The following is a 55,350-nucleotide window of genomic DNA, read 5'->3' as shown; positions in this document are numbered from 1 at the left end:
CTGGGATTCGAACTCATGACCTCTGACTCCAAAGCCCATGCGCTTTCCACTGAGCCACGCTGCTTCTCTAGCAACAGAGAGAGACAATCCCTGCCCAACAACAGGCTCACAGTCTAAACGGGGGGGGGGGGGGGGGGACAGACAACAAAGCAAAAGTAGACAGGCATCAATAGTATCAAAATAAATAAAATTATAGATATGTATATACACTAGTAATAAAATAAATAGAATGCTCCCTTTATTCATCCTCCCTCCCAGCCCCACTGCATTTATGTCCCTATCTGTCATTTGTTTATATATATTAATGTCTAACTCCCCTTCTAGACGGCAAGCTCGTTGTGGGCAGGGAATGTGTCTGTTAGATTATTATACTGTCCTCTCCCAAGAGCTAGGTACTCTTCACACAGTAAGTGCTCAATAAATACGCCTGACTGAATAAATATTACACATAGAATGGAAAATGAAGGAGCCTCACACCGTTTGGGATGTGTGAATAAGACCGTGGCTGTCTTGGTTTCGGAGAAGAGTCCCCCAGCACCGAGAAGGGGAATCCTGGGGTGGGATGACCCTCCAGCTGGATCCTCTTATCGTGGGGTTTCAACAATCTGTGGTCTGTACTGAATGCCGAGAGCACTGTACTGAGGGCCCAGCGGGCCCAGCTCCTGTCTGACAAGGGGCTCGCAGTCCAAGATGGAGGGAGTATTAGTATTTCATCCCCATTTTCCAGATGAGGAAACTGAGGCTCAGAGCAGTGAACTGCCCAAGGTCACACAGCAGGGCAGTGCCAGAGCTAGGATGAGAACCCCAGTCTCCTGACACCCAGCCCTGTACTCTTTCTACTAGACCACACTGTTCTGCAAATACCCCATCGGAAAATTTCCTCATCTTGTCCAAAAATATTTAATGAAAGGACGGAAATGTTAAAGGGACCTCTTCCACTTTAAGCAATTTTTTAAGATACTTGTTCAGCACCTTAGTCAGTCAGTCGTACTTACTGAGCGCTTACTGTGTGCAGAACACTGTACTAAGCACTTGAGAGAGAACAATATAACAGACACGTTCGCCTTGTACCAAGCTCTGGGGTGGATACAAGATAAATAGGTTGAACACGATCCCTGTCCCACATAAGGCTCACAGCTTCAATCCTTATTTTATAGATGAGGTAACTGAGACACAGAGAAGTGAAGTGACTTGCCCAAGTTCACACCGCAGACAAGTGGGGGAGCCGGGATTTGAACCCAGGTTCTCTGACTCCCAGGCCCGGGCTCTTTCCACTAGGCCACACTGCTTCAGACAATCTTTGGCAGACCGTAATCCCAAACTCACTTCAAAGTCAAATTTTTTTTTTAATAGTACTTGTTAAGCACTTTCTATGCGTCAAGCACCGCTCTAAGCGCCGGGGTAGACACAAGGTAATCAGGTTGGTCACCATCCCCGCCCCAAATAGGGCTCGCAGTCTAAATCGGAGGGAGGAGGATTTAATTCCCATTTTACCGTTGCCCAAGGTCACACAGCAGACACGCGGTCAAGGCAGGATTAGAATCCAGGCCCTCTGACTCCCAGGCCGGAGCTCTTTCCACTAGGCCACACCGCTCCTCCACCATTTGGTTCCACGGGGTCGGCCTGTCTGTCTGGCAGAGTCCAAGCAGAGAGAAATACCCCAGATCTTTCTACCGGGTGTCTCTGCCCCGGTCTGTACATCTCAGATATTCGTTTTCTGGTCACTTGCTGCCTCGGCTGGACGACGGCCCAGATTCAAAAGATCTATTCTGTGGGGGCTGATACGGCTTCCTCTCTCCGTACCAGATCCTATCTCTGCCTGTGACTCAAAACCCATCTCGTTTCCAGTGCCGAGAAGCGCGGCTCAGCGGGCTCCCCCCCGCTCCTGACAAGATGGGGACAAAATTCAGGCCCAGTAGGCGTGTGAAAGAAAATAGAGGAACCCGGGCCTACTTTTACTTGCCGGCTCCCTCAGAGAGGTCCCTGCGGATCTCTGCGTCTTCTGTGAGAGGTCTTTCTTGGCCGATGGGGTCCGTTCGTCTCTTTTGACCATCCTTGTCCAGTTTATTTAAAATGGTGTCTCTGGTCACCTTCGCCCCCAGATCTCCTCAGTCCCCATCTATGAATCTGCCAGTCTCCCTCCCTCTCTGTCTCCCTCCTCTCTCCCTCTGTCTCTTCCTCCCTCCCTCTTTTCCATCCTCCCTCCCTAACTTTCTCTCCCCTCCGGTTCTCTCTGTCTCTGCTCTCTGATGGTATTGATGCCTGTCTACTTGTTTGGCTGTGCCGTCTGTCTCCCCCTTTAAGACCGTGAGCCCGTCGTTGGCCAGGGACGGTCTCCATCTGTGGCCGGATTGTACATTCTAAGCGCTTAGTACAGTGCTCTGCACACGGTAAGCGCTCAATAAATACGATTGAATGAACGATCTCCCTCTCTCTTCCTCCTCCTTTCCCTTTCTCTCTTCCTCGCTCAGTCTCCCTAGCCTGACAGCAGGATTCCACCTATTTTCCCCGTCTTCGCCTTTCCGCCTGACCTCTCTTTTCACTAAATCTGTCCCACCGCCCTATCCGCTCGGGTCGTGGGTTCTAATCCCGGCTCTGCCGCTTGTCTGCTGTGTGACCTTGGGCAAGTCGTTTCCCTCCACTGAGCTTCAGTTACCTCAGCTGAAAAGTGAGGATTGAGAGCGCGAGCCCAGCACAGTGCAGAGATCGTGTCCTACCCGATTAGTTTATATCCACCGCAACGCTTAGTACGGTGTCCGGCACAGAGTAATCGCTTAACGAAAACCATGGTGATTATTACGCTCTTATTATTATTATTGTTGTTACTGGGTTTCTACTTAACTGGCCGCTGCCTCTTCCTCTCTTGGCCTCACACCTTTTCTCCCTTTGGCCTTCTCCCATTCTTAATCTACTTTCACATCATCACACACACAAATTCACAGACATAACCAGAGAGAGACCTTCACGGACACACAACCTGAAACAGACACCACCGCATAGACACACACACATAAACGAAACACACGGACACGCACACAGACTCACAGACAAGCCACACATGCAAGAAGCGGGGACTGTGTCTACCTACTCTGCTCTACTGTCCTCTCCCCAGCGCGTAGGACAATGCTCTGCCCACAGTAAGCACTCAATAAATAGGATTGATCGACAGATTGAGGCAGCGTCACGAGAAGCAGCGTGGCTCAGTGGAAAGAGCACGGGCTTGGGAGTCAGAGGTCATGGGTTCGAATCCCGGCTCTGCCACCTGTCAGCTGACTGCGGGCAAGTCACTTCACTTCTCTGTACCTCTGTAAAATGGGGATGAAGACCGTGAGCCTCACGTGGGGCAACCTGATGACCCTGTATCTCCCCCAGCGCTTAGAACAGTGCTCTGCACAGAGTAAGCGCTTAACAAAAACCATCATTATCATTATTATTAGTGGAAAGACTCCAGGCCTGGAAGTCAGGAGACTTGGGTTCAAATTCTAGCTCTGCCCCTTTCCTGCTGGGGAGGTCCTTGGGCAAGTCGTTTATCTTTGGGCCTCAGTGTCCTCATCTGTAAAATGGGGATAGGATGCCTGTTCTCCCTCTTAGACTGTGAATCCTATGTGGGATGGGGACCGGGTTTGGTACGTATAGAAACTACTTACCGTTGGCTTTAAAGCAGCCCACCACTTTGGCCTCTCCTTCCTCACCTCACTACTCTCCTACTATAACCCAGCCCGCACACTTCACTCCTCTAGTGCTAACCTTCTCGCCGTGCCGAGATCTCGTCTATCTGGCCACCGACCTCTCACCCACGTCCTGCCTCTGGCCCGGAACGCCCTCCCTCCTCATAACCGACAATGACTCTCCCCTCCTTCAAAGCCTTATTGAAGGCCCATCTCCTCCAAGAGGCCTTCCCTGACTATGCCCTCCTTTCCTCTTCTCCCACTCCCTCCTAAATCTCCCTGACTTGCTCCCATTATTCATCCTCCCTCTCAGCCCCACAGCATTTATTTCCCTATCTGTAATTTATTTACGCCTATTAACGTCTGTCTCCCCTTCTGATAATAACGATGATGTTATCTGTTAGCGCTTACTACGTGCCAAGCACTGTTCTAAACGCTGGGGTAGATAGAAGATAATCAGGTCGTCCCACGTGGGGCTCACGGTCTCAATCCCCATTTTACAGACGAGGGAACTGAGGCGCAGAGAAGCGAAGTGACTTGCCCGAGGTCACACAGCAGACAAGGGGCAGAGCCGGGATTAGAACCCACGACCTCTGTCTCCCAAGCCTGGCCTCTTTCCTCTAAGCCACGCTGCCTCTCATTGCTGCTTCTACACTGTAAGCTGGTTAGGGGCCGGGAATGTGTTTGTCAATTGTTGTATTTTCTCAAGCGTTTAGAACAGTGCTCTACACACAGTAAGCGCTCAATAATTATGACTGACGGACTATTCTATCTTCCTCAGCGTTTAGTTCAGTGCTTGGTGCGTGCGCTCACGCGCACACACACACACACACACACACACACACGGAGGCACTTCACCTCCACCTGAACAGAGAGGCACCCTCACACACAGGCCGGACTGCCTGGGTTTTGATCTTTTCAACCGCAGGACTCAGCTTCCTCCTTTCTTCTGAGAAGCAGCGTGGCCTAATGGATAGAGCACTGGCCTGGGGGTCAGAGGAACTCCACCATTTGCCGTGAGACCTTGGACAAGTCACTTTACTTCGCTGGGCCTCGGTTCCCTCATCTGGAAAACGGGGATGCGGGCCATGGATCGCATTCACCCTGATTAGCTTCTATCTAATAATAATGTTGGTATCTGTTAAGCGCTTACTATGTGCAGAGCACTGTTCTAAGCTCTGGGGGGTAGATACAGGGTAATCAGGTTGTCCCACGTGGGGCTCACAGTCTTCATCCCCATTGTACAGATGAGGTCACTGAGGCCCAGAGAAGTGAAGTGACTTGCCCAAAGTCACACAGCTGGCGAGCGGCGGAGCCGGGATTAGAACCCGTGACCTCTGACTCCCAGGCCCGTGCTCTTGCCACTGAGCCATGCTGCTTCTCTAAATCATTAAGTGCTTACTCTGGGCTAATTTATTTATTCATTCATTCATTCATTCATCTACTTATTTATTTATATTAACTTCCAACTCCCAGGCCTGTGCTCTATCCATCAGGCCACACTGCCCCTCCGGTCCACCATCCTTAAGGGACCGGGGTTGTTGACTTTTTGGATCATGCTCTGGCCCTCCTGGGGGCCTGGAAGCATCCGAGGCTGCTGTGTTTCGGGGGGAGCCGAGATCCCGGCACTCCTGACCCCAAGATTCTCACACAGACCCCTGTGCGCTGGGTCACGGTGACAGGGTTGGTGTCTGCCCTGTAGACTGTAAGCTCGTTGTGGGCAGGGAACGTGTCTCCCAAGTGCTTAGTACAGTGCTCTGCACAGGGTAAACAATAATAATGATAATAATCGTTTGTTTAGCGCTTACTGTGGGTCAGGAACTGTTCTAAGCCCTGGGGTAGATACAAGGTGATCAGATTGTCCCACGTGGGGCTCACATTTTACAGATGAGGCAACTGAGGCACAGAGCGTGAAGTCTTGCCCAAGATCATAAGGCAGGCAAGGGGCAGAGCTGGGTTTGGAACCCACATCCTCTGACTCCCAAGCCCGAGCTCTTGCCACTAAGCCACCCTGCTTCTCTAAACGCTCAACAAATACGACTGACTAGCTGACTGGCTGCCATGGGCTTGCACGGGCCAGGCGAGTGATAACGAGAGAGTGAGAACTTCCTGTTCTACATCAATTAGGGCACTTTCTGATTACAGAAAACGAAATCTTTTGCGTGTGTGTGGGTATGTGTCTTCTTAGAGGCCCTGGGAGCTGGGCAGCCAGACCCTCCCTTTTCCTCCCCGGCCCCTCAAGGCCTCGGAAAGTTTCTCAGCTGTTTTCTGAGGAGGGGGCAGATCCCACCTGTCCCTCGGCCTGGGGAGGAGGAAGAGGAGGGGGAGGAGTGGGGTATCTCAGCCCCTCTGCTGGGGTTCAGTCTCACTCATTCATTCATTCATTCAGTTGTATGTATTGAGCGCTTACTGTGTGCAGATCACTGTACTAAGCACTTGGGAGAGGACAACAATAAATAGACACATTCCCTGCCCACAGTGAACTGACGGTCTAGTGGAGAGACAGATATTAATAGAAATAAATAAATGACGGCTATGGACATAACTGCTGCGGAGCTGGGATGGGGGATGAACAAAGGGAGGAAGTCAGGGCGGTGCAAAAGGGAGTGGGAGAAGAGGAAAGGGGGGCTTAGTCAGGGAAGGCCTCTTGGAGGAGATGGGCTTTCAATAAGGCTCTGAAGGCGGGGGGAGAGTCATCATCTGTCGGATCTGAGGACGGAGGGCGTTCCAGGCCAGAGGCAGGCCTTGGGCGAGGGGTCGGCTGTGAGATAGACGAAAGGGAGGCACAGTGAGAAGATTGGCGTTAGAGGAGCAAAGTGTGCGGGCTGGGTTGTAGCAGGAGAGTAGCGAGGTGAGGTAGGAGGGGGCAAGGGGATCGAGCTCTTTAAAGCCAATGGTGAGGACTTTTTGTTTGATGCTGACACGGGGCCGACTTTCCAGAGAAAGTCATTCATTCATTCAATAGTATTTATTGAGCGCTTACTATGTGCAGAGCACTGTACTAAGCGCTTGGGATGAACAAGTCGGCAACAGATAGAGACAGTCCCTGCCGTTTGACGGGCTAAGTCCCCAGTTTGTCTGCTGTGTGTGCCCCCACACACGCACACAGATACACCATCCGCCCCCCCCCCCCCCCCCCCCCCCCCCGACCCGAGTTACCGCCTCTGAAGGGGAGAGGGGTAGGGACTGATCCAGCCCCAAGGCTGACCTGAGGCCTGAAGGGAAGAAGACAAACTGTCTTTGTTCCGGGCCCTTTTCAGGCCCCAGCAAACAGCAGGGGTTATAGCCTCCTCGCTCCCTGGGGGAATCTGGGCCACTCTATGGTTGTCAGAAGCATTAAGGGCACAGGCATTAGGGACACGTGACTGGGAGCCCTTACTCCGTCAGGTCAAAGGTCAATCCATCGCCCCCCCCCCCCCCCCCCCCCCCCCCCCCCCCCGCTTCCCACCTTCCAGAGGGCTGGAAGTGGGGGATGGATGGGGAGGACCGGCCCTCCTTACACCCATTAATTAATTCATTCAAATGTATTTATTGAGCCCTTACTGTGTGCAGAGCACTGTACTAAGCACGTGGACAAGTACCACACGACAATAAACAGTGACATTCCCTGACCATAATGAGCTTACGGTCTAGAGCGGGGGAGACGGACATCAATGCCGATAAATAAAAGGACAGATACGGACATTAGTGCTGCGGGACTGGGAGGGGGAAGAGCAGAGGGGGTGAGTCAGGGTGACGCGGAAGGGAGTGGGAGATGAGGAAAAGTGGGGTTTAGTCGGGGAAAGCCTCTCGGAGGAGATGGGCCTTCAATAAGGCTTTGAAGGGGGAGAGAGTCATTGTCGGATTTGAAGAGGGAGGGCGTTCCAGGCCACAGGCAGGACGTGGGCCAGGGGTCGGCGGCGAGACAGGTGAGATGGAGGCCCAGTGAGAAGGTTGGAACCTAGAGGAGCAAAGTGTGCGGGCCGGGTTGTAGAAGGAGAGAAGTGAGGCGAGGAAAGAGGGTGAAAGGTGATGATCCATCCACCCTCAGAGTTAAGAAATCATTATCCAACATCAGTCAGTCAATCATATTTAGTGAACACTTAGTGTGTGCAAGAACACCGCACTAACCACTTGGGAGAGTCCAATAAAACAATAAACAGATACAGGGTCCTGCCTGGTCTGTACACAGAAAGTGCTCGGTAAATGCCAAGCAATCCATCGATGGATCTTCCTGCCTCTTGTCTCTCCCCTCTCCAGGCCATACTTCACGCTGCTGCCCGGATCATTTTTCGACAAAAATGTTCGGGAACATTTTTGAAAACTCCAGTGGTCGCCCATCCACCTCCGCGTCAAACAGAAACTCCTCACCATTGGCTTTAAAGCAGTCCGCCACCTTACCCCCTCCTGGCTACTCTCCTAGAAGCCGACCTGCACACTTCGCTCCTGTAATACTAACCTTCTCAGTGTACCTCTCTCTCACCTGTCTCCCAGCTGACCCCTGGCCCATGTTCTGCCTCTGGCCTGGAACTCCCTCCCTCCTCAAATCATCCGGACAATGACTCTCCCCTGCTTCAAAGCCTTATTGAAGGCCCATCTCCCCCAAGAGGCCTTCCCTGACTAAGCTCCACCTTTCCTCGCCTCCCACTCCTTTCCGTGTCATCCCGACTTGCTCCCTTCGTTCTCCGCCCACCCCCCATCCCAGCCGCAGAGCACTCAGGTTCATGTCTGTAATTTATTTATCTGTTCTGATGTCTGTTTCTCCACCTCGAGATTGTAAACTCATTGTGGGCAGGGAATGAGTCTGTTTATTGTTGTGTGGTACTTTCCCAAGTGCTTAGTACAGTGGTCCGCGTTGTCCACAAGAACCGACCGACTGGCAGCCAGGCCTATGGAGCAGAACTGAGAGGACAAGAGTGACTCCATTTTAGTGAATCCAGGACTTCCTTTCATTTTATGATCACCTCCAGTTTGTTTTATGATCCCCTCCGGTTTGTTTTATGATTCCCTTTTCGAGGACAGTCTGCACACATTGCTCAATAAATATGATCAATTGAATGAATGAATCATATTTATTGGGCGCTTAATGTGTGCAGGGCATTGTACTGAGCACTTGGAAGAGTACAGTTCGACAATAAACAGACACATTCCCTGCCCACATCAAGCTTACAATCTAGAGGGGGAGGAGAGAGACATTAATATAAATAAATAAATGTCAGATCCAGATGGGCTGCGGGACTGGGAGGGGGGGATGAAACAAAGAACAATTGATTGACTGATGGATCGATTGAGTTCTCTGTCATTAGAGAGACATTCCTCTGCCTGAGAGGGTTGAGGGAGCCTGCTGGAGGCAGGGGGATGGCTAGTTGACCTCCCACCACCCCCTCCAGGCCCGTGACTCTGATTCTCTGAGGTTGGGGCCACCCCCGTTTCCTCAGAAAACGGAAGCCCAGGGCCTGGAGGGGAGATCTGATCACATCAGATGATAATCTAGTCAGACAATCTCTGTTGTGTAACAAGTCCGGGGAAAGGGATTTTTTAAAAAGCACCCCGGTTCCAGCCACCACTGCCCTCTTCCCCTCTCCATCCCATCTCCCCCTCCTACCCACATTGATCTCTTTTTTTGCAGTGTGGGGGGGAGGGATATCTGTTGAAACCCTAACTGGAATGTCTCATTTGCATCGGTAACATCCTAGATTGCAAACTCCTTGAGGGCAGAGATCATATCTGCTATTACACTCTCTCCAGCACTTAGAACAGTACTCTGCATGTAGTAGTAATAATAATAATAATAACATTGGCACTTGTTAAGTGCTTACTATGTGACGAGCACTGTTCTAAGCACTGGGGTAGATACGGGCTAATCAGGTTGTCCCACGTGGGACTCACAGTCTTAATCCCCATTTTATAGATGAAGGAACTGAGGCACAAAGAAGTTAAGTGACTTGCCCAAAGTCACACAGCTGATAAGTGGCAGAGCTGGGATTCGAACTCATAATCTCTGACTCCCAAGCCTGGGCTCTGTCCACTGAGCCACGCTGCTTCTCTGCCGATAATTCAGTACCGATAATGTCTTCCTCAATCAATCATCAAGGGTATTTATTGAGCACTTAATGTGTGCTGAGCAGTAATAATAATAATTGTCATATTTAAGTGCTTACTATGTGCCAGGCACTGTACTAAGCGCTGGGGTGGATACAAGCAAATAGGGTTGGATGCGGTCCCTCGCAGTCTCAATCCCCATTTTATAGATGAGGTAACTTGCACTTGTCTGCTGTGCAACCTTGGGCAAGCCACTTAACTTCTCTGAGCCTCAGTTACCTCATCTGTAAAACAAGGGGATTAAGAGGGTGAGCCCGATCTGGACAGGGACTGTGTCCAACCTCATTAACTTGTATCTACCTCAGCGCTTACAACAGTGCTTGGCACACAGTAAGCGCTTAACAAGTACCATAATTAACAGAGTTGGTAAACACCTTCCCTGTCCACAAGGCCTTACAGTCTAGAAGGGGAGATAGGACTCGATCAATCAATCAATCAATCAATCAGTGGTATTTATTGAGCGCTTTTTGAATAAGTGCTTGGGAGAATCCAATATAACAGAGTTGGTAGACACATTCCCTGCCCACAAGGAGTTTATAATCTACAGGGGGAGACAGGATTCAATCAATTAATCGATGGTATTTATTGAGCACTTGCTGTGTGCTGAGCACTGAATAAAAGTTTGGGAGAATACACTATAACACAGGTGGAAGATCCTGCCTACCCCGAGTTTACAGTCAAGAGGGGGAGATGGGACTCAGTCAATCAATTGTATGAACTGAGCATTAACTGAGTGAAAAGTACTATACTAAGCACTTAATAGAGGAAATCAAGGTGAAGTGGGTGAGGGCCTGGGGTGAGGGGCCTGAACCAGGGGAGTCAAAGTCAGAGGGAAAGATTTACCTTCAGGTCTGCTCTCCTGTCTCCCAATCCGGTCTGTTTCACCGGGGCCAGGCCTGGTGCCCCCCACCTTCCCCAAGAATGACGGCCCCGGGCCCAAGGTGCATGAGCAGGAGGGCTGTTGCCAGCGGTCGGGGAAGGGGTGGGGTCAGGGCCGGGGCAGGGGGAGTTGAAGACAGAGATTGGGCCCAGCCACACCCTGAAGGGTGGAAGACGAGAGACTTCTTTGCCGGCTCCATCCTGCCCGCTCTTGCCTCTTCCTCAGGGGCCCCGGGGTCGTCGCCAATGACCCCATTCCACTCCAATTAAGAGCACGGGCATCGATTTTCCAGAGCAGAAATAAACACCAGACAGACAGCTTCTTCTGTGCCTCCTGCCCCTCCCGGTTTCCAGATCTTGTTTGTTACTTCACCTTAGTGGCCAACCCTCCTCTTTCTCTTCTTCCCTCTCTGCCTTTTCATCCTCTTCATCCCTCTCCTCCTCCTTTTCTCTTCTTCCCTCTCCGCCTCCTCCTCCTCTTCATCCCTCTTCTCTTCCTTCTTTTTCCCTCGCCTCCTTCTCTTCTTCCATCTCCTTCCCTCTCTTCTTCCCTCTCCTCCTTCTCTCCTTCCATCTCCTCTCTCCTTTCCTCTCCTCTCTTCATCTTCCCTTTCCTTCTCCTACGCTCTTTCTCCCTTCTCCCTTGTCTCCCTGTCCCATCTCCTCCACCCTTTCTTTCTTCTCGCTCTGCCGTCTGTCTCCCCCGATTAGACCGCGAGCCCGTCATTGGGCAGGGATTGTCTCTATCTGTTGCCAAATTGTAAATTCCAAGCGCTTAATACAGTGCTCTGCACATAGTAAGTGCTCAATAAATACTATTGAACGAATGAATGAATGAGGGGCAGTGGTGGGGGTGTGCGTGTGCACGCACGTGTGTGTAAGGGGGCTGTTCCGAGACAAGGCGGAAAGCTGCCTACCCCCCATAGCTGTGACCGTTGAATAAATGAATGAATTCCAGTTACAGTGGTGAATTGCCCCACAGTCTGCTTCTCCACTTCAGGGGGCCAGTGACCCCGATCCTGTTGCCCCCGAAACCCGGGTAGCCTCGGGCCAGGGGGGTCGCACACGGGCCCGCATCGGACTAGCATTTTTGGCCAGGCCCGATACACCCCTGGCCAACGGAAGGACCCAGCAGACCCAGATACTGCATTTCCCTCAGCGGTAGCGAACGGCCAGATACCCGCAATTATTGTATTATTACTCAGCAAGAGTGTTTCCACCCTCCAGAGTTGGATTCTTCCAGCTGAGTTTCCTTTTAGTGCTCAAACTCGCGCTTGTCCCGGTAGGACCACGCAAATCTGTCCCCTTTAAGTAATTGATATCCACCCCCCTCCTCAGCTCCACGGCACTTATGTCTAGATCCGAGATTGAGCTTCTAGCCTGAGAGCTCCTTGTGGGCAGGGAACGGGCCCGCCAAATTCTGTTATATCGTCTCCTCCAAGCGCCTAGTCTAATGCTCTGCTCTTGGAAAGCGCTCAATAAATATCGCCCGACCCATTCCCCTCGTCCTCGGAGGTCCCCAAGCATTTCAGAGGGATTACGAGAGAGGCAGAGAGACAAAGAAGGACACAGAAGGGCCGAGGCAGCCGAGCCAACGCCCTCGTGAAACAGGAAAGGGTCCTGCAGCTGTTCACAGCTGGCCCGCAAATCTCCGCCCTCCGCCCGGAGCGAGGCAGCTGAGATGGGGGGAAAAAGAAGCGTCGGTGGGTTCTTCTGCTGCACCCTGGGCTGAATATCTGTTCTCCATTCCCCACCTTAGGCCATGAGCCCCGGCGGTGCGGAACGGAGACGGTGTCGGACGCCGTTATCTCGTATCATTCATTCGTTCAATAGTATTTATTGAGCGCTTACTATGTGCACAGCACTGTACTCCACCCCAGAGCCCACTACGGTGCCCGGCACCATGTAAGTGCTCAATCAACTGTACAATTATTATTACTGTAGTTCTGCTGAACCTCCCCAAGTACTTAGTACGGCGCAGGGCACTCAAAAAATACCACCAGTGACTATTAACTCTTCTCCCTCCTACTTAGACTGCGCGCCTCATTTGGGGCAAGGACTGGGTCCCACCAGCATATAACGAATCCACCCCCAGAGCTTAAAACAGTGCTTGATCCCTAGTAAACCCGGCCCCTGGAGTCCGCAGAACCTACCTTCTAAACCCGGCTCTGCCACTTATCTGCTCTGTGACCTCGGTCAAGTCACTTCAATTCTCTGTGCCTCAGTTCTCTCATCTGTAAAATGGGGATGAAGACGGTGAGCCCCACGTGGGACAGGGACTGTGTCCATCCTGATCAGCTTCTATCTACTCCGGCGCTGAGTACAGTGCTTGACACATATGGCTTAACAAATGCCATAAAAAAACTCAAATATTACAATCATTAGTTTTATCCTTAATAATGTTACCGTGGAATGGCGATTTGAACTTTGAAAGTGAAGGCAGGGCTTGCGTGGGTGGTCTCCCCTAGATGTCCATCTAATAATAATAATCATCATCATTATGGTATTTGTAAGCACTGGGGTAGATACGAGTTAATCAGGTTGGACGCAGTCCCAGTCTGACACAGGCCTCACGGTCTTAATCTCCATTTTACGGGAGCTGAGGCCCGGCCAAGTGAAGTGACTTGGCCAAGGTCACACAGCTGACAAGTGGTTGAGCCGGGACAGAGACGAGGCCGTTGCCCAAGGGTGCCCCGAACCACCAGCAGAACGGGAAATGGGTTAGAAGGAGCCCACATGCCCCGTGAGGACCCGCTTCCTTATTAGATATGATTCACTTTTTTGTTGTGGCTACTGTAGCTACGTTCTCCGGGCTTCGGGTGGATTTGCTGGGAGGAGAAGCTGATGAGCAAAAACACAAATACCACCCCAAGGGGCACGGTAGGGGGAGGTCTGCCAGGCACCACTGGGAATCCAGTTGCGTTGGCCACCTTGGCTGGTCTTAAGCCGGTCAGGGCGTCCGGGAAGCGAGCCAGCACGGCCCGGAAAGGTTGGTGGGGCTCAGCCTGGGCTGGACCACGCCTGCAGAATAATAATAACAATACCTTATTATGGTGTCTGTTAAGCACATACTAAGCGCTGGGGTAGACAGAAGATAGTCAGGTTGGACACGGTCCCTGTCCCACAGAGGGCTCACAGTCTTCACCCCCATTTTACAGATGAGGGAAGTGAGGCGCAGAGAAGTGAAGTGACTGGCCCAAGGTCACACAGCAGACAGCTGGCGGAGCTGGGATGAGAACCCATGACCTTCTGACTTCCAGGCCCGTGCTCTATCCACTAGGCCAAGCGGCCTCTCCTCATCCTCCCCCTTTGAGGCCTCTTGGGCCTGGCAGGGGCTATAGAAGCTGTGGGATCGTCCCTGGCCCATGTTGAACCTCCGGCCCGGAAGGCCCTCCCTCCTCAAATCCACCACACAAAGACTCTCCCCTCCTTCAAAGCCTTACTGAAGGCGCACCTCCTCCAAGAGGCCCTCCCAGACTAAGCCCCGCTTTTCCTCATCTCCCCGTCCCTTCTGCCTCACCCTGACTCGCTCCCTCTGTTCTTACCCCTCTCCCCGCCCCACAGCACTTACGTATATATCTATTTTATTTATTTATATTGATGCCTGTTTACTTGTATTGATGTCTATTTCCCCCCCTCTAGACTGTGAGCTCGTTGTGGCCAGGGACTGTCTCTCTTTATTGCCGTACTGTACTTTCCCAAACGCTTTGTACAGTGCTCTGCACACAGTAAGCACTCAATAAATATGATTGAATGAATGAATGAATGAATGAATGAATGAATGAATAAAGGTCCCTACTCTCCCTCCCTCTGAGACCGGGAACCCTCACGGGGCTGTGCCCCAGCTGGTGATCTCTGCCTCCGGGCTTCGTCTAGTGTGTGTAAGCGCTTCGGAAATACCATAATAATAGTAATTATTATTCCCAAGCATGAGCAGTCCCACCGTCCCCTCGGGAAGTCAGGCATGAGCGCCACGCTCCAGCAGGGGTGGGCCGACCATGGCCTAGAATCTGGGCCGGGAGAGACGGGGAGGGGTTAGGGGACCCTTGGCCGACCCTCGCCCGCCTCGGGCCCTGGGGACGGGGCAGGTCCCAGGGCCGAGGGCAAGCGTGGGTGGGGGGGGCTCCTCCCTGCCACCGCCCGAGGTCTGAGGTCCCGTGAGGGAGCCGGCCACGAGCCGCGCCCAGTTAAGGCTCACAGTCTTATTCCTGTGAGGAAACTGAGGCAGAGAGACGTGAACTGTCTGGCCCAAGGTCACACAGCAGACGAGTGGCGGAGCCTGAATTGGAACCTGGGTCCTTCTGACTCCCAGGTCCAGGCTCTGTCCATTAGCCCACGCTCTTCTCCTCTGGTTCCCTCCCGCCACCGCCCCGAAAGGAGGGTCCCATGAAAGGACCATTTCCACCACGTCCCTGGCTGGGGACTCCGAAAACACCCAGTGGGGCGTCATAATAATAATGACGATGGTATTTGTTAAGCGTTTACTATGTCCTAAGCGCTGGGGTGGAAACAAGCAAGTCAAGTTGGAGACCATTCCTGTCTCGCAGTCTCAATTCCCATTTTACAGATGAGGTAACTGAGGCACGGAGCAGCGAAGCGATCTGTCCAAAGTCACACAGCACCCAAGTGGCGCAGCCAGGATTAGAACCCAGGAGCTTCTGAGGCAACTGAGGCACCCAGAGGTGAAGCGACTTGCCCAAGGTCACACAGCAGACAAGTGACGCGGCCAGGATTAGAACCCATGACCTTCTGACTGCCAGGCCCACGCTCTATCCGCTACGCCACGTCGCTTCTCATAAGGGGTTTTCCACTTTCTGCTGGGCTCCGCGGGGGCGGGGGATCCTGAGCTATCGGAATTGAAAGGCACTTCCTGCAGCAGGAAGAACAGCGCGCTTTTCCTTCCCCCCTTCGGGCAGATGGCTAGGAAAGGAAACGCGCCTCGTGACAAATCGGAGGGAAACGGGGACCCTCGGCTCCGGGGCTCGGGGAACTCGACGGGGACTGGGAACTTCTGAGACTCTTTCTCCCTTCTCCGCCAGCCTCTTGGAGACCCCAGACAGAAGAGCTGAAAGACAAGAGGCCTGAAAGTCGGGGGACCTTGGTCCTCCTCCCGGCTCTGCCACTTTGCCTGCTGTACGACCCTGGACAAGTCACTTCACTTTCTGTCCCTCAGTTTCCTCATCTGTAAAATGGGGGTTTTAAATGCCCGTCCTCCCACCCCCTTGGGATGTGAGCCCGGTGTGAAACGGGGTCTGCGTCTGATCTCCTTACATCGTTTCCACCTCAGTGCTTAGTACTATGCTTGGCGCATAGTAAGCAATTAACAAATACCATCAAAATAATTATTATTGGGTGATCTTGGGCATGCCACTTCACTTCTCTGTGCCTCAGTTACCTCCTCTGTAAAATGGGGATGAAGACTGTGAGTCCCACATGGGACAACCTGATTACCTTCTATCTACCCCGGTGCTTGGAACGGTGCTTGGCACAGAGTAAGCCCTTAACAAATACCATAATAACAACATTATTATTTATGGTACAGCATTTCACACAATAATAAGCACTTAAATATTATTAATCTTACCCTCGAATCGTCTTTTCTTGTGCCACAGGGCCGAGCTCAGCCTGGAAAAGTGGTCAAGGGGGGAAGGGAAGGTTTGAGGGTTTGGCCTGGTCCACGTGGGGGCCCGGCTCTAGTCCATCATTCATTCATTCAATCGTATTTATTCATTCATTCAATCGCCTTTATTGAGCGCTTACTGTGTGCACAGCACTGTACTAAGCGCTTGGGAAGTACAATTTGGTGACAAATAGAGACCACCCCTGCCCAACAACGGGCTCACAATCTAGAAAGGGGGGAGACAGACCACAAAACAAGTAGATGGGAATCAATATAAATAGAATTATAGATATACACATCATTAATAAAATAAATAGAATAACAAATACGTACATATATACACAAGTTCTCATTTAGACTGTGAGGCCGTTATTGGGCAGGGATTACCTCTATCTGTTGCCGAATTGTCCATGCCAAGCGCTTAGTACAGTGCTCGGCACATAGTAAGCACCCAATAAATTAGAGGTCATGGGTTCGAATCCCCACCCTGCCACTTGTCAGCTGGGTGACTGTGGACAAGTCGCTTCACTTCTCTGTGCCTCACTTCCCTCATCTGGGAAATGGGGATGAAGACTGTGAACCTCACAAGGGACCACCTGATGACCCTGTATCTCCCCCAGCGCTTAGCACAGTGCTTGGCACATAGTAAGCGCTTAACAAATACCAATATTATTATTATATGTAGTAATAATAATTATTATTATTATAGAGAAGCGGCATGGCTCAGTGGAAAGAGCACGGGCTTGGGAGTCAGAGGTCACGAGTTCGAATCCCGACTCTGCCACTTGTCAGCTGGGTGACAGTGGGCAAGTCACTTCACTTCTCTGGGCCTCAGTTCCCTCATCTGTAAAATGGGGATTAACTGTGAGCCTCACGTGGGACAACCCGATGACCCTGTATCTCCCCCAGCGCTTAGAACAGTGCTCGGCACATAGTAAGCGCTTAACAAATACCAACATTATTATTATTATAAATATGAATGAATGGGGGGGCAGGGAAGGGGGTGGAGCAGGGGGAGGAGGGGCAGAGGAAAAAGGGGGCTCAGTCCATAAAAGGGGGCTCAGTCCATCAAACGATCGAGGGCACGTATTGAGCGCTTGCTGTGTGCAAAGCACTGCACGAAGCGCTTGGAACAGGGCAGGATAAGACACTGCTCCTCACCGTTCAACCACAACTAGCAGGCCGCAACGCTCTGCGCCTGCGCGGAGCCCCGCAGGAGGGGAGGTCACGTGGGTGGAAGGGAGAGGGGGCGTGGTCTAGTTGGGGGCGGGGCTTCTAGGGGCGGGACCACGGTGTGGGCCTATGAGGGATCGAGGCCTGTAGGGGGCGTGGCCTCGGGGAGGTGGGCGGGGCCCGCGACCTGAAAGGGAGACCGACCTCTCACCAGGCCTCATTCATTCATTCATTCATTCATTCATTCATTCATTCATTCATTCATTCATTCATTCATTCATTCACTCACTCACTCACTCACTCACTCACTCACTCATATTTATTGAGCTCCTACTCTACGCAGAGCACCGGACTAAGCGCTTCGAAAGTCCAATTCAGCAACAGAGACCATCCCAGTGGGCTCACAGTCTGGGGAGGGGGTGGACCCTGACTTCCAGAGAAATAGACAGGCATCGCTAGCCTCATTATAAACAGAATTCTGCGTCTGTGCACATTATTCATCAAATTAATAGAAGAAGAAGAATAGAATAATAGAAAATGAGAGAATGATAGTACATAGGTTCGCAAGGGCTGTGGGGCGGGGAGGGAGGTGGAGCCTGGGGTGGGGGAGTCGGGGCGATGGAGAGCGGAGGGAAAAGGGGGTCAGCCTGGGAAGGCCTCCTGGAGGAGGAGAGCTTTCAGGAGGGATTGGAAGGGGGGAAGGGTGCTGGTTTGGTGGATGCCCCTTGTCCCCCTCCCCCTCCTTTTCCTTCTCCTCTATCCCCCCTCCTCCTCTTCCTCCTCTCTTTCCTCCTCTTGTCCTCCTCCTCCTCCTCCCTGGCCCCCCTCCTCTTCTTCCTCCTCCTCCTTCTCTTCCTCCTCCTCATCCCTCTCCTCCTCTTCTTCCTCCTCTCTGTCCTCCTCCTCCTCCCTTGTCCCCCTCCTCTATCTCTTCTTCCTCCCCCACTTCCTTCTCTTCTTCCTCTTCCTCTTTGTCCTCCTCCCTTGTCCCCTCCTCCTCGTCTTTCTCTTCCTCCTCCTCCCTTGTCCCCTTCTCCTCTTTCTCCTCTTCATCCTCCTTTCTCTTCTTCCTCCACCACTTCCTTCTCTTCCTCCTCTTCCTTGTCCTCCTCCTCCTCCTTCCTCGTCCCCCTCCTCTATCTCTTCTTCCTCCACCACTTCCTTCTCTTCTTCCTCCTCTTTGTCCTCCTCCTCCTGCCCCCTTGTCTCCTTCTCCTCTTTCTCTTCTTCCTCCTCCTTTCTCTTCTTCCTCCTCCTTTCTCTTCTTCCTCCACCACCTCCTTCTCTTCCTCTCTCTCCTCCTCCTTGTCCCCCTCCTCCTCCCTCGTCCCCCTCCTCCTCTTTCTTTTCTTCATCCTTTCTCTTCAACGCTCTCTTTCTCTTCCTCCACCACCTCCCTCTCTTCCTCCTCCTTGTCCTCCTCCTCCTCCCTTTTCTCTTCTTCCTCCTCCACCTCCTCCTCCACCGCCTCTTCTTCCTCCCTCCTCCCCAGTCCCCGGGTGGGTGGAGGGAGGGAGGGAGCCCCACTTTTGCAGCCTGCCTCCCATCCCGCGGCGGTCGGTGTGGTTTTACCCCTCCTTATAAGGGAACGTCCCTACGGCCGCCCGCTCCCCGGGTCCGGCCTCGGCCTGCAGCTGCCGGGGTGGGGTGTGTGTGTGTGTGTATTTATGTCTATGTGTGTGTTTGGGTGTGTGAGGGTGTTTGGGTGCGTGGGTGGGGTGGGAGGGGAGGGGAAAGCACACTGGAAGCCCTCAATAAATACTACTGATTGATCTCACCCTCACCCAGGAAGGAAGGAAGGCATGGCCCACTAAGGAAGTAGACGTCTTAGTCCCATTTTACAGATGAGGGGACTGAGATCCGGAGAGGCAGCGTGGCTCGGTGGCTAGAGCCCAGGCCTGGGAGTCAGCAGGACCTGGGTTCTAATCCCAACTCTGCCGCTTGTCTGCTGTGGGATTTAGGGCAAATCACTTGACTTCTCTGGGCCTCATCTGTAAAATGGGGATTAAGGCAGAACCCCATGTGGGACACGGACTACTGTGTCCAACCTGATTACCTTGTATTACCCCAGTGCTTAGAACAGTGCTTGTCACCTGGTAAATGTTTACAAATAGCATTATCATTATTATTCTCTGGGCCTCAGTAGCCTCATCTGTAAAATGGGGATGAAGAGCGTGACCCCCCCATATGGGACAGGGACTGTGGTCCAACCTGATTATCTCGTATTATTATTATTATGGAATTTATTAAGCACTTACTATGTGCCAAGCACTGTTCTAAGCTCTGGGGAAGATTCCAGGTAATCAGACAGTCCCGCGTGGGGCTCACGGCCTTAATTTTACAGATGAGGTAACTGAGGCCCAGGGAAGTGAAGCAGAAGTACAATTCTGTTGCCAAATTGTACCTTCCAAACGCTTAGTGCAGTGTTCTGCGATAGTAAGCGCTCAATAAATACTATTGAATGAATGAAGCGACTTGCCCAGGGTCACACAGCAGACAAGTGGCGGAGCCGGGATTAAAATCCACATCTTTTGACTCCCAGGTCCGTGCTCTTGCCACTGGGCCACGGTACAGTGCTTGACACATCGTAAACACTTAACAAATTCCACTATTATGATTAATAAAAATAACGATAATAATAAATACTATAAGAAAGGACCCGGCCATAGGGGGTGATCAAAGTCAAGCCAGCTCAGCCCCTCAGGTGCAGAAGGACTCAGCGTGGCTCAGTGGAACGAGCACGGGCTTGGGAGTGAGAGGTCATGCGTTCTAATCCCGGCTCTGCCACTTGTCAGCTGTGCGACTTTGGGCAAGTCACTTCACTTCTCTGGGCCTCAGTTCCCTCAGCTGTAAAATGGGGATGAACTGTGAGCCTCACGTGGGACAACCTGATTACCCTGTGTCTACCCCAGTGCTTAGAACAGTGCTCTGCACATAGTAAGCGCTTAACAAATACCAATATTATTATTATTATTATTCAGGCCTTCCTGGATTCCCCTATGTGGTTTTCCCTTTGCAGATGGGGGTCTCTCTCTTTCTATCTCTCTTTCTTTCTCTCTATCTCTCTCTTTCTCTTTCTTTCTATCTTTCTCTCTCTCTCTCATGTCTGGTCCCTGCACCCAGACTGCAGATCAGCGGTATGCAAACACATTTAGGACAACAAACCTCTGAGGGCTAAATGAATAGGAGGTTGGGTGCTCTCTCTAGAGATTAAAAAAAGCCACTCTTTCTTTTCATCTAAATTAAGCTCCAGCTCCCTTAGAAGCAAAATGCTGCAGGGGGGAGGAACTGAAATTACCTTGCTGTCTCTATCTGCTAATCAACAATCACCGGTTCCTGTTGCCACTGGAGGAGCGGCGGTTGTAACGGCAGCAGGAGCACTGTTTTAGTAATAGTAGCTATTTTTTAAGCGCTTACTACGTGCCCGGCACTGTACTGTGCGCTGGGGCGGATACGGGCAAATCGGGTGGGACACCGTCCCTCGTCCCACGTGGGGCTCCCGGTCTCAATCATCTTCCAGATGAGGTAACTGAGGCCCAGAGAAGCAAAGTCACTTGCCCAAGGTCACCCAGCTGACAAGCAGGATTAGAACCCGTGACTTTCTGACTCCCAGGCCTTATCCACTATGCCGTACTGCTTGGTCTCCCACCTCTTTTGTATTGCGCTTTCCCAAGTATTTACTGCAGTGCTCTGCACACAGAAAGACTAGACCGTAAGCCCGATTAGACTGTAAGCCCATCTATTAGACTGTGAGCCTGTCAATGGGCAGGAATTGTCTCTATCTGTTGCCGAATTGTACATTCCAAACGCTTAGTACAGTGCTCTGCACATAGTAAGCACTCAATAAATACAATTGAATGAATGAAAGTGCTCAATAAATACCACCAGTGGATTGAGTGGTCATGGGATGGAGGCAGCGTGGACTAGGGGAAAGAGCTTGGGTCTGGGAGTCACGTTCATCTGCGTTCTAGTCCCAACTGTGTCCCTGGCCTGCTGTGAGACCCTGGGCGAGCCGCTCGACCTTTCTGGGCCTCAGTCTCCTCAACTGTAAAATGGGGAGAAAAGTCGCTGCCTCTCCCTCCCTCAAAGGGGCGTCGGGAGGATCAAGGTGAGAAGCAGCAGTGTGGTCCAGTGGTTAGACATGGGCTTGCTGTGGCCAAGGAATGTGTTTACCAACTCCGTATTCTCCCGAGAGCCTAGTACAGTGCTCCGTACACAGTAAGCGCTCAATTATTGATCGGGAGCCAGGACACCTTGTGTTTTAATTCTGACTCCACCACTTGCCTCCTGTGAGACTTTGGGCAAGTCACCAAACCTTTCAGGGCCCATCTCCTAATCTTTCGGAGTGGAGTTAAGATGCCTGTTTTCCCTCCCAGATCGGGTCCAACTTGATTTTCTCGTATTTACCTCAGCGCTCAGCACAGTCCTTGGAACGCAATAAGAGCGGAACGAATGCCACAGTTATTATTCCTACCATGGATGTGGGAGTCCTTTGGGAAAACGAACGTGACCAAGGCATTTTAGGTGTTCTGAGCCCTGCGCGTTTTCGTGGATTCTAGACGAGAGGCCGTCATGGCGAGGATCCAGGATTCCTGGCTGCTCTAGGGTCGGGGGTGGGCGGCTGGGCTCCGGGTCCCGGCCTCCTCTATGGCGTAGCGGATAGAGCCCGGGCTTGGGGGTCAGAAAGTCATGGGTTCTAATCCCGCCCCTGCCACGTGTCTGCTGGGTAACCTTGGGCAAGTCACATTCCTTTTCTGCACCTCAGTTACCTCATCTGTAAAATGGGGAATGAGACTATGAGACCCATGTGGGACAGGGACTGTGTCCAACAGGACTAGTTTGCATCTACTCCAGCTCTTAGTACAGTGCCTGGCACAAAGTAAGAACATAACAGATGTCATTATTATTATTATTATTATTATTATTACTAGTCAACGACTGGCTGTGTGTCCCCGTTAAGGGGTCGTTGGGGGGCAGCGGGCAGGGGAGAGGGGAGGGTCTCTCAAGTTTCTGATCTGAGCCTGGTCGGGAGGGAGGGGCAGTGTGACTCAGTCTTTCATTCACTCGTATTTATTGAACGCTTCTGTGTGCAGAGCGCTGTACTAAGCGCTTGGGAGAGTACAATAGAACAATAAGCGGGCACATTCCCTGCCCACAGTGAGCTTAGAATCTAGACGGGGATGTGGACCCGAATAGAAATAAATAAATGGCAGATAGGGACATAAATGCCAGGGGGATGAATGAAGACAGGAAGTCAGGGTGACGCAGAAGGGAATGGGAGAAGAGGAAAGGAGGGCTCAGTCAGGGAAGGCTTCTCGGAGGAGGTGGGGGCTTTAGGGAGCTTCTGCTCCAACCGGGGCGTGGGGGAGAACGTTCCCCAGGGAGCCTGCGCTTTTATTCGGTCGTATTTATCGAGCACTTACTGTGTGCAGAGCACTGGCCTAAGCACCTGGGAGAGAACCGTCGAACAATAAACAGGCAGATTCCCTGCCCACAAGGAGCTTACAGACTAGACGGGGAGGACCTTTCCCAGGGAGCTTCGGCTCCTTCCAGGCCACGGGGGAGGACCTGAGTCCCTGTGACCCGACACCGCTCCGTGCGAAGCTTCCCCTTCGGTTCTTCCATTTCCTCCCCTCCTCCCCAACCCCTTCCCGTGTCCCCCCGACCTTCTCCTTCTCCTCCGCTGCAAAGGATCCCTGCGACTCCGTGCTGGAACCGAACCAGAGGATGGGGGACGGATGGAGGATGCGGGCGGGGGCGTGGAGGGGAACGGGGCTTGCAACGGTTACAGTGAGGCAAGGGATTGCATCCCGGGCGGGTGGGGGGGGGGGGGGCCCGCCATCCAACCGGACCTCGGCGGGCCGGTCCACACCCACGTTGGCCGCAGCCCCGGAACCTAGGAGGATGCGTCAGAGGGAAAGGGGGTGGGGAGGGTGACTGATTCTCTGTCCTCCTCTCTCCCTCTCCCCGGTACCCCGTCTTTGGAATTCTCCAGAGGGGAGACTCTAAACTGTCAGCCCCCTTAGACTGGACTTATCGTGGGCGGGGGACGTGCCTACCAATAACGATAACTGCGGTATTCGTTAAGCCCTTACTATGTGCCGGGCACCGTACTAAGCGCTGGGGTGGATACCAGCAAATGGGGTTGGACACAGTCCCTGTTCCAGACGGGGCTCACTGTCTCAATCCTCATTTTAAACACGAGGTAACGGAGGCCCAGAGAAGTGAAGGGGCCTGCCCGAGGTCGCCCAGCAGACAAGTGGCGGAACGGGGATTAGAACCCACGACAGTCTGACTCCCAGGCCGGGGCTCTAGCCACTAAGCCAGACTGCTTCTCTCCTGGTGACTCGGTGTGGGTGAGAGAGAGGAGCCCGGCGAGGCCAGGACCACGGGCAGACCATCTCGGGGGAGGAAGGCGGGCTGGGGGGGGAGGGTCACGGGTTTGACAAGGAGAGCCTTCATGCCCGGTCGCTTCTGGCCCCGGGCCAAGGTCAAAGGAAATATTAAAAATTTCCCATCAGTGGGCTAATGGAGCCAGTAGAGGGGGAGGGACACTGGGAAATAAATAAATGGGGAGTGGTGACTGGCTTCTGCCCAGCAGAGTCTGACAGGGAAGGGGAAGGCCCCTGATGGGCCGCCAGCGGTGAGAGGGTCGGGAGGAGAAAGCGGTGTGGCCCAGTGGATGGAGCGCGGGCCTGGGAGTCAGAAGGACCGGGCTTCTAATTCCACCTCCACCGCTCGTCTACCGTGCGACCTTACGCAAGTCGCTTCACTTTTCTGGGCCTCAGTTACCTCATCTGTAAAATGGGGATTGAGGCCGCGAGCCCCATGCGGGACAGGGACCGTGTCCAGCCCGATCTGCTGGTATCCACCCCAGCGTTTAGTACGGTGCCTGGCACACAGTAAGGACTTAACAAATGCTGAAGCAGCGTGGCTCGGTGGAAAGAGCCCGGGCTTGGGAGTCAGAGGTCAGGGGTTCGAATCCCGGCTCTGCCACTGGTCAGCTGGGTGACTGTGGGTGAGTCACTTCCCTTCTCTGGGCCTCACTTACCTCTTCTGAAAATGGGGATGAAGACCGTGAGCCTCCCGTGGGACGACCTGATGACCCTCTATCTACCCCAGCGCTTAGAACGGTGCTCTGCACATAGTAAGTGCTTAACAAATACCGACATTAAATACCACAATTATTAGGAGGTCGCAGTAATGGGGATTCAAGTAGGAGGCAACGGACAGCGAGGCAACGTGGCCTAGTGCGGGGATGGGGCGGGGGCCCCACCCCCGGCCTGCTGGGCGACCTTGAGAATGTCACTCTACCCCTCCGGGCCTCATCCCAACAATCCCAGAGCGAGTCCGCGGAGGATGGGGATATGGATCTTCGGGTGCGTTCCACTGAACTCAGTCCAGTCATAAAGATTTCAGGACCCAGGGGCTGCTAGGAAATGGGATAAATACAGAGATGAGAAACCCGTTCGGTTTCCTTCTTGGACTGTGAGCCCAGGGTAGAACAGGAACCCCGTCTGATCTGATTATCTTCTATCTATACCAGCTCTCAACACATGATTAACACTGAATAAATACCATAATGAACTACTATCTCTCATCTGGTGGTTTTGTTTGGCTTCTGCTTCCAGGCCCCGACCTGGCCTTCTGGAGGTGCGTGAACTGGGCCTGCTGGGAGTGGTTCTCTCCGGACAAGGACCCCCACCCAACCCCACTGCCTTCTGGGAGTTGTCCTCTCTAGATAAAGACCCCCCCTCCCACCACACTGCCCGCTGGGAGTGGTTCCCTCTGGACAAAGACCCCCCCACCCCCAGTGCCTGCTGGAAGTGGTTATCTCTGGACAAGGACCTCCACCCCAGTGCCTGCTGGGGGTGTTTTTTTCTGGACAAAGACCCCCACCAGAGTGACTGCTGGGAGCAGTTCTCTCTGGACGAGGACCCCCACCCAACCCCATTGTCTTCTAGAGTTGTCCTCTCTAGATAAAGATGCCCCGCTCCCACCCCACTGCCCGCTGGGAGTGGTTCCCTCTGGACAAAGAACCCCCCCCCCCCCGCCACCCGACACTGCCTGCTGGGAGTTGTCCTCTCTAAAGACCCCCCTCCCACCCCACTGCCTGCTGCGAGTGGTTGCCGCTGAGCAAGGCGAGTGTTTCTGAAGGGGTTGAGATAATGGTAACAATGTTGGTATTTGTTAAGCGCTTACTATGTGCAGAGCACTGTTCTAAGCGCTGGGGTAGATACGAGGTAATCAGATTGTCCCACGTGAGGCTCACAGCCAATCCCCATTTTACAGATGAGGTAACTGAGGCACAGAGAAGTGAGGTGACTTGCCCACGGTCACACGGCTGCCAAGCGGCAGAGCCGGGCTTCGAACCCATGACCTCCGACTCCCAAGCCCGGGCTCTTTCCACTGAGCCAAGCCCGCCCCGGCCCAGGCGCCCACCCCCGGCCCCCGCCTCCACCCCTTTGACTCCAATCCCCCCCAACAAAGGGTGCTAGGGGCAGGCCGTCCTTAAAAAGTGTTTTATTGACACGTGTCCAAAAGGCGCTTTAGAAGCGGAAGGCCGTCTCCTCCGTCACGGCTCTGCCGGGCAGTCGGGGATTCACATTTGCTGGCACGGATGCCGACGGCCCTCTGGGAGGCGGGAGGCGGGAGGGAGAAGAGGCCGGACCACAGGGGTCCCCCGCTAGGATCATTCTCTAGATCCGCTTCCCGGTCTCTTCTGGCTCTTCCAGGATGGGACGCGGGGAGAGTCGGTGGCCGGCAGGGGTGTGGGGTGGTCCCCATTCAGCTGGGGCCCATGGAAGGCCTCGGAAGGAACGGGTGCGACACAGAGCCGGGAAAATTGAGACGCCGGAAGGCCTCGCCCCCGGTCTGCCTTCTCCAGAGCAGAGGTGGAGGAGACCGGGCGATGGGAAGGGATTGGACCACCCTGAGGGACACTTCTTAAGAAGAGGGCTACAGGGGGTGGGGGTTGGAAGGAGGAGGATGATGACCACGGACCTGGACCGGGAGTAGGACCGAAGCTGGGTCCGATCTGATTATCTCATGTCTTCCCGGGCGCTTAACGCAGTGTTTGGCACCGAGCCCTGGCTCAATAAATACCCCCAGTAATTCACTAATTGGCATCCGGCACCGCGGCCTGGCCCTCCCAGACTCCAGCCCCGCTGATCACCCCCAGATCCTCCCCAGTGAGATGACTGCGTACAGGGTCTGGCATTTGTATCTAATCAAACCCAGCGGACGGGCATCTTCGGGTTTGTGTTGGGGAATGGCGAGGGCGGGGGGGAGGCTCTCTCACTTCCCAGAGCCTTCTCCGCGGCGGGGCCTGCCAGCCCGACCCCCGCCTCCGCCTGGCGACTCTGGGGAAAAAAAACAAAGTGCGTGTATGGAAAATCCGCTAAATCGTAAGCTCCCGGAAGGCAGGGATCGTGTTGTCTAACTTGTCTCCCAAACGCTCAGTCCGGCGCCGGGCCCACGGTAGTGGTTCGGCGGGCAGTCCTGACGGGCTGACGGTTGAGTGGCGGTCGAGACCACCCCCCGGTCCCTTCCCGGTATCTGACCCTGCATGTTAAAGAGCGCCGGGCCCCTCCCACGAGCTCAGTACAGCACTCGGCTCTCAGTCAGCACTCAATAAATACCCCCGGTTGATGGGCTGGGTTGAGGGGGAGCACCAGTACGGCGGGGGTACTCTGTACCCCCAAAGGAACCTGCCCTTATACCGGAAAGAAATGCCGAAAAACCCCAACGCCCGGATTCTGTTCGGGAGGAGAGGGGCCGTCCGATTCGTTTCACCGCTAAGGGATGGTTGGAGGGCACTCCTACCCGGAGGCAGGGGGATGGATGAGTTGACTCCCCCGTGAGCTCTTTCGGACCCAGGTTTCTCTGATTCTACCTGCCGCCTGCCCGCCCACCCAGGAGGTCATCACCTCTCGAACCCAGACCCCGGCAGCTGGAGGGCAGAGTTGGGTGGGCGGGGAGGAAGAGCGGAGGGGGAAACTGAGGAACGGACGGCAGCAGGAGAAGATATCTCTTCCTGAACCACGGAGGTGCCGTTGGGGCGATCTTACTCTCTGGAAATGCCCGCTTGAGGTTTGGGCAGGTGGGCTACTCTTGCCCAGGGGTCCCCGCCCCTTCCGCCTCTGGGCAGCCTCTACAGGGTGGGTGGTCCGCAGGGACACCCAGTCACCTGACAACCCCCCCCGCCCGCTCCTTCTCTAATGCCCCCCGCCAGCCAGAACGGAGGGTAGGCGGACCCCGGTGTGAGCCGGGGCTGCTCTTCCTGCTGCAGCCAGGGTTAGAGGTCAGAGGGCGTGGGGAAGGGGGAATTCCCCCTCTCGCCGCCCCGGGGATCCTGGTAGCCGACCCACGTCTCCTTCAAATGCCGGGTGGCCCTAGAGTCTCGGTCCCAACACCCGCCCCCTCCCCCCGCCCCAACACACACAAATCCCCTCTCCCCCCTCCCGGGGCTGGAAATGGGCCCGCTGGGGCTCCTCGGCCGACTCTGTCCCAGCCGGCGCCCGGGCCAGGAGTCGCCGGGATCGGTGGGAATCGAAGGCGGCAAGGCGGCGGGGCTTCGGGCTGGAGGAGGACCGGGCCGGTGAGGGCAGAGCTTCCGAGGGTCCGGCCCGGGAGGACGGGGTAGGGGGCGCGGGGGGCGGGGGGCAAGCAGGAGCAGAGCCCAGAGCGGTCGCACCCCGGCAAGGCCCGGCTACGCCAACGCAACCCGGAGCGAGGTGGGGGCGGCCCGGCTCAGGGAACGCTTCTCCTGTACAGGGTCACCAAGTCCTTTCGCTCCTGCTTCCGGTCCCCGCCGCGCCCCCGGGGTTCCTTGTTCAGTTCCCCTAAGCCCTTGATTTCCTGTAAGACCTGGGTGGCCTGCCTCAACTGCTCCGCGGCCTGGTTGAGCAACACCTTGGCATTGACCGGGGCCCCGTTCCCCTCTGGCTCCGACGCCGCCTCGCGCAAGACCCGGTTCAGCAGCAGCTCCGTCTTCTCCCGCTCGGAGGCCACCTTCCTCTCCATCCTGGCCAGGGGGTGCAGGTCCCCCCGGCTTCCCAGCCCCTGGCCGCTCTCGGACAGCAGGTCGCTGAGGGAGGCGCAGCGGGCCGGGGCCGGCCCGTCCGTCTTCGGGGAGGCCGGCGGCCGTGTCTCCTCTTTCGGCCGAGGGACCTCCGGGCTCCGTTCCCCAGCGGCTCCGCGGGTCTCCGGCGCCGGCCCGGGCTCGGCCCCGTCCGACGCGTCCAAACTGACCGGGGAGCAGTTCCCTCTGTCGTCTGGGGCCTGGGGGTCACTGGGGGCCGCGGGCTCCGGCGGACCAGAGTCCAGGCTCGAGTTGTGGCTCCTGCGCATGGACTGCTTTAGTTTCTCTGACAGGATCTTGGGGGGCGGGGTGGGCGGCTTCCCAGGCTCCTTAGGCCCAGCCTCAGCGGGAACCTCCGGACCGTTGGGTCCGGTGGCTTCCGAGCCGGCGGGAACAGAAGGTTCCGGCGGGGTGTTTTCCCAGCTCACTTTCAGTTTGTCCGAGAGGATCTTGGGGGGAGGGACCGGGGGTAGCCTGGGCCCCTGACCCGCTTCCGCCGTAGCCTCCTTGCTGTCCCCCTCCGGGGGTACCGGGCCCCCTCCGGTCTGGCCCTCGGCCTCCTGCGCTCCGGGGCCGCCGCCCCCCAGGTCGTCCCGGAGCGTCTCCGGGGCCGGCGGTTGGGCCCCCTCCTCCGCCACGGGCTTCTCGGGCCCGGGAAGGGGCTTGGTCGGAGGCTTGGGGATCTCCCTGGGGGGTGAGACGGTGCCGTCGCCGTCGGACACCGGGGTCGGGGAGGGTGGGCCGCTGTCCGGCACGTCGAGGTCCAGCCTCAATAGCCCGTCCGATACCGCGTTGGCGACCTGCAGTGGGAAGGATGGGGCAAGGGACTCACTCATTCATTCATCCGATCGTATCTATTGAGCGCTTACTGCGTGCAGAGCACCGTACTGAGGCCTTGGGAGAGTATTCTCAGTTCCAGCTTCCCCACGGAGGGGTGGGGGATCCCCCTCCCAACCCAGTCCACGGACTCCTGTTCATCTTGTATTCCACCCAGGGTTTCACAAAGTGCCTGGCGTGGAGTAAGTGCTTAATAAAAGCCACACTAGCTCGCTACCCTCCGCCCTGGCCGTCAGCCCTCAACCAGGCTCCCCAAAACGCTCCAGATAACCCAAGTTGGCAGTGGCCTTCTTTCTCCCCAGTTCCCCAAGACCTTCCTCTGACCCCGCTCCCTTTCACTCCCAGAACGTCCTTCTTTCCCCTCTAAATAATGCAGGCGACAGTCGTCCTCGCCCTCATCTATCTTTCATGCCCTGTTACTGCCCCGTCCCCCTTTGGGTCGACCTGGGCCACGAGCAGCCTTGGAAGCACCTCGAGGGTGGGGACTATTCCCCAGGTCGTCCTTTTTCGTTCCCTCTGTGGGGGGGTCCGGGGCCCCCTATACACCACCCAGGCCCTGGCTCCCCCAGAGCCTGTGGAGAGGGACCTGGGGGTTTCAAAGTTGGTCAATCATATTTATCCAGTGCTTACCGTGTGCAGAGCACTGTAAAAATGATGATGATGGTCTTTGTTAAGCGTTTACTAGGTGCCAAGCACTGTCCTAAGCGCTAGAGTAAATACAGGGTAATCAGGTTGTCCCACACGGGGCTCACGGTCTTAATCCCCATTTTACCGATGAGGTCACTGAGGCACAGAGAAGTTAAGTGACTTGTCCAAAGTTACACAGCTGATAAGTGGAGGATCTGGGATTAGAACCCACAACCTCTGACTCCCAAGCCCGGGCTCTTTCCACTAAGCCACGATACCAAGTTTCTGGGAGAGGACAATAGAACAATACAAAAGACGCAATCCCTGTCTAAAACGAGCTTATACTCAAAGCTGGCTCAGCCAGTTGCCAGGGCAGCGAATCATGATCATCATCATAATAATAACAATAATGGTATTTGTTAAGCGCTTATTATCTGCCAGGCACTATACTAAGCGCTGGGGTGGATACAAGCAAACCGGGTTGGATGCAGTCCCTTGCCCACCTGGGACTCACAGCCTCAATCCCCATTTTACAGATGAGGTAACTGAGGCCCAGAGAAGTGACTCGCCCAAGGCCACCCAGCAGACAAGTGGCGGAGCCGGGATTAGAACCCATGACCTTCCGACTCCCAGCCCCGTGCTCTACCCACTACGCCACACTGCTGCTCATCCACCACGCGGCTTCTCAGATGTCACTTGCACTGCCCCACGGGACTGGGGGACCCAGGAACAACCTCAAGAGTTTCGGCCCGCCGTCTGATTTGGTTTTTAGGATTGGCAGGGGACCCCTGAGGCTGGGTGGACTGGCGATGGCGAGAGGGGAGGGCCGCTGTCCTGAGCCAGGTAGCCGGGGGCTGCCCAGAGCCGGCGGACAGGTCCACCCCCCACCCCCCCCGGCTCAGCCGGGCAGAGCCCCGGTTCGGGGGACCTCTGCGGCTCCGCCTTCCCGAGGGCGTCCGGGGAGGAGGGGTGGGAGAACGCCCGGGCCCGCTGGCCGCCGGCTAAGACGGGGTCAGGGTCGGGACGTAAACCCGGGGCCCCTGAAGGCCAGAGGGGCGCCGGGCGGGCCGGACACAGACACCGGGCAGGGCCTCAAGCGCCTCCCCGTGCGAACGATGGGCAGAGTGGGGCGGGGCGACAGGGGTGGACGGGGCGATGAGGGGCGGCCCTGGGCCACGGCCGCAGAAGTCGGCTCTCGGGCTAGTCCCCACCGAGACCTCGCCCGCGATGGTGCACGGGGGGCACGCCCACACACGTGCACCCTCAGAGCATCAAAGCCCTCTTTTTCAATCCAGCAGCAGCCCCCGTTTTTTTGGGGGGGGCGTTTAATAGCCTTTGTTAAGCACCGACTGTGCGTCAAACCCTGTTCTAAGCACTGGGGTAGGTAGATACAGATGACTTGGACACAGACCCTGTCTCACATGGGGCACACGGTCTAGAGAGGAAGAAGAACAGGAGAACTGAGGCAAGGAGAAGTTAAGTGACTAGTCCGAGGTCACTTAGCAAGCAGTTGGCGGGGCCGGGATTAGAACCCAGGTCCTCTGACTCCCAGGTCTGTGTCCTTTCCACTGGGCCCGGCTGTTCCGGAACCTCCCTTTCAGTTTCCCAAGATTTTCAGTGTCGGGAAACCTGTGCTCCCCGCAATCCCCTGAGCTGCGGCCCGTCCGCCCGCCCACCTCCTCCCGGCCTTCGGGCCAACGTGGAGACCCCGACCCTCCAGCCCCACGCCATTCCCCAGAGCCACATCCCACCCCTCCAATGGGCACACACGGGTCTGTCCTTTCCCCACCCACTGGCCAGGACCTGGGGCGATCCGGGACCCCAACCCCTCTCTGCATCCTGCCACCCTCCAGCAGCCCTAATTCCCCACACTGTGATGAATAATAATAATAATAATGGCATTTGCCAAGTGCTGAGGCAGAGAGCGGTTAATCAGGAAGGACAGAGTCCCTGTCCCACACGGGGTTTACGGTCTTCATCCCCATTTTACCGATGAGATCATCGAGGCCCGGAGAAGTGACTTGCCCAAGGTCACACAGCAGACAGGTCGTGGGGCCGGGATTAGAACCCAGGTCCTTCTGCCTCCGAGGCCGGTGTTCTATCCACTTGGCCACGCCGCTTCAGCCACACGACCGTGTGTTTCGGCTCCACCGTCTACCCACGCTCCAGTTCCCAGGCAGACTTGGCTGGGGTTTGCCAGACCACCCCAATAATCCCCGCCACCGCCCCTTCCCCCGGGGCCTAACCCGCCCCCCAACTCTTCTCCCTTCCACCCCCGGGCCTCCCCCGCTCTCTCCCTTGCCCCTGCCCCGCCGGGCCAGCCCGCTTCCGCGGGAGTCCCCTCTGGCGGACCCTCACCTCCTTCAGATGGAAGCGGGTGGGCGGCCGACGGCGTTGGCCCCCTTTGACCCGGTCTCTGGTCACATGCTCGAGGGCACAGCTCTGGTCCACCTTCACCTGCAACGGCAAATGGGACGAGCTGCAGGCGCAGAGGAGGAGGAGCAGAAGAGCCGCGCGCCGCCCAGCCCCGCCCCGCGCACAGGCGCCTACGGCCCGGCAAAGCTCTGCCGTATCGGATGGCGTCTCGGCCGCGCCGCGGCGGGACAAGTTGGGGCCTTTCCCCCTGCCCGCGCCGACCCGTCCGGACCCAGGGAGACGGGGCGGCGGGAGCCGCACTCGTGGGGCGAACGCGAGCACGGGGTCCCGCGTGACCGCCGCCCTCCTCGGTCCGGGGGAGCCCCTTGTCAAACGGCTTCGCGTGACTCTGCGCCCAGATTCACTCATTCGTTCGGTCGTATCTAGTGAGAACTTACTGGGTGCAAAGTACTGTCCTAAGCGCTCGAGAGAGTGCAGTATAACGACAGACAGATTCCCCGCCCCCAGCGATCTCCTGGGCATCTTTAGGCCAGTCTCCAGTAATAAGAGACTGATTAATAACAGTAATTGTGGCATTTGTTAAGCGCTCACTAAGTACCGAGCCCTGTACTGAGCGCCTGGGTAGATACAAGATCACCGGGTCCCCCATGAGGCGCGCGGTCAAAACAGGAGGGAAAACAGGTATCGAATCCCCATTTTGGCGATGAGGGAACCGAAGCAAAGAGGAAGTGAAGTGACTCGTCCCCGGTCACAGGACGGTTAACGCAGTGGAGCGGAATTAGAACGCAGGCCCTCCCACTCCCAGGCCCGGCTTCCTCCACCAGACGTTGTTCCGGTATTTGGCTAAACCAACCGGTGCCAGGGGTGACGCTCGGTCATTCACTCACTCGTTCACGCGATCGTATTTATTGAGCGCTTACCGTGTGCAGAGCACTGATCTAAGCGCTGGGGAGAGTACGATACGGGTTACCGGAGGAGGGGGGGAGAGCGGTGACGGAGGTGTTACTGATGGTGTCTGGTTTCCCGGGGCGGGCGGGCCGGCCAGGGTAGCACAACTAGAAAAGCCCACGCCCGGCCCAGCCCCAGACCTCGGAGCTCGACATTTCTGTGCCTCGTCTGCTCTGTGACCTTGGGCAACTCACTTCACTTCTCTGTGCTCCGCTTACCCCATCTGGAAAACGGGGAGGGAGACCGTCAGCCCCACGAGGAACGGGGACCGTTTTTAACTTGATTTGCTGATAATAATAATGATAATGGTGGCGCTTGTTAAGCGCTTACTTTCTTACGTTCTAAGCGCTGGGGGGGGGGGGGGGGATACAACGGGATCAGGTTGTCCCACGTGGGGCTCACGGTATTAATCCCCAATTTACAGATGAGGTAACTGAGGCACGGAGAAGTGAAGTGACTTGCCCACACTCACACAGCTGGCAAGTGGCGGAGCCGGAATCAGAACCCACGACCTCTGACTCCCAAGCCCGGGCTCTTTCCACTTTTCCAGAGACAGCCACCCTAGCGCTTGGTACCGTGAGTGGCACATAGTAAGTGCTTAACGGATACCCCAGTTATTACCATCATAGGCTGTGTGACTTTGGGCGAGTCACTTAACTTCTCTGTGCCTCAGTTACCTCACCTGTAAAATGGGGATCAAGACCGTGAGCCCCACATGGGACAACCTGATCACCCTGTATCTACCCCAGTGCTTAGAACGGTGCTTGGCACATAGTAAGTGCTTAACAAACTACCATTATTATCCAGTGCTTAGAACAGTGCTTGGCACATAGTAAGCGTTTAACAAATACCACACTTATTATCATTCTTATTATGATCATTATTATTAGTTCCTCATCTGTAAAATGGGGATAACCGCAGCCGGTTCTCCCTGTCCCTACCCCAGGCAGTCTGGAGAGCGGGACAGGATGCCTTCGGAAAAATAGAAACAGCACGGTCTAGTGGACAGAACGTAGGCCTGGGAGTCGGGAGGTCCTGGGTTCTAGTCCCGGCTCGGCCACCCGGCTGCTGGGTGACCTCGGGCAAGTCACTTCCCTTCCCTGCACCTCAGTTCCCTCATCGGTAAAACGGGGATTGAGACTGTGAGCCCCACGTGGGCCGGGGGACGTGACCAACCCCATTTGCTTCTAATCACCCCAGCGCTTAGGGAACACAGTAAGCGCTTAACGAATACCGTTGTTGTTGTTGTTCTCTGGGCCTCCGTTCCCTCATCTGGAAAATGGGGATGAAGACTGTGAGCCCCATGTGGGACACGTGCCCCGTCCAATTTGATTAGCTTGTAGCTATCCAGAGCTTAGAAGAGTGGCACGCAGTAAGTGCTTAATGAGACCGAGAGACACGGAGACAGAGAGAGAGAGAGAGTGCAGAGCTCAGAGTCCCAAGAGGTCAGAGCGTCCGAGCCTGAGCAGGGGAGGGGGCGGTTAGTCATGAAAAATATAGAAAAAGGGCCACTCAGATTCATGGGATTGGGGTCTCTGCCCCCTCCTGGCACGAGCCAGAGTGAGGGCGAGCGCGGAGGTGGTCTCTGATCTCGGATCAGCCCGGGAGGTGGGGGGAGAAGGGGTTGCCGTTCCACGGGGCTCTACCGGCCCCGCCCCCCGCCCCCTTTCCCCGAACAGGGCGGAAGGGAGGGGAGGGACCCCCCGGGACGGGCCAGGCAGGAAACCTCAGGGCCACAAAGACCACCTCCCCCACGGCTCCCAGCCCCCACTGTGCCCTGTTGCCCCACAGGGGAGGGGGAGGGAAGCCCGGCAGGGGGTCAGGCCTGGTGGCCCTGGCTGCCCTGAAGCGGGCAGCGCCCCCCACCCGGTGCGCTCTCTCTCTCGCTCTCTCACACACACACACACACAGAGCCCGAGGGGAGGCAAGGCCGAGGCCCGCGGTCGCCAGCGTCGGGGCCCAGAGCCGCCTCTGGAACCCGGACGCCCGCGCCACGGCCGGACTCGAAACCACACTCTCTGCAGTTGCCTCCCTCGGCCTCGGCCCGGGCCGGCTGACTAAGCGCGCGCCCATCCACGTGAGCTGGGGCCTCGCCAAGGGGGAAACGCATCCCCCGGCTCGGCCCCGGCCCGGGACCGCGGTCCCAACTTGCGCCCGGGACTTCGGGGGCCCTCCTGTCGACGGGAGGGAGACGGAGGAAGACGCGGCCCGTCTCCGGGACGGGCGCGTGGGTCCGCCCGGCCGGAGCCCCCCGGCCCGTCTCCACTCTCTCACCTCGTCGAACGCCTTGTTTTTGCCCTTGTTGATGCCATCGTTGAGGGCTTTGATCCACAGTTCCTTCTCCTCTCCGGTCGCAGCCTGGAACTTGAGGTCATGAACCTGCTGCGGGGGAAGACACGGGTCTGTCAGCGCCACCCTGGGGGAGAGGGGGAGGGGGTTCCCGGGCCGTCCCCAGCTACCGGGGACCCTCCCGCTCCCCGAGGAACTCCGGCCCCGCGGAAGGAAGCTCTCCGACAGCCTGGCCCGGGGTCACGCACGACCCCCAGCCGCCGGGACGGGGCCCGGGCTCCGTCCGCCCCCTGCCCGGCCCGCCTGTCCGCGGCCACCCGCTCGGGCGGCGCCAGGGCAGTGGGCTCCCGGGAGGCTCGGCGGGGAGGGGCGTCTCCCTCGACGGCATGATCCGTGCGAGACGAGGCTCGCCGACACAGCTCCCCACCCTTTTAAAATGTGCGAACGCACAGAAACGCACGCGCACGGACACCTGCTCCCGAGAGCTGTCTGAGCACGAGAAACAGCTCGGTGCGTGATTGGGATGCCCAGAGTGCCCAAAACTGAGATGGGTGAGGGCAGGGAGTGGGGGGAAGGGAGGGAGGGAGAGAGAGAGAGACAAAGAGATCGGGAAAAGGCGGGGGGGGGGGGGCTGGGAGATGAGAGGAGGAGGAGGAAGGGCAGGAGCGGAGCCGGCAGGAGACTGGGGTGACGTCCAAGCCGAACCAGGCCCGGTGCCCGCCACCTCGCCCCCTTCCCCCGCCGGGCCCCGCCGCCAGCCTGGCAGCCTTGGAGGATGACCTCACGGGTCAGTCAGCGCCGAGGGGACCGGGACGGGGCAGACACTGGGGCCTTTGTCGATTTGCCGCAAGTGCGTCCGGCCGCGGGAGCGGCAGCCCCGTGACCGCGACGACAGCCGGCAGTCGGCCCCGTGAAATGGGACACAGAACCTCCCCCGCCTTCACGAGACGGAGAGACACGGAGACGGAGAGAGAGAGCGCGGAGCTCGGAGTCCCAAGAAGTCGGAGAGCCCGAGCCTGGGCAGGGGAGGGGGCGGTTAGTCATCGTTGCCTTCGGCCTCTCCCTCGAGGACCACCCTCCCATGTTGTCATAGCAACAGCGGGGGCATCCTCTCCGATGGGGGTGGGGGGGGGGAGGTGTTGCTGGAAGGGGCGGGACCCATTTCCCGGGAAGTCGGGGCCTCCGGCTTGGGAGTCCTGGGCCTCGAGGGTCGAGGGTGAGAACACAAGTGCTTCGGTGATGCGGAAGGGATGCGGTGGTGGGGGGGTGGGTGAGGGGAGTGGGCAGAGGGTCGGAGGAGGAGACGGTAGTCACGGAAGGCTTCCCGGAAGAGGTGATTTCAGGAGGGCTTTGAAGGTGGGGAGAGCGGAAGACCGCCGGATGCGAAGGCGGAGGGAGCTCCGGGCAGTGGGGGAGGACGTGAGATTGAGCGAGAGGCTGGTAGAAAGACAGTGAGAGAGAAAGAGAGACAAGTTCACTGTAGGCAGGGGATGTGTCTGCTTATTGTTCTATTGTATTCTCCCAAGCGCTTAGTCCAGCGCTCTGCACACAGTAAGCACCCAATAAATACGACGGAATGAAAGAGGACCCAAGAACGTCCCCAAGCCCCACGGGGCTTCTCTCATGGGAGACCCACTCCATCCTATCCTCCCTCCAACCACCCCGCACCCACCCACCCCTAAGGCCAAACTTGCATCCATCCTAGGGAAACCAGCAGGCAGGTGTGGACTCCCTCCGGCCAGCGGGCTGGACCCCGGAGAGAGATCGGGGGACGGGGCGACTCGGGCCGGATGTCGCCAGGATGACATCACGGGGACAGCGGATGTCGCCAGGGAGGTGGGGAGAGAGGGTGGGAGCCGGCTCTGGTTGTCGCCCCCGTTTCCCGTCCCTCCTCGGGAAAGGGGCGCACGGCAAGGTTCTGCAAGGGGTTGCTCTGACACTCCCCTGCACGAACGATCTCTCTCACACACAGACACACACACTCACACCCACCCCCCCGGGGGCGGGCGTGCCCGCGATCTTCCCGGCCTCCCACGCTCGGGTTCGGGCAAATCGGAGCCCCGCGAGTCCTCGGAGGCCCTTTCGGCTCCTGGCACCGGATCTCTCTGTCTGCGGCGGCCGCCGCCTCCTCCTCCACTTCCCATCCGCCCAACCCTGGCCACCGTCCGGCCTCCAATAAGCGCAGCAAAGGGTTAATCGGCTCCCCGCCGCAGGTGGGCCGCAGTGCCCGGCGGAGGGTGGAGGGAGAGGAAGGGAGGAAAAGGCCAGCAGGGCAGGCTGGTGCGAAGAAACCCAGTAGCCGCCGGGTAGAGCCCGGGCTCCCGCATCCCCAGCGGTCAGCGCTCAGCCCGGGGGGAGAACATGAAACCCGGGCCCCGGGGAGACGGCCCCGAACCCCGGTCCCAACGTCTCGACTGAGACCGGCGGCGGCGGTCGGAGTAGGTTGTGTGTCAGCGACCGCCTCGCCTTGCCCAGCGGGAACGCTCCACCTGCAAACACTCGTGCCGCGGTGGAGAAGGGGGCAGGAGGAGAGGGAGGAGAGAGGGGATGAGGGGAAGAGGCGGGAAGAAAAAGGACGAGGAGGAAGAGGAGGAGGGAGAGGAAAAAGCGGAGCGCCGCCGCCGGGAAGGCTGCGGTCTCTCGCAGCCCCCGCCCAGGGGCCGGATTCTGAGCCCTCCAAACACAGGCCTCCCCGGCCCGGCCTTCTCGACCCCGGACTCGCACATCAGCAGGGTCGGTCGCCCTTTGACTCAACGCCCTGCCCCTCGTCGACCGGCCCACGGCGCAGAGAGCGGGTCCCGGGTGTCTGTGCAGGGGGGACGTGTCTCCCCCAGGCCGGGACGTCACCCTACTTGCCCCGTCGGCTCAGGCCCGGACAACCCCCAAGGGGGCTGGCGTGCCCCCGCTCCAGTCCCCGCCCCAGCCGGATCCCAGTTCCATCCTCTCAGAGCGCGGCAAGCTCTGGGAGACCCCCGCCCCGGGCCGGAGGGGTCCCGACGGGGGCCGGCCGCGACCCGTCTAGCAAAATCCTGACCCCAGTCGCTGGCCGGTAGGAGACCCCGGCTGGCCCCGGTGGTTCGGAAACAGCACGGCTGCCGCCGGGGGACAGGGCAGCGGGGGCGGTGATCGCCTCTCTTGCGGGCCCCGGGGCCGGCCTGGCCTTCTCGTGCCGGCGCCCCCACCCCCGGGCAGCCCCGAGTCCCCTCGGCCCCCGGGCCGCGCCCCGGGGAGAGTCGCCGGGGCCGGCGGCCGGGGCCGGACCGGCCTACCTTGTTCCCGGGAGACCGGATGAGGATGAACCGGTGCTTCCGCTTCAAGAGGGCCCGCAGGTCCTGGCACCGCTCGTAACTGCCCAGCTCCACCGTCTCCAGGCACTTCTGCTCATCCTGCCCAGAGAGGGAGAGAGGGGCCTGGGAGCTGGGACACCCGGGTCCCGGGCCCGGTTCGTAGCCTAGTGGATGGAGCCCCGGCTTGGGGGTCAGAAGGACCTGCGTTCTAACCCCGGCTCGGCCCCTTGTCTGCCGGGTGACCTTGGGCGAGTCACTTCACTTCTCTGGGCCTCAGTTCCCTCATCCGCAAAATGGGACAGGGACGGGGTGATGACTCCAGTGCTGAGTACAGTGATAGTAAGCGCTTAACTAATATCATAGAAAATAAATGATAAAGCTCTGCCACCGACACGCTGTGGGTCCTCGGGCAGGTCACTGAGCCTCTCTGGGCCTGCAAAATGAGGCCAAACGTGCTTGCCTCTCCTTCTCTCCCAGGGGTGCCGCGAGTATAAACCGACATCGCCGGGCACTACCGCGATCCCGGCCCGGCCCCCCAGACGCCGCCCGTCTCGCTCCTGTCCGTCAATCCGTCCGTCGGTAGCACCGGAGGAGGGCTCCTGTAGGCTAGACACTCTGCTGAGTGCTTGGGAGAGTGCGGCGGAAGCAAGATACCGGTTCTCCGCCCTCAAGGGGCTTCCCGTCTAATGGCATTCAAAAACTGCATCTGACGAGCGCGGGCGGGAGGAAGAACAAGAATAAAACAGGAAGTATAAGAAATCTACCGGGAGGAAATGGCCGAATAAACAGTCGAGTAGACCAATCGAAACGGGCAGGCGTACGTGAGGGACCTGCCTGCCCCGGGTCCCCAGAGACCCCGCCGGCCCCGGATGCCAGCCCCTAACCAGCCGCAGCGGGAGCCCGGGCCTGCCCCGGGACGGGACGCGGCACCCGGCGAGCCGAGCCGGCGACGGGGCGCTCCGGGAGGAGAATGGGGTTTCCCTCTGAGGGGTGGGGGGCGGGCGTGCCCCGCTTACCGGCGGGCCTGGGCTCCCGATGCAGCGGAACCCAGGAGGAGGGGGCTGGGGGGTGCCCGCTTACCGAGGGTCCTTGGCCACCGGGCTCGGAGGGCACAATCCTATCCTATAAGGCTCAGCGGGCACACTCCTCTCCCATGAGGCCGGGAGGGCACACACCCCATGAGGCTCAGTGGGCACGCTCCTCTCTCGGGAGGCTCAGCGGGCACACTCCTCTTCCACGAGGCTCAGAGGGCACACTCCTCTCCCACGAAGCTCAGCGGGGACAGTCCTTCCCATGAGGTTCGGAGGGCACACTCCTAACTAACCCACGAGGCTCATCAGAGACAGTCCTTCCCTTGAGGCTCTGCGGGGACAATCCCATCCCAAGGGACCTCTGGGTGGCCCATCCTCCCGGGCCCGGCCTTCCCAGTGCTGCCGTCCCAGCTGCAGCAGGGGACGGGGCTTCCTCGCTCACGGACCCCGCTCCCACCCCCGGCACGGTCCGACGAGGGTCGGCCGGCTCCCGGCAAGGGCTTCCCCTCCGAGGGGCAGGTCTGGGAAGGATGAAGGGGGCCAGCCTCTCCATCTTGGGACGGCGGGGCGGACGATGCCCGAGGGGCGGCTGCCAGAGGGTCTCCGGGCGTCCGGTCGGCGCTGACATCCGAGATGCTCGATCGCCCCTCCCACGCTCCCCGGGAAAGGGGGGCGCTCTGCCATCGCGCTGGCGAACCCCGCGATAAGGAACCGCACACGTGACCAACCTCCAAGAGGCCTTTCCCTCCTTTTCTCTTCTCCCACTCCCTTCTGCGTCGCCCTGACTCGCTCCCTTTATTCATCCCCCCTCCCGGCCCCACACCACTTACGTCCTGTCATTTTTTTCTTTCTATCAATGTCTGTCTCCCCCTCTAGGCCGTGAGCTCGTTGTGGGCAGAGAATGCACCTGTGATATGGTTGTATCAACACTCTCCCCAGTGATTAGTACGGCGCTCACACACTGAGCGCTCGAGAGGTACGGCCGACTGACCGAATCGTCCACACGTCACGCCAGCCGGGAAGAGAGGAAGAAACCACGTGGTCCTACAGTGCTTTTTTAGGGGGTTAGAGGGGGTGACGATAGCGATCAGCACTCTCCTCAAGCCCTCCACACAAGCGTTCAGTCCCAAAGCGTCAGGACTGAGCCCCCTCCGTCGTCCCCGACCAGATTCCGTCGTATGCCAGGACTTGGACTACCTCAGTTAAATCGGTTTCCTCCTGCTCGCCTTCTAAATGGCATTTATTAAATTCTCACCCCGTACTAAACTCTGGGGTAGACACTCGGCGATGGGAGTGGACGCAGTTCCCATCCCGCACGGGGCTCTCAATACTAATAATAACGATAACGATGGCGTTCGTCAAGCCCTTACTAGGTGCCCAGCACCGCTCTAAGCGCTGGGGTAGATACAAGATATTCAGGTTGTCTCACGTGGGGCTCACAGTTTTAATCCCCGCTTTACAGATGAGGTGACTGAGGCACAGAGAAGTGAAGCGACTTGCCCAAAGTCACACAGCTGACAAGTAGCGGGGCCGGGATTAGAACCCACGACCTCCGGCTCCCAAGCCCGGGCTCTTTCGTCTAGGCCACGCTGCCTCCTTCCTTGACCTTCCTGTCCCACGTCTGTAAACTCTCGGAAGGCTCTCTCTTCCACCGCTCCCGATCAGCGGCATTTATTGGGCACTTCCTACGACGAGCGCCGTTCCAAGCACTTAGGTGAGTAAAATACAATAGAGTTGGTAGACAGATCCCCGGCCTCAAGAGGCTTGCAGTCTGGTGGGAGGAAGTACTGCTCTGGACCGCCGGACCGATCCTTTTTTAATTTTTAACGGTGTTTGTTAAACACTTCCCATCAGCCAGGCACCGTACTAAACGCTGGGGTGGCCACAAGTTAATCAGGTTGGACACGGTCCATGTCCCACGTGGGGCTCAGGGTCTCAATCCCCATTTCAGAGACGAGGTGACCGAGGCCCCGAGAAATGAAGGTCACCCAGCAGAGAAGTGGCGGAGCCGGGATGACAACCCGGGTCCTCTGACTCCCAGGCCCGTGCTGCGGCCAGGCCGGAGGCAGACCGGGCGTGGAGGGGACAGCGGCGGGAGTCGGGTCGGCGTCCGTGGGAGCAGAACCGGGGCGGTCGGACACGGGAGCGCGGGCGTTCCGGAGCGGGGGGCCGGGGACGGAGACGCCGCCGCCGGGCCCGGGCCCGACGCCCTGGCCTGGTGCTGCTCTCGAACCCGGCTAGTCCTCTTCCCTCCCTACGCCCCCGCCCCCCTCCGTCCCTCCACCTCCCTCCCTGCCCCAGGAGCTGGCAAACTCGGGGGGCTTTGGCTCTCACCATCCCCTTTGGCTGCGAGCCCTGAGTGGGGCGGGGACCACCTCCAATCTCATTAGCCCACATCTGCCTCAGTGCTCAGCACGCGGGGGACCTACTAAGTGCTTAAGAAATACCACAGCTATCATCCCTGCAGACTGTAAGCGCCTTATTATTAATAATAATAATAACTGTGATATCTGTTAAGCGCTTACTTTGCATCAAGCCCTGTACTGAGCGCTGGGCTTGATACAAGCAAGTTAGGTTGGACACGGTCTCCATCCCGCCTGGGGTTCACCGTCTTAATCCCCGTTTTCCAGATGGGGGAACCGAGGCACAGAGAAGCGAAGCGACTGGCCCGAGGTCGCACGGCAGACAGGTGGCAGAGCAGGGATCAGACCCCAGGTCCTCCTGACTGGCAGGACCGCGCTCCACTTGGCCGCGCCGCTGCCGCTTGCGGTGGGGATCCCTGAGGGCTCTTCCGACTCTCCCGTACCGTCCTCTCCCAAACGCTCAGTGCAGTGTTGTGCACACGGTAAGCGCTCGATGAATACCGACGAGCGACTGAATAAATCGCTCATCCTGGATCGGCGCCTCCCTCTCCACCCAACCCGTCCCCCGACCCCGGCCCGAGCTCCGGTCGAACCACGGTCGGTATCGGCGCCCGGCCGGTCTTGGCCTAATGGCTAGAACACGGGCCTGGGAGTCAGGACCTGGGTTCTAATCCAGGCCCCGCAACTTGTCTGCCGAGTGACCTCGAGCAAGTCACTTGACTTCTCTGGGCCTCCGTGACCTCAGCTGTATGATGGGGGATCAAGACTGTGAGCCGTATGCGGGCCAGGGACTGGGTCCAACCCGATTAGCTTGGGCCACTTGACGGCTTGTGTCACTTAACTTCTCTGTGCTGCCTGACACATCCTAAGCGCTTAACAAACACCATTATCATCATCATTCAGAGCGGAAGCCACGCTCTGCTCCCCACGCTCTCGTCTCTCCCACCCCCAACCCCTCGCTCACACTCTTCTCTCAACTGGAACACCCCGTCTCCTTCTGCCTCTGCCAGGCTACGGCTGTCCCTAGCTGCAAAACCCTCCTCCTCCAGGAAGCCTTCCTCCACTAAATCACACCACCCCGCTCACGGCAACCCGATGGCCACCCTTATCGTCTAAGGCTTTCTAATCCTACCCTCGGCCCTGAGGTACGTCGGCGTACTCATTTGAAGATAGATAATACGCCACAATAAATAAATCACGAGGAGCGACGCGGCCGAGTGGAAAAAGCCCAGGCCGGGGAGCCAGAGGACCCGGGTTCTAGTCCCGGGACCGCCACTCGGCGGCCGCGTGACCTTGGCCGAGTTACTTAGTGTCGCCGCGTCTCGGTTTCCTCAGCTGTAAAAACGAGGATTCAATCCCTCCTCTCCCTCGCCCGAGACTGTGAACCCCTGGGAGGGCAGGGACGGTGTGCTCCCCGATTATCTTGTATCTACCCCAGACTAAGCTTCCCTTTTCCTCAGCTCCCCCTCCCGTCCGCGTCGCTCCCTCTGCTCTATCCCCTTCTCCCCGCCCCACAGCACTTGTGTATATACACAGAACGATAATTCTATTAATTCATATCGATGCCCGTTGACTTGTTTTGATTCCCGTCTCCCCCCTTCTGGACCGTCAGCCCGGTGCGGGCAGGGACTGTCTCTCTTTACTGCTGACTTGTACTTTCCAAGGGCTTCGTAGAGTGCTCTGCGCAGGGTGAGCGCTCGACAAATCCAACTGAATGAACGAATGCTTGGCCTACAGCAAACACTTAAGCACCATAATTACGATTATTAATTATTGAATGTTCAACCATTTACTTGGGCTTTTTCATTCTGACACACTCGGGCAACTTCCTGTTACGCTCCCGCCCTCGCTCGTTATAAATAATTTCCGTCTGCCCGAAACCCACACGAGACCGAAAGCTCCCTGAATGCAGGGGCTCGCTTCTAAGTTGACCCCCGGCAGCGCTTCGCACAGCCGACCGAGGCCACGCCGGCGTCTCGCGGGGGGACGGAGCCTCGGCCCTCCCCGCCCCCCTCGACTTCCTCGCACGACCCAGGCCCGTGTGCCGGGGAGCCTCGATCCGGCCTCTCCAGGCAGCGGCCGACTCGAAGCGGGGTCCCGCCGCGGAGGCGGGGGGGTCCCCTCCCTCTCGCCGCCCGGCCCCCGCGCCGCTCACCTCGTTCTCGCAGACCAGCAGCTGCGCCTTGCAGAGGAGGAGGTAGCGATCCTTCCAGATGCCCAGGAGGCCCCCGCTGCTCTTCTTGACCCAGCCGACCTTGTCCGCGTTCCGAGCGCCACGGGCCTCTTCGCCGCTCTCTTTCACGCCCTGCGGGGACGGGGAAGGAAAGCTCAATGGGTGCGTCTGCCCACCCCCGTACCCGTCCCGGAGTGCCGGCCCCCTCGCCCACCATGCCAGGGTGCCGGCCCCAACCCCCGCGCCCCTATCTGGGGCGCGGCCCCCGACGCTCGCCCCCTCGGGTCCAGCGGGGGATCCCCCCGCCCGGCTGCCCCCCTTTCCTCTTCTCCCGCTCCCTTCTGGCTCACCCTGACTTGCTCCCTTTACCCATCTCCCCTCCCAGCCCCACAGCACTCACGTCCACATCTGTCATTTATTCATCTCTAGTCACGTCCGTCTTCCCCTCTAGACTACGAGCTCCCTGTGGGCGGGGAACGTGTCCGTTTACTGTTCTACTGTCCTCTCCCAAGCACTCAGTCCGGCGCTCTGCACGCAGCGAGCGCCCAGTGAACGCCACTGAAGGAGCCCGGCCTCCCGCTCCCCAAGGGAACCGAGCCGCCCCCCCGCCTCCCCCGGCCCGGCCCGGCCCGGCCAGCAGACCCACCCCCCGCGGCCACGAGCGGCAGTCGGAATTGGCCGGGCGGCCAAGCCTGGTGGCCGCCGGCCCGAGGTCGGCTTCTGGAGCCGGGTGGGCTCAGCGGGAAGCCGCCCCCGCCCTCCCCCGGCAGAGCCGGGGCCGGCCTCTCCGAGGCGGCCGGGAAGATCCGGGCCCGCGGCGGGGTCCGTCCCGGCCCCGGCCCCACCCCGCCTCCTCCTCTTCCTTCAGGCGCGGCCTCTGGCTCCGGCTCGCGATGGAAAACGCAACGTCCTTCTTGTTCTCCAGCATCAGCCTACCCCAGCCCCGGGCTCCGGCACCGCGACTCTTCCCCGGGGCCCGCCCCAGCGGTTAGCGCGGTGCTTTAGGACACAGGAAGTGCCTAAAAAACACCCCATCACGGTAGAGAATGGTAACGGTAATGTCGTCTTCTCCTTCTCCGCCCTCCGGGCGCTGACCTCGGCCTCTTCCTGCCAGGGTGAGAGAGCCTCCCCCTCAACAAACACCATCGTTATTAATTCTGAGTATCGTAGAGTCGGGGGACCTGGGTTCTAATCCGCGGGTCTGACGTGTGACCTCGGGCAAGTCATTTAACTCCCGTGGGCCTCGGGTTCCTCATCTGTAAAACGAGGATTCGGCACCCGCCCTCCCGCTTCTTGGACCGGGAGTCCCACGTAAGGTACGGAGCAGTGTCCAACCCGATCAGAACAGCGCCGGCCACGTAGTGGGCGCTTGATGAATGTCACGGTTAGAATTATCGTTCTTCCTGTCCCCTCCTCGGGGAAAACACCCCCCCCCCCCCGGCCCCAGAGAGGATCCGCCCTAAGCCCGGGGAGGGTAGCCCCGGCTTCACATCCTCTGGCCGACGCGCTCCGGGTCAGGGAAGTGGGTGCGGCCAGAGAGAGGGCATCCGGGGGATCGGTCGATCGTATTGATTGAGGGCTCACCACGTGCAGAGCACTGGACTAAGCGCTTGGGGAAAGGCAGACGAGAAAGCCTCTCAAAATGGGACGCCGACTCCGGCCTCTTTCATTCAGTAGTATTTATCGAGCGCCTGCTATGTGCAGAGCGCTGTACTAAGCGCTTGGAACGGACAATTCGGCAACAGACAGAGACGGTCCCCGCCCACGGCCGCCCGCCGGCCCGCCCCTCTCGGGCCCGGGGGGCCGGGGGGTTCCCCCCCGGCGACCCGAGCACAGAAACTGGAAGCGGCAGATTGCGGGGCCTCCCATTCTCCCATCGTGGAGAGAGGGCCGATGGTCACGGCGGGTAAGCTCTCCCTCTAGACCGTAAGCTCACTGAGGGCAGGGAACGCGCCCGGTTATTATTGTATTCTCCTCTCCCAAGCGCTTAGTACGGCGCCCCGCGAACACTAAGTGCTCAATAAATATTACGAATGGACCGACCGACACACCTACTCTGGCCCCTCGGGAGAGCCCCCCCCGGCCTCCTCCCCGGCCACCGCTTCCGGAAGTCAGGGCTCCGGTAAGACCCGGGGAAGACCCGAGCCCGGGGCCCTTCCCGCCACGGGCCGACTGTCCCGGGGCAGGTCCCGTCCTCCGCGGGCCGGCCCCTCCGACCGGCTGACCCACGGCCCGTCCCGCCCCGCGGCTCCCCGCATCTCCCCGGGGTCGGCACCTCGCCCCGCGGCGCGTCACGCCCGCCGCACCTGCTCCCCGTCGCGGCCGGGCTGCGGGCGAGGAGGCCCCGCTTCCGAAGGAACGGGGACTCCGGGGGCAGCCCCCCGACCCCGTGCCAGCCGGCAACGAGGGGCGAAACCGGGGAGCGTCCGGTTCCCCGGTTGGGGGGGGGGCCGGGAGTACCGCGTCCATCCTTCCTCCTCCTCCACTCAGGCCTCCGCCCCCGCGATCGAAGCTCCTTCTCCAAGGATCTCCTTCGTGCAACTCCACCACCGAGACCGGGCCGGACCCATCCCCCGCCATCCCAGGGCCGGGCTGCGGCCCCCGACCGCGGGAGCGGCAGCCGCCTCCCAGCCGGGGAACGGGGTCGACGGAAACGGGCCGGCCCCCCACCCCCGGCTCCGGCCGACGCCGCCCCTTCGGCCGGTAGCCGGACGCCGACCGACCGGGGGCCGCGCGCCGCGGCCGGGGCGGACGCCCGGGAGAGGAGGCCGGAGGGGCCGGTGGGTGGGGTCGTTTCTGGTCTCCGCCTCGGGTTCCGGCGGCCTCCGGTCCCCCTGGGCCCGGGGACGGGGGCGGCTTCGGGCCCGGGCCGTCTCCGGGTGGGACCCCCGGGTCACCGGGGCCGCCGGAGACGGAACGTGGGGGGCGGGGAGGCGGGGAGGAGGCCCGAGCCGTAGCAAAAACGAAACGTTGGCCCCGAAGGACAGGAAGCGGCATCAGGAAGCGCCGCCGCCGCCGCCGCCGCGAAAGGTCCCCCCCGCCCCCACCGTGTCCCGAGACCCACCCCTTCACCTCTCCCGGAGGCGGGCAGCGGCCGGGGGGTGGGGACCGACCGTCGCGGCCGAAGAGGAAGACGCCGGGGCTCCCGACCGACGCCCTCCCGCCCCCCGCAACCCAACCGGGGGCCCCGCCCCAGGCAGGAACCCTCAGGAGGGTGACCGTCCAAGAGGACCGGGGGCGGAGGCGGACCGTCGGGCGGGCACGCCTGTCGCACGCGCCGTCGGCCCCTCTGCCCCGGCCGGGCCCGTCCCGGGGGCCTCCCGGGAGGCCCGGGCCCGGATCCGGCCCGCTGGGCGCGGGGGCCTCGGACGGGAGCGGGGAGGAAGGGGCCGGCCGACCCCCGGGCCCGCCCTATCGCTCGGCCGGGCCTCGGGGGGCGGCGGGCGGCGCGACGTCGGCTCCGGCTGCCCGGCGAGCCCGTCGCCTCTTCGCGGGGCGAGCGGACCGCGAGCCCGCCGAGGGCGGGGAACGCGTCCGTCGTCTCGGTACCTCATCCTCTCCCGGGCGCCCGGCACGGTGTTCTTCGCACGTTCGGCGCTCCCTGAGTAAGACCGACCGGGACCGGCCGGGAGGGGACAAGGGTCGAGAGGCGGGGGGGGGGGGAGAACCGCTCTCTGGAGTCTCGAAGCCTTCGGCGGGCCAACTCCTCGGGTCCCGCACCTCGCCCCCTCTTCGACGGGATGTCTCGGGCGCCGGCTCGGTGCCGGGCACCGGACGAGGCGCTCGGAACGGCCAGTCGGGCCACGGATAATAACGATAACGTTGGTATCCGTTAAGCGCTCGCTACGTGCGGAGCGCTGTTCTAAGCACCGGGGGAGATACAGGGTGATCAGGTTGTCCCCACATGAACGGATAGAGACCATCCCCGCCCAATACCGATGTCGGTATCCGTTAAGCGCTCCCTATGCGCGGAGCACTGTTCTGAGCGCCGGGGGAGATCCGGGGGCATCGGGTTTTCTCCCACGTGGGGCTCCCGGTCGATCCCCGTTTTCCAGATGAGGTCACTGAGGCCCAGAGGAGGGACGGGCTGACGGTCTAAACGGGGACCCCTCCTCAGGATCGGGGCTCGCAGTAACCGAGGCCGTTCCGTTTCCCGGGTGGGGCGGGGGAGGGGGCGCGGGAGGGGCCTCGGGTCGTGACCTCCGCCCCCTCCCCCGCCCCCCACCCGCTTTGGGAGCCGTCCGGAGGCTGGGAGCGGGGGGCTGAGGGGGACGCCCCCTCCTCTCCGTCGGGCCCCGCGCCCCCCGGGGTCACCGACCTCCCCTCCCCTCGGCCCCGCTCACCTCCTCCATGGCCCCGCCGGGCTTAGGCGCCTCCTCGTCGGCCGGTCCGCCCGTCCGGCCCCCGGAGCCGGTCACTTGGCCGCCCCCCGGCCCCAGGCTCCGCGCTGCCCCATCGGGAGCCGGGCGGCGGCGGCGGCGGCGGCGGCGGCGGCGGCGTGTGTGCCTCGCCCCGCTCCGACCCCACCCGTCCGGTCCCCCGGGCGGCCGCCCCGTCCGTCCGTCCGCCCTCCCGCCCCTCCCGCCCGTCCCGCCCGCGGCTCCGGCGAAAGAAAGTTGGGGGCAAGAGGGAGCGGGGAGGGAGAAGGCTTCCGGGCCCGGGGCGGGGCCGGACGGGGACGGGGGCGGGGACAAGGGACCATCTCAGACGCCGGGACCCGCCGGGGCTTTGGGGGGCGGGGCTTTGGGGGCGGGGATTTGGGGGCGGGGCTTTGGGGGCGGGGCCCTGGGACAAGGAAGGAGCGGATAGGCCGGGACCCGAGGGGGCGGGGCTGGAGGGGGCGGGGCCTGGGGTAAGGAAGGACCCGGTGGGCCGACAGGAGTAGGGAAGCGGCTTGGCTCAGCGGAAAGAGCCCGGGCTTGGGACTCCGAGGTCATGGGTTCGAATCCCGGCCCTGCCCCTTGTCAGCTGGGTGACTGGGGGCCAGTCGCTTCACCTCTCTGGGCCTCAGTGACCCCCATCTGTAAAGCGGGGAGGAAGACCGGGACAGCCCCGGGTGGGCCAACCCGATCACCTTGTTATCCTCCCCAGCGCTTAGAACCGTGCTTGGCACATAGTCAGCGCTTCAAAAATGCCGTTATCATTACTACTATTGGAGAAGCGGCGTGGCTCGGCGGGAAGAGCGCTGGCCGGGGACTCAGAGGTCATGGGCTCCAACCCCAGCTCCGCCTCTTGTCGGCTGGGTGACTTGGAGCAAGTCACTTCACTTGCCCGGGCCTCCGTTCCCTCAACTGTCAAATGAGGATGAAGACTGTCAGCCCCACGTGGGACAACCTGATCACAGCGCTCGGCACAGAGTGAGCGCTTAACCAACGCCGTCGTTATCATCGTCATTATTACCGAGCCCGACGGCGGACACGAGATCATCGGGTCTCTCTTCCCCCCGTTTTAGACTGTGAGCCCGTCGTCGGGCAGGGATTGTCTCTCTCAGTTGTCCAATTGTCCATTCCAAGCGCTTAGTACAGTGCTCTGCACACAGTACGATAAATACGAACGAACGAACGAACGAACGAACGAACGAACGAACGAAAGGTCAGACCCAATCCTTGTCCCTGAAGGGGGCTCACAGTCTTGAAAAGGGAGGTATTTTGCAGAAGAGGAAACTGTGACTCAGGGAAGACAAGTGCCCAAGGTCACACAGAAGGCTTGGGGCGGAGTTGGGATTCGGACCCAGGTCTTCTGACTCCCAGCTCTTGGCTCTCCGGACGAGGCCACGCTTCTCCCCGATCCCCCACGGAGGCCTCGGTAACGTCTCTCTCTCTCTCTCTCTCCCCCTCCAGACTTGTCGGGAGCAGGGATGTGTCTGTTGGCTGTTGCGCTGTCCTCTCCCGAGCGCTTAGCACCGTTCCCCGCCCACAGTAAACACTCGATAAATACGATCGAGCGACTGCCGGAGCCAGGGTCTGAGGCCGGGCGGCTCCTCGTCGTCCCCCAGTGGGCCAGAACTCGAGGCCCGTGCCCGCCGACGGGACTCTGACACCCGGCCCTCCCCCCCCCCCCCAACCCCGGGACGTCCCGGGGGCCGGGATCTGGCCGGGCCGGGCCCTAGGCGGGTTCCGGCCGAGGTCGGGCGCGGAGGAGAGGAAGTGAGCTCTGATGCAACGTGCTGCGTTTCCGTGTGGTTTTCCTTACTCGACCTCTAGCTCCCGGCACACTTGGGTCCCGGTTCTGAGGCGAGGGTGTCCCGGGGCCGTTTTCGGGGTCTGGGCCCCGCTCCCCGCGCCCCCCTCGACGCGACTCCGGGGGAGGGGAGGTCGGGGATGCGGAGGGGACCCCGAGGGAGCCGAGGGACGTGCGGATCCTTAAGGCGACCCTTGTGCCCTCTCCCACCCTGGCGGGAGGGTCTCGAGCCCCCTCCCTCCCAGGATAACAGGCTGGATTGGGAAAGGGAATGCCGATGGGGGAGAACTTCCACAGCCTCCCCTTGCCTCTGGTCCATCCCTCTGGCCTGGCTTTGCCCCCCAGGGGCACTTACCCCGAGGAAGGGAAGACTCAGTCGGTCGTATTTCCTGAGCGCTCACTTGGAACAGATCACTGAACTGAGCGCTCGGGGGAGGACGACAGTCGACAGGCACACACCCTGCCCACAGCGAGCTTACCGTTTAGAGGGGAGATAGATATTAATAGAAATAGGTAAAGGACGGATACGGACATAAGTGGTGTGGGATTGAGGGCGGGGAGGACGAAAGGAGCAAGATAGGGGGACGCAGAAGGGAGTCAGGGAAGGCCCCTTGCGACGCGTAGGGTCGCGGGGTCTCTCTCCTCACGGGGCCCCCGGCGTCGGTCTCCCCGCTTCATTTCGCGGGCCGGGGAGGCGCCTTCTGCCGGAGGGGGAAGAGACGGGGCACGACCGACCGTTCCGCAGGGCGCGAGGTCGTGGGCGTGACCTTCGCATCCTCCCGGGAGGCCCCGGCCCCGCTCCTTCTCGGAGCCTCGGCGGCCACAGGCCGGGGGAAGTCCGGACGGGCGAAACCAGCCGCAAACCCCAAACCTTACTTGAGCAGAGAGCTGACGGCTGATCTGCTCCCGAGGAGCAACACTAAGGGCTCCGTTTCACCTCCCCTTTCCCAACAGTCCGAACCTCGAGATTGGGTCACGTAGGAAGGCGAAGGGGACCTGTCCGCCCCCGGACTCCAGACTGACCCGGAACGATGCCGACGGGAGCCCCGTCCCTCTCTCGTGAATCGACCCCTCTCTCCGGCGGGAGAATCTGCACACGCTGACGGAGCCTAGAGCTGAGCCGTGGAGAGACCGCCCTCTCGTCGGGGTCACCCGTGTCGGAAAGGTGGGACCGAGTTGATTCGCCCCTGCCGGGCGGGAGCGGCACGGGGAAGAGACGGAGGCGGATCATCGGGGGATCAAAATGTCCGTCGGAGACAACGGCAGAGCCTTGAGTTTTTACCGCGCAGAAGAAGGCGACGGTAAACCACTTCTGTACTTTTGACCAAAGGAAACCTCTACGGAAAAACAACCACAGAGTCGCTATGGATCGGAAAGGACTCGACAGCATCGGAGAAGGAGACGAGCACCCCCTAGACCGGCAATTCCTTGTGGGCAGGGAACATGAGCCTTCCGGGGGGTCGGGGACCAGGACTCATTTCCGACTGTGAATCCCACCGGTTGCTCTGTACCGTGCTCGGCCCCGAATAAGCGCCTAATAAATACCACCACCATTACCCTTCATGGTATTTATTAAGCACTTACTATGTGCCAGGCGCTGGACTTCGGCGCTAGGGTGGACACAAGCAAATCGAACTAGACACGGGCCCCGTCCCACGTGGGTCTCACAGTGTCAATCCCCATTTTACAGATGAGGTAACCGAGGGCCAGAGAAGTGAAGTGACTTGCCCGGGGTCACCCAGCAGATGAGTGGAGGAGCCGGGATCAGAAACCATGACCTTTGATTCCCAGGCCTGCGCTCAGAGAAGCAGCGTGGCTCGGTGGAAAGAGCCCGGGCTTGGGAGTCAGAGGTCACGGGTTCAGATCCTGCCTCTGCCACCCGTCAACTGTGTGACTTTGGGCAAGTCACTTCACTTCTCTGGGCCTCAGTGACCTCGTCTGTGAAATGGGGATGAAGCCTGTGAGCCCCATGAGGGACAACCGGATCACCTTGTATCCCCCCCAGCGCTTAGAACGGTGCTTGGCACATAGTAAGCGCTTAACAAATACCAACATTAGTAGTATTATTATTATTATTATTATCCACTCCGCTACACGGCTCCTGCTCCTACTATTAGACTGTTTTCTCCCAAGCACCTGGTACAGTGCCGGGCACCCAGTGAGCACTCAATAAATACCGCCGATCGATGGCATTTAATATCCTCTAGACTGCAAGATCCTTGTCGGCAGGGAAAGTGGCAACCGACTCTTCCGCACTGCGCTCTCCCAACCTCTGCACACAGTCAGTGCTTAATAACGTCTGCCTCCCCGCCTCTAGACCGTGAACCCGTTGTGGGCGGGGGTTGCATCTGTTTATTGCCCTATTGCCCTCTCCCAAGAGCTTAGTACAGTGTCCTGCACACGGTAAGCACTCAATAAATACGGCTGATTGATCGACTGGCTCCCGACCCAATGCCAGGAGAAGCAGCGTGCCGTAATGGAGAGAGCCTGGGCCTCAGAAGGACCTGGGTTCTAATCTCGGGCTCCGCCACCTGTCTGCTGTGTGACTTTGAGCCAGTCACTTCACTGCTCTGGGCCTCAGTTCCCTCACCTGTAAAATGGGGCTTGAGACTGTGAGCCCCGCGAGGGACAGAGACAGTTTCCAACCGGATTTGCTTGTATCCCCCCCTCTCCCCCCGCCCGCCCCCCCAGTGCTTAGTATAGTGCCTGGCACATAGTAGAGAAGCGGCGTGGCTCCGTGGAAAGAGCCCGGGCTTGGGAGTCAGAGGTCAAGGGTTCGAATCCCGGCTCTGCCACTTGTCAGCTGGGTGACTGTGGGCGAGTCACTTCACTTCTCTGGGCCTCAGTTCCCTCATCTGGAAAATGGGGATTAAGACTGTGAGCCTCACGTGGGACAACCGGATTACTCTGTAATAATAATAATGATAATAATGTCGGTATTTGTTAAGCACTTACTATGTACAGAGCACTGTTCTAAGCGCTGGGGTAGATACAGGGTCATCAGGTTGTCCCACGTGAGGCTCACAATTAATCCCCATTTTCCAGATGAGGTCACTGAGGCACAGAGAAGTGACTTGTCCACAGTCACACAGCTGACAAGTGGCAGAGTCGGAATTCGAACCCATGTTCTCCCCCGATTCGACCGTAAGCCCGTCAGAGGGCAGGGACTGTCTCTATCTGTTACCGATTTGTACATTCCAAGCGCTTAGTACAGTGCTCTGCACATAGTAAGCGCTCAATAAATACTCACTTCTCTGTGCCTCAGTTCCCTCATCTGTAAAATGGGGATTAACTGTGTGCCTCACGTGGGACAACCTGATCACCCTGTATCTCCCCCAGCGCTTAGAACAGTGCTCTGCACATAGTAAGCGCTTAACAAAAACCAACGTTATTATTATTATTATTATAATATTATTATTAACAAACATCGTAATTATTATTAATAACGACGCAGCCGATGATAATGATGATAATATGGGGGTTAGCGCCACCTGGTGGCCTCCGGTTTTCGCTGGACTCCTCTGCCCCCTGGTGGTTGCTCGGAGCTCTAACACCTCGCGTTCGGCTCATTGAGATTTCAGGAGATTTAGAATCGCTCGGCTCGGTCCTTCGACCGTATTTATTGAGCGCTTCCTGTGCAGAACACTGGGCTAAGCGCTTGGAAAGTACAGTTCAGCAACAAAGAGAGACGGTCCCTGCCCACAACGGGCTCGCGGTCTAGAAGGGGGGAGAGAGGCATCCAAACAAGCAAATAGGCATCAGTAGCATCATTATAAAGCGAGTTATAACTAACTACACATCATTAATAAAAATAAATAGAATTATAGTTATAAATAGGTACATGTATATACACAGCGCCGGGCTATTCGCACAGGAGGGCCTCGGGAAACACAGTCCACCCCTTCCATCCTCGCCTGCAAACGGAAGGGGAATTCCACCTCCCTTTTGCGTCGCCCTGACTCCCTTTATTAATGATAATAATAGTCGTTCTTGTTCATTCGTTCAATCGCATTTATTGAGCGCGTACTATGTGCAGAGCACTGTACTAAGTGCTTACTATGTGCCAAGCACTGTTCTTCACTGTTCATTCATGCCTCCCATCCCCACAGCACTTAGGTCCATAGCCGTCACTTGTTTATTTCTATTCATATCCGCCTCCCCCTCTAGACTGTAAGATCTTTGTGGACAGGGAATCTGTCTATTCTTCTTTTGGACTCTCCCAAGTGCTTAGTCTGGTGCTCTGCGCATAATAAGGGCTCAGGAAATAAAACGGACCAACTGACTGGCTCCCAACACAACCCCGGGAGAAGCAGCAGGGCCTAGTGGATAGAGCACCGGCCTAGGAGGCAGAAGGACCTGGATTCTAATCCTGACTCCGCCACTCACCTGCTGTGTGACCTTGGGCAAAGCCACTTCACTTCCCTGCATCAATTCGAGGAGGAGCAGCATGGCCTAGTGGCAAGAGCCCGGGCCTGTGAGTCAGAGCCCCTGAGTTCTAATCTCTGCTTCGTCACTTCATCACTTGCCTGCTGGGCGATCTTAACTTCTCGGTGCCTCACTTTCCCCATAAGAAAAATGGGGTTTCGATACCGGTTCTGCCTCCGACTTGGACTCCGAGCCCCGTGGACCGTGCCCAGCTTGACTTGAATTTTTACCCCAGCGACTAAAACGGTGATCAATACGTAATAAGCACTTAAGCACTTAAATGTAAAAAAAAATGGTGGTACTCGTTAAG

General features: G+C 58.4%; 1 protein-coding gene and 1 long non-coding RNA gene across 2 annotated transcripts; one reads left to right on the top strand and one right to left on the bottom strand.

The window, feature by feature from the left end:
- Positions 1-25,928: 25,928 nt before the first annotated feature.
- PLEKHO2 (pleckstrin homology domain containing O2) lies at positions 25,929-48,890 on the bottom strand. Its single transcript, XM_029065644.2, has 6 exons — positions 48,779-48,890; positions 44,418-44,567; positions 38,851-38,967; positions 35,567-35,674; positions 32,327-32,425; positions 25,929-29,304 (listed from the first exon to the last, which is right to left on the bottom strand). The coding sequence occupies exons 1-6, from the start codon at positions 48,785-48,787 to the stop codon at positions 28,174-28,176; spliced, it is 1,614 nt and encodes a 537-aa protein (XP_028921477.1). The 5' UTR covers positions 48,788-48,890; the 3' UTR covers positions 25,929-28,173.
- Positions 48,891-50,126: 1,236 nt separating this feature from the next.
- On the top strand, positions 50,127-52,171 carry LOC114812165. Its single transcript, XR_003759810.1, has 2 exons — positions 50,127-50,240; positions 51,570-52,171. It is a non-coding gene; the product is annotated as an uncharacterized LOC114812165 (long non-coding RNA).
- Positions 52,172-55,350: the final 3,179 nt, after the last annotated feature.

Source organism: Ornithorhynchus anatinus, chromosome 5 (assembly GCF_004115215.2).
Source record: "Ornithorhynchus anatinus isolate Pmale09 chromosome 5, mOrnAna1.pri.v4, whole genome shotgun sequence".
NCBI lineage: Eukaryota > Metazoa > Chordata > Mammalia > Monotremata > Ornithorhynchidae > Ornithorhynchus > Ornithorhynchus anatinus.
Note: the sequence above shows the minus strand (reverse complement) of the source record. Positions and strands in the feature narration are given on the sequence as shown.

Excerpts from the sequence above, each read along its gene's own strand:
- PLEKHO2 (XM_029065644.2), bottom strand. Across the intron at positions 35,675-38,850 it reads TCCGGTCTCCCGGGAACAAG|CAGGTTCATGACCTCAAGTT; the intron begins GTAGGCCGGTCC and ends CTTCCCCCGCAG. Across the intron at positions 29,305-32,326 it reads CCCGCTTCCATCTGAAGGAG|GTCGCCAACGCGGTATCGGA; the intron begins GTGAGGGTCCGC and ends TTCCCACTGCAG.